Source organism: Schistocerca nitens, chromosome 8 (assembly GCF_023898315.1).
Source record: "Schistocerca nitens isolate TAMUIC-IGC-003100 chromosome 8, iqSchNite1.1, whole genome shotgun sequence".
NCBI lineage: Eukaryota > Metazoa > Arthropoda > Insecta > Orthoptera > Acrididae > Schistocerca > Schistocerca nitens.
In genome coordinates, this window is record NC_064621.1 from 118,671,983 (window position 1) to 118,744,071 (window position 72,089).

A 72,089-nucleotide genomic window follows, 5' to 3' on the forward strand; every position below is an offset into this window, starting at 1 on the left:
AGCGTGTTGGCTGACAGTTCGCGGAATCAGATCAGTTGCAAGTAGGACCAGTGAGCCGTAGACATAAACTGGCGATAAGAGAAATGGTCATCATCACCTTCACCAGCAACGACAAAATGTTCAAAATGACGAACCAATCTTGGGACCTTATTAGTCTTCATCACCGGAGACAAAGAAGCAGGCGACTGCAGAATTATATCAGCGGAACATACAGCTTCAGCAGTCTGAACGACGAAAGCCACTGCTAGACCGCCACACCAGAGCAAATTGTGTCACGTTTTCCGCTGTCTCAAGAAACTGCTCCTCTCTCAGACTATGGCGGCTACTCGCTGGATCGCAAAGGCGACTACTTCAAAACTAAACTTTAATTCCTCGTAACTGATACAATTTTTACGAAATATTTATAAATTATGTACAAAAATATTCCTGATTGATCGGTGTTTTACTGAAAACTAGACCAAAATCTCTATAGCAGAGATTAGCCTGCACATACAGAAGAATGGCAAAGGGAGACCTCAATTTCTATAGAGGGAAATGGCTCTAAATGCAGTAACATAAAATACTCTTTCTTTTATTTTCAATAGAACTGGTTGTATAAGCCAAAGTAAAATTAACTGTGAGCCCACATGTGACTAAGTGCGGTCTAGACACATTAATATGTTCGACGTCAGCGTGCACTAATCACTCACGAGTGGCATGTAGTAAAAATAGCAGTGGAGGGTATATAAAGCGTGTCAGAGAACAGTGCAGTCACTGTCGCAATGCAAAAACGGAGCGATTTATCTGATATCCGAAAGGGCTTTCAGGGCAAGGGCGGAAGTATTTGGAAAACGGCTAAGTTTGTAAGCTATTCGCGTGCCCCCATCATTAAACCATATCGTGCATGGCAAAACAGGGCTATCCGAAACCGGAGATGAGGCAACTATTGCGCATCACGGGCCGTAGACGACAGCGGTAAACACTATGGCCGTGGAGGGGAGTACGGGCGAACAGATGTGCACCTGTTGAGCAACAGATCACTCAGATGCACCAAGGGGCTACCAGCAGTGTCTCTTCAACTTTTCTGTATGTTGACCTTCACAGCAGGCAACTCCTTCGTGTATCTATGCGGACTGCTTTTCATCAGCGACGAAGACTGGAATTTGCACGCCGCTACCGCATTTGGACGTCCACTCAGTGGTGATAGGTGTTGGTTCCAGATGAATTACGTTTTATGCTCCATACGATAGATGCCCGCTGGAGTGTACGGTGTGAAACGTCTGAAAGCAAACACTCTGCAACAATCGTCAGAAGGATCGAAGTTGGGGGAGGGAGCTTTATGATCCGAGAAATCCATATCTGGCATTTCCTGGGTGATCTCGTCATTCTGGAAGGCACAATAGATCAACACAAATACGTATCGAACCTCGGGGACCAAGTTCACCCCTACATACAGTTTGCTTTTTCTCAGCTTAATGGCATCTACCAGCACGGCAATGCAACGTTTCACACAGATCGCAGTGCACATGCGTGGCTGGAAGAGCACCAGGATGAGTTTCACACTCCCCTGTCCAGCAAACTTCCCAGATTGAAACCCAATCGAGAATCTGTCGGACCACATCGATTCGGTCACGAATCTTCAAACGGGAAGCCTAGTGCAGCTGGTCACGGCACTGGGGCCCTATTCTGTACCGTTCATATCGGTCGGTGTAGTAGGGTAGTCTCGGTAATGACGTCATTTTAGGTTATTTATCGAAATATCCTATTCAGTAAGCTTCTGAGACTTGTTACCGAACGGTCCTCCCACCGATTTTACGACAGTTGTACCGAGAGGATTTGGATTGCAGTCTGGCCCTGTCGATCGGTGAGCTGTGGTTTATGTACACCTATAATTTACTATTTTAAACATATTTAGCCGTTTTAGCTTTGGATTTAGTGATTGTGTTACTAAAGAATCACCAGAGGACGCATTCGGTTGGAGAGTGAGTTCATAATTGACTATTTTCCTTTGTTAGAAATATGATTAAGTTAGGTTGTAACTGTGAATGATTATGTCCAAAAAAAAGTTTTCGGTCAATATTCTCTCGAAATACGTGTTATTTTTATGCAAGTAAGTGTTTAAAAATCATTATGTATCAAGACATCGGCTCTGCTAACGTATATTACACGAGTGTGAACTGACGTTACTAGTGCCTTTGTGTACTTTTTCCCACAAATGGGTTACTTAGTAATTATCGAAACATGTTTACAACTTTCAAGTAACAATGGAGAGCAATTAGGTGAAGCCACATATTGGAAACCTTCCAAACTATCACGCATTTATGACTTATGTAGCAACCTTTGACAACGAAGTCAGTCTACGTTTCTCTACACAATACTAAAGAATTGAGCACTGCATATCTGTTGTTCGGCCCGGCCAAGTGTTTGCCGCGCAGGAATTTAATACGAAAGGACACGGGTTCGCGTATGGGTGGAGACAAAATTTTTTTGTTCTTCTTCATATATCCAACACGTTCTGAGACATTGTTATATGTGTAAGTTAAGATTTTTCTAAAATATTCGTTATTACTTACATGTAAGAGCGCACTACCTCAGTAATGATTTCGTGATTTCTGTGTGATTAAAATACGAAATATTGTTGGAGATGAAATTGCTGTTAATGAAACGACCGACAGTGACCTTTATATTTTTTCTTGTCAGAAATAAATCACCATTTTTTCCGAATATATAGCGATTTCCGGGTATGCGGTTAGACAGGAATCTAAGAGCACAAGTTAAATTACTGGCAATCTTCATAATCTTGCTTGTCACAAGTATTTATCTGCGATCGAATCCTCAACCACAGTAGACAGAGATGAAAGGTCTCTGCCGTAATATTTTTAGACTGTAGTACCATATATGAAATATTTTCATTCATGAGATGCATGTTATAAACTACGACGAACTGCAGGAGCTCTCGAAACAGCGTTTTATTCAGTTTTGTTTCTAAGACCCCAAACGTTGGCGTATCATTTAGGGAAGTGGGCCACTTAATAATTTGGATCTCCAGGAGCGAGTTATAACCACATTCTATTTATCTTCTTATTCTTTGAAACTCTCATAATCAATTTTTCGGGTGTTTTTATAGATGTATTAGTACAATGTGGTTGTTGTTGTTGTGGTCTTCAGTCCAGAGACAGGTTTGATGTAGCTCTCTATGACACTCTATTCTGTGCAAGCTTCTTCATCTCCCAGTACGTACTGCAACCTACATCCTTCTGAATCTGCTTAGTGCATTCATCTCTTGGTCTCCCTCTACGATTTTTACCTTCCAAGCTGCCCTCCAATACTAAATTGGTGATCCCTTGATGTCTCAGAACATGTCCTACCAACCGATCCCTTCTTATAGTCAAGTTGTGCCACAAGTTCCTCTTCTCCCCAAATCTATTCAATACTTCCTCATTAGTTATGTGATCTACCCATCTAATCTTCAGCATTCTTCTGTAGCACCACATTTCGATAGCTTCTATTCTCTTCTTGGGCCGGCCGGTGTGGCCGTGCGGTTAAAGGCGCTTCAGTCTGAAACCGCGTGACTGCTACGGTCGCAGGTTCGAATCCAGCCTCGGGCATGGATGTGTGTGATGTCTTTAGGTTAGTTAGGTTTAATTAGTTCTAAGTTCTAGGGGACTGATGACCTCAGATGTTAAGTCCCATAGTGCTCAGAGCCATTTTTTTATTCTCTTCTTGTCTAAGCTATTTATTGTCCACGTTTCACTTCCATACATGGCTACACTCCATACAAATACTTTCAGAAACTACTTCCTGACATTTAAATCTATACTCGATGTTAACAAATTTTTCTTCTTCAGAAACGCTTTCCTTGTCATTGCCAGTCTACATTTTATATCTTCTCTACTTCGACCATCATTAGTTATTTTGCTCCCCAAACAGCAAAACTCCTTTGCTACTTTAAGTGTCTCATTTCCTAATCCAATTCCCTCAGCATCAGCCGACTTAATTCGACTACATTCCATTACGCTCGTTTTGTTTTTGTTGATGTTCATCTTATATCCTCCTTTGAAGACACTATCCATTCCATTCAACTGCTCTTCCAAGTCCTTTGCTGTCTCTGACAGAATTACAATGTCATCGGCGAACCTCGAAGTTTTTATTTCTTCTCCATGGATTTTAACACCTGCTCCACATTTTTCTTTCGTTTCCTTCACTGCTTGCTCAATATACAGATTGAATAACGTCGGGGAGAGGCTACAGCCCTGTCTCATTCCCTTCCCAACCATTGCTTCCCTTTCGTGTCCCTCGACTCTTATAACTGCCATCTGGTTTCTGTACAAATTGTGAATAGCCTTTCGCTCACTGCATTTCACCCCTGCCATCTTCAGAATTTGAAAGAGAGTATGCCAGTCAACGTTGTCAAAAGCTTTCTCTAAGTCTACAAATGCTAGAAACGTAGGTTTGCCTTTCCTGAATCTAGCTTCTAAGATAAGTCGTAGGGTCAGTATTGCTTCCCAGGTTCCAACATTTCTACGGAATCCAAACTGATCTTCCCCGAGGTCGGCTTCTACCAGTTTTTCCATTCGTCTGTAAAGAATTCGCGTTAGTATCTTGCAGGTGTGACTTATTAAACGGATAGTTCGGTAATTTTCACATCTGTCAACACCTGCTATCTTTGGGATTGAAATTATTATATTCTTCTTGAAGTCTGAGGGAATTTCGCCTGTCTCATACATCTTGCTCACCAGATGGTAGAGTTTTGTCATGACTGGCTCTCCAAAGGCTGTCAGTAGTTCTAATGGAATGTTGTCTACTCCTTGGGCCTTGTTTGGACTTAGGTCTTCCAGTGATCTGTCAAACTCTTCACGCAGTATCATTCTCCCATTTCATCTTCATCTACCTCCTCTTCCATTTCCATAATATGGTCTTCAAGTACATCGCCCTTGTATAGACCCTCTATATACTCCCCCCACCTTTCTGCTTTCCCAATGTGGTACTACACACTATTCCTAACTCAGTTTCCGAAACGTAAAATCCAAAACATGATGTCAGTGTGAATTAGAATAAGACGACATAATGCGGCATTTACGACAATCTGTAGAATACAGTCAAATACGCTATCGTTATTATGCATGCATGGAAAGATGCGGTCGGAGAAACTGCAAAATTTTTTATGCATTTCACCGGAGAATCATAGAAATGGATATACTGCGCCTGATACAGTTAAGGAGGAGGCAAGGGCGATGAAGGCGGGCACGTCAGCTCGATGGAATGCGGCGTCATGTGTTTTGACAACATAAACGAAATTTTCGGTACTTGGAAGAATAGCGCGCCTGTGTCTTCTGCTAGCCGCTTTGTGTTCGTGCACTGTGCGCGCTCCAGTGCGCATGCGCGGATCTGCGGCTGCTTGCTTTTGATTGGCCTGCGCGACACAAACCAACAGCGCTTCGGTTCTCTAGACCCGATCGGTATCGCTACCGAAATGCATACAGAATAATGCAGGGACTCTAATTGGAGTACTAGACCGTTTGGTGCTCTTGAGTACCGAAACGATGGGCACAATGGCGGAAAGATACATAATAGGCACCCTGCAGTTGGCATGCCTCTAATCTCATCGACTCTCTTCCTGCATGTGTCGCTGCAGTCTACGCTCCAAAAAGTGGTTAATCAAGGTTTTGATAGGTGGCCACCGTGTAAGAACGCATTTCACAATACTGTGTACTGCGATAGTAGAGGAACATTATGGCAAGAATGACGGTGCCACAATGATAATGCAGGCTGTCATAAATCACATATCTGTAAAGTAGTTTGTGGGAAATGACATTCCTGAAACGTTCTTGCCTGAACGGAGACCCGACCTGAATCCAATAGAACACCTATCGTATGAGTTAGAAAGACGTATGTGTACCTTCTCTCCTTTCTCCTGAGGAAGAATGCGTTACCACTCCTCTAGAGGCATTCAAGCAACTGTTTGAAACTGTCCCCATCAGAATTACAATCTTCCTCTAACTGGAGTCCGCATACTTTTGATCACATAGTGTTTTTCCGCGAGTTTAAATACAGGAATCAGCCAAACGTGTAGGTAGAGCTGCTGCAGTGTTTACAACCTCTGGCTGACAACGCACGTCCCGGCAGCTGACGCCAGTGTCCGGCCGCTGGTGCAGCTGGCGTCTCACAGTTGTTTGACGGCAGTGATGGATGTATGCGCGGAGTGACGTAGCGGTAATTACCCTCTGATGCAGGGTTTCGCACAATACGCACTCAGCGTTCCGGCTCCCCTGCAGAAACATTGACGAGAGGCTATATGATGATGACGAATCACTGCACATGTTACTAATCGAGCCCGCATTTCAACAGAAAATAACACATTTATTTAAACATTCTGACCTCGATGACGGTTCTTGCGAAGCAAGTAAATAACAAATTCACCCAAATCGTCACATGTAGGGACGACTAATTTGGGAACCTTGGTTCATTTGGCTCTGAGCACTGTGGGACTTAACATCTATGGTCATCAGTCCCCTAGAACTTAGAACTACTTAAACCTAACTAACCTAAGGACATCACACAACACCCAGTCATCACGAGGTAGAGAAAATCCCTGACCCCGCCGGGAATCGAACCCGGGAACCCGGGCGCGGGAAGCGAGGACGCTACCGCACGACCACGAGCTGCGGACGGGAACCTTGGTCTTCGGAAAAATAAACTGGATTGGTGCAAACATATCAGTGATAAAGAAAATTGCATAACACACGCTAACATTCCGGAAGATGGTTTGTAATTGCAGTAGCATGAATGTTACAGTCAGTTCCACAATAAGTATACGCCGTTATCTGTATGAAATAAGAGACACTATTATAGATATAAGTTTACATGACAATACATGTTATTACTAACTGCACAATTACCTAATAGGGGGCATACCAGTTCAATAGTACTGTCTACTTTGTTTATTGCTTATTTATACCATGTTAAGTTATTTCACGTCTTTGATTGATTTTTCAAAATAAAATACTAGAAACAGTCGTGTGTGTTGTAATGTGTGAGATTGTGTCTGTTTTTGTAATACTTTCGTGTAATATAAAGAAAAATTGTGTGATTTATGTGATGAAGTGACGTGCTCATTGTGTCATAATTATTATCTTTGTCAGTAAATGAACAAGAAGTCAGTTGAGGGTGAAAATATTGTTAGGTGATGGAGGTACAGTATAGCTCAAAAGTAGTTTTTGGTTGCGCTAGTGCTTTGTTATACCTGTTTATCTACACGGATGAGCCGAAGCAATATGACCACCCGCGTAATAGCTTGTTTGATTCACCCGAAGAGCCGAAACGTTTCCATTGATCGACAGTCGAATACCGATGCTCCTGTGCCCACTATAACCGTAATTGACGATGTGATAGGGTCAGCATTTGAACACGTGGGGGTTGCATGTTCAACAATGTGCGTTGAGCGGTATGTTCGGACGCATGTCCGTGCACCAGCATTGTGCTCCTTCAACAGATTTGCCACAGATCACCATCTGTAAGACTTGACAGAACAGACAAGCCTCCGAACCCTACGTTCTGTGAAGAGTCACCGACGTCCAAAAAATTAGCACCTAGTGGATGTTTCACTGTCCTACAGCTTTCCGCAGATACTGAACGACAGTAGCACGTAAAAATTCGACCAGCTTAGCTGTTTTCTAGATACTCGTTCACATACTCTACGTAATAGTGATCTCCTCTTTGTCAAAGTCGCCTTTGTCTCAACGGATTTCCCCATTTCTTGCCGGCGTCTTCGCTAGGGTGATTCCCCGCGCGTGTCTACTCCGCTTACATACACTCCTGGAAATTGAAATAAGAACACCGTGAATTCATTGTCCCAGGAAGGGGAAACTTTATTGACACATTCCTGGGGTCAGATACATCACATGATCACACTGACAGAACCACAGGCACATAGACACAGGCAACAGAGCATTCACAATGTCAGCACTAGTACAGTGTATATCCACCTTTCGCAGCAATGCAGGCTGCTATTCTCCCATGGAGACGATCGTAGAGATGCTGGATGTAGTCCTGTGGAACGGCTTGCCATGCCATTTCCACCTGGCGCCTCAGTTGGACCACCGTTCGTGCTGGACGTGCAGACCGCGTGACACGACGCTTCATCCAGTCCCAAACATGCTCAATGGGGGACAGATCCGGAGATCTTGCTGGCCAGGGTAGTTGACTTACACCTTCTAGAGCACGTTGGGTGGCACGGGATACATGCGGACGTGCATTGTCCTGTTGGAACAGCAAGTGCCCTTGACGGTCTAGGAATGGTAGAACGATGGGTTCGATGACGGTTTGGATGTACCGTGCACTATTCAGTGTCCCCTCGACGATCACCAGTGGTGTACGGCCAGTGTAGGAGATCGCTCCCCACACCATGATGCCGGGTGTTGGCCCTGTGTGCCTCGGTCGTATGCAGTCCTGATTGTGGCGCTCACCTGCACGGCGCCAAACACGCATACGACCATCATTGGCACCAAGGCAGAAGCGACTCTCATCGCTGAAGACGACACGTCTCCATTCGTCCCTCCATTCACGCCTGTCGCGACACCACTGGAGGCGGGCTGCACGATGTTGGGGCGTGAGCGGAAGACGGCCTAACGGTGTGCGGGACCATAGCCCAGCTTCATGGAGACGGTTGCGAATGGTTCTCGCCGATACCCCAGAACAGTGTCCGTAATTTGCTGGGACGTGGCGGTGCGGTCCCCTACGGCACTGCGTAGGATCCTACGGTCTTGGCGTGCATCCGTGCGTCGCTGCGGTCTGGTCCCAGGTCGACGGGCACGTGCACCTTCCGCCGACCACTGGCGACAACATCGATGTACTGTGGAGACCTCACGCCCCACGTGTTGAGCAATTCGGCGGTACGTTCACCCGGCCATCCGCATGCCCACTATACGCCCTCGCTCAAAGTCCGTCAACTGCACATACGGTTCACGTCCACGCTGTCGCGGCATGCTACCAGTGTTAAAGACTGCGATGGAGCTCCGTATGCCACGGCAAACTGGCTGACACTGACGGCGACTGTGCACAAATGCTGCGCAGCTAGCGCCATTCGACGGCCAACACCGCGGTTCCTGGTGTGTCCGCTGTGCCGTGCGTGTGATCATTGCTTGTACAGCCCTCTCGCAGTGTCCGGAGCAAGTATGGTGGGTCTGACACACCGGTGTCAATGTGTTCTTTTTTCCATTTCCAGGAGTGTAGTTTTGTTACCGCGTCACGTGCCCGCAACGTCACCACATGGCATCCAGCGTCGCGGTGGGCAGTTATCACAGTGTTTTGGCTTATCAGAATATTTATGGAATCAAAAATAAAGAAACGGACGTTCAGACAGAAGACAACTTGATCTCATTATTGCTGGTTGTAGGTAAGCATGGACTTCAGCCGTAAACAGTGTTTCCACGGGGCTCATAACTATTTTGTAGATTGGGAAGACTGTAGCGCCTAGAACCGCACGGCCACACATTCCGGCAAGCTTGCGTTCTTCTAAGGTTTGGTGAATTTCAACGCCAGGTCAGCTGTTAATTGTTAATTGCATACCTTAAAATGACACATTCCCTTAAAGTGCATGGCATTTGTTATACTTTAGTCATTTAATGCGTTTAAATTCGTCAGTTATTACACTCCATAAAAGTTGTTAACCTCAAAAGTGCTCTCGGGGCGGAACGGGATGGGGCAGAATGGGATAGTGTCCCGTTCTGCCCCGTCATATTTTGATGCAAGTAGAAATCAAACTGTATTCTTTTTTCTTTCCCCCTTGCTGTTCCAGATGGGGCTAACGTACATGAAAAAGACTGACAGACAGCAATGGGACGTAAAAGCGATGGAAATGGCAGGTTCAATTGTTTCATCTTCCCAAATGGGATTTTTAAAAGCATCTAAGCAGTTCAACGTACCGAAATCAACATTTGAAAGATATGCGCCTAAAGCTACGAATAATCCTGACTACATAATTGACAAATCAGATGGGAAATTTAAAAAGGTGTCCACTGCAGAACAAGAACATGAGCTGGTAACATATCTGAAGTCAATGGAAAGCAGACTTTTTGGTCTAACAATGAAAGATCTCTGATCACTAGCCTGGCTTACCACACAGATTTGACAAACAAACTTGTCTAGCTGGACAAGACTGGGTTAAAGGATTTATTACGAGGCATCCTACACCGTCTATTCGCAAGCCAGAAAATACCTCTGGTGCTCGAGCAATGGGATTCAACAAAGTAGCAGTTTCCCAGTTTAACTCTCCCAACCAGCTATGTTCGCCGAACAACTCAGCTTTCCAGATATCGCTCGAGGCTGTCATTCCAATCAGTCAAAATACTCGACGGGCTGCAAGACGAAAAGGAAAAACCGTCGTATTAACAGATTCTCCTTATAAGAAGGAACTGCAGAATGCTGTCGCACATAAAGTAGGCCTACAAAAAGGAGGAGGGTGCACAAATATGAACAATGTCAGGGCAGAGACGTCAGGTGCAATGCAACTTAAGGCAAAAATATCAAACTGCACACCAAAAAACAACCAAAACAGAGGACATCAAAGACCTTAAGAAAAATAAAAGGAAGAAGATGATGGAGAAGAGAGAATCAGAGAGAGAGGGAGGATGCCGAGTGTCTCTACTGTGGGGACGTCTACTCCGTTTTTAATGAGGGCTGGGTCGCATGACAGTGGTGTTTCAAGTGGGCCCACAATTCATGTGCTGACATAGACAGTGAAGATGACGAGAAAATACCGATTTGTGACTATCGTCGAAAGGGCTAGTAGTTAGTGGTTTGGTGGTTATTAGCCACTGTAAATTTTACAGAATGACATTAAAATATTATTTTGAAGAATGACTTTTCAATTGTTTAAATTACACATTCCTTTGTCTGAATTGCCTTTTATACAACATTTTGTCGTAGTTTAAAGCGATATTCGTAATTCAAATTCAACGTTTATGCAATAATTTAAGAAGAAATAACCTTATCCCATTCCGCCCCGTGGGTGGGGCGGAACGGGAAATATGCAAGACTTTCTTTGAAAAATTGTAAAAAATGCAAAAGTATTGTTTTAAGTCATTTTAAAAAAAGATACATTGGGTTACACTACAAGGTGTTTTTTTATAATTTTAAGAAGTGTTTCCTTGTGTTCCCTTATTTTAAAGACATTGTTAAACATTATCACGTTCCGCCCCAAGTTCCCCTAACTATATCATGCAAATCTAATTCTAATATTTTTATTTGGTTACAGAAATGCCTAAAACTAAAGAATAGTCAGCATATTTCAGAGAAGCTGTCATAACACTACCGAGTCTAGGTCAAACTTACTTCATTGCGAAAATTTCGAGCATTTCCCAACAGCTTGTGAATATCTGGGTCCGGCTTCAAAAGAGGAGGGCTACGACAGAGAACAATGCAAAAAGCGGTCGGCTCCGACACACCACCGAAAAAGAACGTAGGATCATCCGAAGGGTATTGACGACTGCTTCCAAAACATTAACTCAGGAAACACGTGATGGTCTACAGGTAAAACACCGAGTGAAGGTCCATTCTTCGACATCTAAATGCCTCCTAGCAACTATAGATTTGAATGGCAGGCGACCCTCTCGAAAATCTGTGGTAATTGTGAAAAACAAGAAGGCCAGATTACAGTTTGGTAAGGAGTACTGAAGACTGGTAAAAAATTCAGTCTCTTCTCCTCAGACGGGATGCAATACTTTTCACGGCGGAAAAGCAAGGGGAATAACGCAAGGTAGTAAGTACCCACCGTAAAGCACGGAGGATGTTACGGTGTAAAGTCAAGCGTCGGCACGCTAGTCGAAAACGAGAGAACAGAGCGGGTTGTGAAGAGGATGCCAGCCAATGGCCTGCTGATCGATCCATCTCCAGGACGACAACGTGACGGCGGCGACCTCTATGGGAAGAGGACGTAAGCGCCACGCCAAATGGCCGCAGCCTACTTTCCAGCAGCATCAAGATTAGGCACTTCGAGACCAGTGATTAAGAATTGTCTGTAGTGAAGCGATATCTTGTTAGCATTTCGCTCTTCGATTGCGACACTTCTGTGTTATTGTCAAAGTATTGTCACTGTTCATCTGTAATAAAACTCATTAATACGATTTGTTTGAATGTTGTCTATCGATCCGAGAAGGTAGGCTTCCTAGACCCTCCATATCTGACGCCGAGGCAAGATACAATAGAGGAGAAAATACCACGGTGTAGGGCTGGTTCTCAGGAAGTGGCGTAGATCCTCTCGTTGTAATTCATGGGATAACCATCTGGTGAGGAAGATGCATGAGACAGGCGAAATACCATCAGACTTCAAGCAGAATATAATAATTCCAATCCGAAAGAAAGCAGGTGTTGACAGATGTGAAAATTACCGAACAATCAGTTTATTAAGCCACAGCTGCAAAATACTAACGCGAATTCTTTACAGACGAATGGAAAAACTAGTAGAAGCCGACCTCGGGGCAGATCAGTTTGGATTCCGTAGAAATATTGGAACACGTGAGGCAATACTGACCCTACGACTTATCGTAGAAGCTAGATTAAGGAAAGGCAAATCTACGTTTCTAGCATTTGTGGACTTAGAGAAAGCTTTTGACAATGTTGACAGGAATACTCTCTTTCAAATTCTGAAGATGGCAGGGGTAAAATACAGGGAGCGAAAGGCTATTTACAATTTGTACAGAAACCAGATGGCAGTTACAAGAGTCGAGGGACATGAAAGGGAAGCAGTGGTTGGGAAGGGAGTGAGACATTGTTGTAGCCTATCCCCGATGTTATTCAATCTGTATATTGAGCAAGCAGTAAAGGAAAGAAAAGAAAAATTCGCAGTAGGTATTAAAGTCCATGGAGAAGAAATAAAAACTTTGAGGTTCGCCGATGACATTCTAATTATGTCAGAGATAGCAAAAGACTTGGAAGAGCAGTTGAACGGAATGGATAGTATCTTGAAAGGAGAATATAAGATGTACATCAACAAAAGCAAAACGAGGGTAATGGAATGTAGTCGAATTAAATCGGGTAATGCTGAGGGAATTAGATTAGGAAATGAGACACTTAAAGTAGTAAAGTAAGGTTGCTATTTGAGGAGCAAAATAATTGACGATGGTCGAAGTAGAGAGGATATAAAATGTAGACTGGCAATGGCAAAGAAAGCGTTTCTGAAGAAGAAAAATTTGTTAACATCGATTATAGATTTAAGTGTCAGGAAATCGTTTCTGAAAGTATTTGTAATGGAGTTTAGTCATGTATGGAAGTGAAACATGGACGACAAATACACTCCTGGAAATTGAAATAAGAACACCGTGAATTCATTGTCCCAGGAAGGGGAAACTTTATTGACACATTCCTGGGGTCAGATACATCACATGATCACACTGACAGAACCACAGGCACATAGACACAGGCAACAGAGCATGCACAATGTCGGCACTAGTACAGTGTATATCCACCTTTCGCAGCTATGCAGGCTGCTATTCTCCCATGGACACGATCGTAGAGATGCTGGATGTAGTCCTGTGGGACGGCTTGCCATGCCATTTCCACCTGGCGCCTCAGTTGGACCAGCGTTCGTGCTGGACGTGCAGACCGCGTGAGACGACGCTTCATCCAGTCCCAAACATGCTCAATGGGGGACAGATCCGGAGATCTTGCTGGCCAGGGTAGTTGACTTACACCTTCTAGAGCACGTTGGGTGGCACGGGATACATGCGGACGTGCATTGTTCTGTTGGAACAGCAAGTTCCCTTGCCGGTCTAGGAATGGTAGAACGATGGGTTCGATGACGGTTTGGATGTACCGTGCACTATTCAGTGTCCCCTCGACGATCACCAGTGGTGTACGGCCAGTGTAGGAGATCGCTCCCCACACCATGATGCCGGGTGTTGGCCCTGTGTGCCTCGGTCATATGCAGTCCTGATTGTGGCGCTCACCTGCACGGCGCCAAACACGCATACGACCATCATTGGCACCAAGGCAGAAGCGACTCTCATCGCTGAAGACGACACGTCTCCATTCGTCCCTCCATTCACGCCTGTCGCGACACCACTGGAGGCGGGCTGCACGATGTTGGGGCGTGAGCGGAAGACGGCCTAACGGTGTGCGGGACCGTAGCCCAGCTTCATGGAGACGGTTGCGAATGGTCCTCGCCGATACCCCAGGAGCAACAGTGTCCCTAATTTGCTGGGAAGTGGCGGTGCGGTCCCCTACGGCACTGCGTAGGATCCTACGGTCTTGGCGTGCATCCGTGCGTCGCTGCGGTCCGGTCCCAGGTCGACGGGCACGTGCACCTTCCGCCGACCACTGGCGACAACATCGATGTACTGTGGAGACCTCACGCCCCACGTGTTGAGCAATTCGGCGGTACGTCCACCCGGCCTCCCGCATGCCCACTATACGCCCTCGCTCAAAGTCCGTCAACTGCACATACGGTTCACGTCCACGCTGTCGTGGCATGCCACCAGTGTTAAAGACTGCGATGGAGCTCCGTATGCCACGGCAAACTGGCTGACACTGACGGCGGCGGTGCATAAATGCTGCGCAGCTAGCGCCATTCGACGGCCAACACCGCGGTTCCTGGTGTGTCAGCTGTGCCGTGCGTGTGATCATTGCTTGTACAGCCCTCTCGCAGTGTCCGGAGCAAGTATGGTGGATCTGACACACCGGTGTCAATGTGTTCTTTTTTCCATTTCCAGGAGTGTAGTTTGGATAAGAAGAGAATAGAAGATTTCGAAATGTGGTGCTACAGAGGAATGCTGAAGATTAGATAGGCAGATCACATAACTAATGAGGAGGTATTGAATAAGATTGGGGAGAAGTTTGTGGCACAACTTGACAAGAAGAAGGGATCGGTTGGTAGGACATGTTCTGAGGCATCAAGGGATCACCAATTTAGTATTGGAGGGCAGCATGGAGGGTAAAAATCGGAGTTGGAGACCAAGAGATGAATACACTAAGCAGATTCAAAAGGATGTAGATTGCAGGAGGTACTGGGAGATGAAGAAGCTTGCACAGGATAGAGTAGGATGGCATAGAGAGCTGCATCGAAAGAGTCTCAGGACTGAAGACCACAACAACAACAACCGATAGTCTGAAGTATAGTGAAATATTAATGGACCAAATGATGCCTCACGGAAGGCGAAATATGTCTCGTAATTGTGAATTCCAGCTTGACAACCATCCGAAACGCACTTCTGTCCATGTAAAGAGCGTTTTGGAGCAGCACAAAGTGAAGGTATATAAGAAACCAAGTCAAAGTTTGGATTTAAAGCCTGAAGAACATCTCTGGGGTGAGCGGGATAGCCTTGTTACTGCACCAACAAACAGGCTCTGTACAAAGAACAATGTGAGCAATGGAAGAAGATTCTTCAGACGAGACTGGCAAAAGTGATGAATTCTGTGCCATCCACATGTGTTTCAGTAATACACCCAAATGGCTATACAACCAAGTATTGAGCCAAAAACTTCTTGGGTTAGGACTTCATTGTACTTTTTCCTCTGTTTAGTTTAAAGAAATTATTTTGAGCCTCGGTAATTTCTTTATTTGTCCTTTGTTATTGATTCTTAGGTTACAGCTGTATAATATGTGTTACAAATAAGGTACACGTTAGAAAGATTTGATAATTAAGTTCTTTCATGTATATATTTTCCTCAGGAATTTGTTTTCCTAATTTATTATCTTTACAAAATACTTTCGAGCTATACTCTACATTAGAGGAAGTGTGGTTTGTTGGATAAGGAAAGGAGAAGCGCTTTGACATGATGTTTAGAATGTGATACCTGGAGGAGTGAGGACAATGAGGTATAGTAGCGATAAGACGTAAAATGGAGCTGTGTTGGAGAAAATTCAGGCATAATGAAGAGTGCTATTGGGCATGTCAACGGTGGCGTGTTAGAAGGGGTCGAAGAACTGTTCACTGAGATATGAAGCTCGTAAAAATTATTTAAAGACAGTGAAGATGTCTCTCGAAAACAACAAAAGCTGATTGCAATACGAGAGAAAGTGAGGGATTAATAGCCTGATGAAGATACACAAGAGAGAAATAAAGATCAAGAATGTTTTAATGACGGAAAACAACTGCGCTGTGTTTGAAGGATTGAGAGCGTCTAATTGGACTCTGGTTTAAGTCCGACAAGTGGGAGAGGTGAATGATCTCGGTTTACAGAGCGTAAAGTTATGAGAGTTCCCTTTATTGGCAAAGTGGAAAGAGTGCGAGGACTGTGCGATGCAGATGGACTGTAGAGAAGGGACGAATTCTTTATTGGCAAACACCGGAAAATTAAAACTGCTTTAATTAATTGTGAGAGCGTACTGTTCGATCTCATCAAGCGAAGTTTCGAATAAAACAACGCCCCACCCATTCAAATACATGTAATAGTGTGTGTGTGTGTGTGTGTGTGTGTGTGTGTGTGTGTGTGTATGTGTGTGTGAGTGTGTGTGTGTTTGCATTGTTTCTACAAATATTTGTGTTTTGGATAAATATCTCAGTTGAATCCCATCCATACGTTGCCCATACAGTGATTACAACATTGCTTATAGAGATGGTTTTCTGATATTCGTCGGAGAAAATAATTTTTAAAGCACCGCCATTTTTTCAGCCTTCTGAACTGAGAAGCGATGGAACACTCCAGTGATGCATTGCAACAACCAGCTGTAAGCAACCAAAGATATCAGTGCATGTCTGTGAAGTGATTACAAAATAAAACATTCTTGAGCAATAAGAAATACAATAATTTAATGAAAGCTAAATTAAACCTGCAGACAGAATCAGGTTCTCGGTAGCCAGTCTATCTACTGTGTGCACAGTCATTTTAATGTCTCTTGCAGTAGACTGCTGCACAAATTCTGCAAGAGTACGCTCAATCATATCAGGTTATTGGTCAATAACATTCCATGTGACGTTCTTCACACATGTATGCTGAGTCTTTTTCAGACATAAATCATTAATGATCCACATTTAACTCTGACGCAAATTCAGACATTATAACCAATTTAACGTGTACTTACCAGTTACTCAGTTAATTATTACTATCATAGTTTATTAGTCTATTTTTGTACTTTCGTTGTATGATACGAGAGTGTGAATGTTTCTGGACTGATGCTGTCGAAGTGAAGAGCGTGGTGCAGCACTATAACACAAAGGTATGTTTATCAGTGAGTGTTGCGATCGATTAACCAAACCACAGCGAAGTGGGAACAACGACTTAAGGGTGTTCAGATAAGTAACAAAGAGTATATGACAACAGTGAGAGAGGTTGATCATTATTCCGATTTTCAAACTGTTATGTGTATCTAGCTATGATTTCACTATAGATGCCCTGAGTCACTTATCATTACACAAAGTGAGTGAAGGCTGCTCCGGCATAATAGTGTGTTTTGCTTGATCCTGAATGCGAAATATATCTGTATTTTTCGTACTCCTTATTTCTTTCCTACTATAGCTACGATATTCTCCGACCTTTCACAGAATCCCGTAAACTCAGAGACTCCCTGAAAGTAGGAATGCTGTCGAAGTCTTGCACTGTCGATTGCTGAATAGGAAATCAATCCAAAATTCCGGTGACCTGTTAGCATTTACCGCGCCCGCGAGTTGGACCAGCTCCTTTACTACTCACCTCATGAGAGTGCAAGAGCTATTGAAGACGGCGGAGTGAGGTAGTCACGCCGGCCGGTGTGGCCGAGCGGTTCTAGGCGGTACGCTACGGTCACAGTTTCGAATCCTGCCTCGGGCATGGATGTGTGTGATGTCCTTACGTTAGTTAGATTTAAGTAGTTCTAAGTTCTAGGGGCCTGATGACCTTAGAAGTTAAGTCCCATAGTGCTCAGAGCCATTTGAACCTTTTTTTTTTTTTTTTTTTTTTTGAGGTAGCCACTGCTCCTACTTCTACGTACACGCTTCTCAAGCCATTGTACAGTGGATGACGGACTTTCTGTCAGACTAGATTCGTATACTGCGAAACAGAAATAAGGGATCACTTTTTCGAAACCTCGTAAATGTCTCCGATTTGAAATTTGGCTCCAAGTTACCTAGAACCTTCCTCTCTAATGGTGTAAAAGTGTAACGCCCTGTACCTGCGAAAAAAGGCCACAGCTTAGAATCTCATGTGAGCTGTAAGATGGGGCAGTGAAGTCACATAGAGACCAAATTTCACCATATTCTGCCCAGTGCCACATTGGACAAGTCATATGATTGAAAGCCCCAGTTCCCCACCCTTCACCCATTCATTTAACGCCTCTCCGATGAATGTCAGAACCGTGATACCCAGCGTTGTAAATACGTGATTTTCTTATGGGTGGAGGAGGAGAACATTTCCGACACACCGCCGCTCAGAATCGACGCAAGATGGCCTCAGGGTGCGGCGTAAAGGGTGTCAATGATGCCTCCTATTCCCCTGGGGGTTTATTCCCACACATTTCGCGGTCGCAGTGTGCATTGCGATGAGCCAGAGAACGCCTGCTTCGCAATGTTCGAGTCTGCTCCCATCGACCAGGCGTTGATCCCTACTCTGAGGACATCATGGGACTGAAACGCTATTGAAGATGATACGACCCGTTTGGAGTGTTCGATCGTAATTTTTGTTTGGTAACAGGGAGGAACCACTAAGGACCGTTCAAAACCATTTGACGAAATTTGGACATGATCCGAAGCAGACAAGGGTGTTTGCGCTTTTTCAACCTTCCTGTTTCGTGAGAACCGGACGGGTTGCAACATTAAAATGTATGTGACTAAATAGGCAATGCCTTTTGCTGAGCAAGTTAGAAATATACCTGTCAGAAACTTTGACGTCACTTCAGCCGCGTGGCGGCTCTAGCACCTGAAGGTAGGCGAATCCTACCTAACGGGGTTTCAAAGCTGTTGCCTAACTACGAGGTACAATTTCTGTTTTTCGTTTTGGTTGTTCGACTAGTCCATGAATTAACAAATATTTCCGGATTTAAAACACAGGAAAGATGGCGATTCAGAGAGATATGAAGCTATTTTTACTTGCTTCATCGATCGGTCGGACGTACATCAAATCCCCCCTCCCCCTTAGCTGAAACCAGCCCCTTCATCGCCAGTCTGCCACACCGTGTTTACTACAGGAAACCTCATGAACCACTACCACTAGGACCTCTTAGTATTCCATTCATGAGTGTCAGTAAACTAGATTTTCTCAGATTTTACTGTAATGGCCACTCCTTGGTGGCCGAGCGGTTCTAGACGCTTCAGTCTGGAACCGCGCGACCGCTATGGCCACATGTTTGAATCCTGCCTCGGACATGGACGTGTGTGATGTTCTTAGGTTATTTAGGCTTAAGTAGTTCTAAGTTCTAGGGGACTGATGACCTCACATGTTAAGTCCCATAGTGCTCAAAGCCATTTGAACTATTTTTGAGCCTCTTCTTGATAAATACGTATGATTAAGCAATATGTTGCTCGAGTTTTTATGGAATTTTGAAGTATAGCCTCTACTCATAGAACTGGAAATGTGTGCCTGCGTCGCTTTCGCATTGTCTACCGCAAACGTAAGACAAAGCCTAGGTATTTCTTCGACATTTCTTATTTTTGTATTAACATGCTAGTATTAACCATACATGGCACACGTCCCAGACTGGAGCTCAGTACTCAAAACATTGGACGAACGCGGATTTTGTCCTCTGCGTATGAACATTATAAGCGCATTCATATGTTGTTGTTGTGGTCTTCAGTCCTGAGACTGGTTTGATGCAGCTCTCCATCTTATTCTATCCTGTGCAAGCTTCTTCATCTCCCAGTACCTACTGCAACCTACATCCTTCTGAATCAGCTTGGTGTATTCATCTCTTGGTCTCCCTCTACGATTTTTACCCTCCACGCTGCCCTCCAATACTAAATTGGTGATCCCTTGATGCCTCAGAACATGTCCTACCAACCGATCCCTTCTTCTAGTCAAGTTGTGCCACAAACTTCTCCCCAATCCTATTCAACACCTCCTCATTAGTTATGTGCGCATTCATATATTTTTATCTTAAGATGTGTATATATGTATGAGTGTGTCTGGTGTATGTGTGTGTGTGTGCACGTGGTCCATTAAATCGTACCACATCGTCGGTGTTTCTCGTTGTTGTTGTTGTGGTCTTCAGTCCCGGGACTCGATTGATGCAGCTGTCCATCCTACTCTATCCTGTGCAAGTTTCTTCATCTCCCAGTACCTACTGCAACCTACATCCTTCTGAATCTGTTTAGTGTATCTGTTTAGTATATCTCTCTACGATTTTTACCCTGCACGCTGCACTCCTATACTAAATTGGTGATCCCTTGATGCCTCAGAACACGTCCTGCCAAGCGATCCCTTCTTCTAGTCAAGTTGTGCCACAAATTTCTCTTCTCCCCAATTCTGTTCAGTATCTCCTCATTAGTTATGTGATCTACCCATCTAATCTTCAGCATACTTCTGTAGCACCAAATTTCGAAAGCTTCTATTCTCTTCTTGTCTAAACTATTTATCGTCCACGTTTCACTTCCATACATGGCTACACTCCACACAAATACCTTCAGAAACGACTTCCTGACTCTTAAATCTATACTCGATGTTAATAAATTTCTCTTCTTCAGAAATGCTTTCCTTGCTATTGCCAGTCTACATTTTATATCCTACCTACTTCGACCATCATCAGTTACTTTGCTCCCCAAATAGCAAAACCCATTTACTTTTTTAACCGTCTCATTTCCTAATCTAATTCCCGCAGCATCACTCGATTTAATTCGACTACATTCCATTATCCTCGTTTTGCTTTTGTTGATGCTCATCTTATATCCTCCTTTCAAGACACTGTCCATTCCGTTCAGCTGCCCTTCCAGGTCCTTTGCTGACAGAATTACAATGTCCTCGGCGAACCTCAAAGTTTTTATTTCTTCTCCATGGATTTTAATACCTACTCGATATTTTTCTTTTGTTTCCTTTACTGCTTGCTCAGTATACAAATTGAATAACATTGGGGATAGGGTACAACCCTGTCTCACTCCTTTCCCAACCACTGCTTCCCTTTCATGCTCCTCGCTCTTATAACTGCCATCTGGTTTCTGTACAAGTTGTGCTATATGCTTTCCCTCGCCTGCTAACAATAATTTCCTTGATATTTAGTCTTTTCACGAAATCCTCTTCCAGGTCCTTTAACGATGGGCTTTTCTAATAACGCACAGTGCAATCTATAGCATCCACGAATACTTTGCATTTTCTAAGTAGATATACTTTTCTACAACTCCCAACATCAGGGATCATTTACTGTACAGGGTGGGACAAAGGAACGTGGATACGATGTGACGTGCATGTAGGCGTATCACCACATCCCAGGACTCGCTGACCGTGTGAACGCCCGCCACGCGAACGTGATCCACACCGGTTAAGGGCGTAGTGCGGGCTGTGTCAGTGTGAGTGTAACAGTTCGAAGAGGACGGTGGTACTCAACGTGGAGCACCGGGTGTTCATTCTGAAAATTCAGGTGACAACAAAGTCGTGGAAACGGTGTGGTCAGTTGTTTGCTAAGAAGTGTAATTGTGCCAAAGAGCCAGCAAAAAGTGGCAGGCGACGCTTAGTCACAAATGGCGTCACACCGAGGCCGAATCTATATTAAAAATGAAGAAATTCCTCCAGCTGTAGTTAAGGTGTCGATTTTATTTTGGCAACTAGTTTCAACGTTGTAACAACGTCAACTTCATGCCCATACACTTGTTGACGTCAACTGCGTGCGGCTGATACTAGAAGTCGGTGATGAGATACGGTCGTGATCCGTGTGGAAGGTGGTTAGTAACTCACCACCTTACTAACTAACCATCTTCCACACCGAGCACGTCCGTATCTCACCACTGACTTCTAGTATCAGCCGCAGGCAGTTGACGTCAACAAGTGTATGGGCATGAAGATGACATTCTTACGGCGTTGAAACTAGTTGTAAAAAAAAAAAAAAAATCGACACCTTAAATACAGTTGGAGGAATTTCTTCACTTTTAATACAAATTTATACCCGCTGACGTCCCACTGTCCTTCATTTCGACTATGGACGTACGAAGAGACCGAATATGTTTATAACAAGTCAAAAAAACATTCCGAAACGTGCCCTCACACCAGAAAATGGGGCTGTTGTTCACCAGAAAATGCTTCGGAGTCCTACCAAACCATCTCGGCACCTGTCGCAGGAGACCAGCATACCACGTCGATCATGCAGACGAATACTCCACCTGGACCAGCACATGCATCCCTACCGAATGTCTGTCGTTGCATTAAAACCAGCAGATGCTCCTCAGCGCCTCCTGTTTTGTGAGTGGCTGTTCACTGAGATAACAATGAACGGTTTGGAAATGGATCTGTTCTTTGTGTCTGATAAAGACTGGTTTTACCTGAGTGGGTATGTCACTTCACTGAATCACATGTTCTGGGCAGCACAGAATCCGCATCAGTTCCACAAAACACCATTGCGTGCTCAGAAGCTTGGGGTTTGGTATGCTGTGTCAGCACGCAACATTTTTGGTCCTGCCTTCTTTTGTCAGGCGCTGGCTTTGGCGCGTTACATTGAAAACATTTTGTAACCATCTGTGGCATCATTATCGAAGGAAGAGAAGACCCGCAGTTACTTCCAAAAGAATGCAGCTACTGCCCATACAGCCGGCCGAGCCTTGGAGCACATTTACACAAACTTCATGCTTGACTGAGTTGTTAGCAGAGGTCAGTCTGGTCACAGCAGTAGCTGGCCACCCAGGTCACCTGATCGGATGATTGGTTCAAAATGGTTCAAATGGCTCTGAGCACTATGGGACTTAACATCTGAGGTCATCAGTCCCCTAGAACTTAGAACTACTTAAACCTAACTAACCTAAGGACATCACACACATCCATGCCCGAGGCAGGATTCGAACCTGCGACCGTAGCGGTCACGCGGTTCCAGACTGAAGCGCCTAGAACCGCTCGGCCACACCGGCCGGCGTGGTCGGATGAGACCGCAGCAATTACAGCAGTCGAGCTTCGACGAAGTTTCAGCGACTTGTTGACCAGGACCCAAAAGTTCCAAGAGATGAATGGTGGTCAGTTTCCACAACTTCTAGAGTCAGATTAGTTCTGTATTTCCTTTCTTCTACTGTGTTTATTTGCACCACGGAACTCTATCCTCCGGGGCACCCTCTATAAGAGGCTAATGGTCACTGATTGAATGTTGGAATCTGGTTGTCAAAGGATATCCAAGACCTCAGCTTCAAATTCAATTCGGTAGCTAACTCCACAAAGAAAAAAAGACGTCTAGTCTAGAGTTACTCAGAACCCTCTCGCTGTCACATGTGCCAATTGCGTGAAAATTCCAGTCTAGAGCTGGTAAGTTGTATTGTCCTCCTCTCGCAAATAGAATGGTTGGGATGTTTACGCTTGGTGGCAATCAAGTTTTCGCTTGTAGTGACACATCTCATTCCGCCATCGGAAGTGATATATATATTTTTTTTTTCGCAGTCGATTGTAAAGCTCATTTGGCAGGCAATCTACGCTACCAAACTCATTTTTAAAAGCAATGCAGACAGTGCAATGACACTGATACTCATCTATTTCGACAGGGATTACTTAATGACGCGCTTTTCGGATTACGGTAACAAATATCATCCTTTTCTAGACGAATTCTGTATGAGCATGTTATACTTCTAGATTTAAATCCTTGCAACGTTACAGTAACCAAAGAGAGCAGCTGAATAATGCGCTGCTCTCTGAATGAACGAATTGGTTTGTTTCTGAGTGAGTGTGCGAGAAGACATTAAATGCGTTACTCTGAGGTGTTCCGCCACTACGAGTACGGATATTGCAACATCCAGCCACCCACACAACCACAAAAATCACAAAAAATCTGCAAGTAGATTCACATTGAAAAGACTAAACTCGAGGATCTGACAACCTCTATTTACCATTGAGAATTATATAATATGCAATAAATTTCAGTAACAAAGATAACATTCCAGAGAGAAGTTCACATAGATTCCAGACAGAAGGAGGTCAAAATAACAAAACACGGCTACGGAGATACTACCGTGGAAGACGAAGAAAAAGTAGAGAAAAAGGCAACCACAATACAAACACGTAGTGACTTATCTCAATAATTGTACACCCCACGTACGCAACGTTTTAAAAATAGGTTACAAATATTACATTGGTAAAATAAGAACATATAAATGCGTAAACACAGTTCGAAACAAAAAAGTACTGAGAAATCTCAAGATTCATTAATTTATCAGTTCAGCTGCAGGGAGTATCTTAGAACACACGAAATGATCAGCAAGATCTTTGACACATGTCAAAGAGAAAACATCATAAGCTGGAAATACAATACAATCAGTTCAACATATGCAGATGACCTTAAATAAGTGTCCCAACGACAAATATTTGTGAAGAAGCTCATGAACGTAATTTTAGTAACATTTAATTAATTTCTTTGTCTCATTCATTCCTGGATCGAGACAACACAATGAACTATAGTAAGGAATATCAAAAAAATTTATACAAAGGTCCGTTCATGTAGTTTTAACCGTTTCTTCTCTCTGTGGTAAATCGGACTTCATTATGAAACAGCACCCGGAGACAACGGTGGATCGAGCTCGACGACTCTTTGCTTAAAAGTACGGAACCTTTTGCCATGCCAAGTCACCGAACAATCTTACAATGACTAAATATACAGAATGAAACATACATAAGTTAGTAATAACAGCATATTCTGAAATAAAACCACAATTTGACGGAGGACACTTACATTATGCAATTACGACTGCCGTTTGATTGTAACTCGTCAAGTATTAATAAAATAATGTAGTATAAATGGCGGTGCGCCTAAATACGTTCGATCTGGTCACGACCTAGAAAAAAAAAGTTATCTCTAATTTCTCGAATCATCTGACGATCGAAAATGTTGAAATGTTTCCAGCGGCTGCATACAATATTTACATTATACTACATCTATGGCTCAAATCATTTCTTTATTTCATTTCTTATAAATACGTTTTCTGCTAATAAAAGATCAGCATGCAAATGTGCCTTTAAAAACGGCAGACATTTCTCTATCTACTGAGAAACATGCAGCATTCCAACACGAAGAAAACACTGATGATAAAATAAATAATGAAAACGAGACACAGTAAAAAGGAAGTCATTTAAAACGTCCCATCGGCAGATCGACGCCGCTCGCCCTTCAGGGTTTCATGGCGGATGTCTGTCTGCTCGCTCACAGAGTAATTAGTTCCAGAGTGAACTCTGTTCAGTACAGCACAGCCGCCCACGAATAGCGACAGCCCACTGAAATTCGGCGAGACAGCCGTAATTGTAACACCGAACTGCGGTCGCCGCAAGCATGCGTGTGAGAACAGCGCGCGGGCATTCAGTGCTCCTACCCTGCCACTGACGTGGGTTCCTCGAGCGTGGGCTCTGCAACTCGTGACCTCATCGTGGTGTTTCCAACCACAAATATTTTAGCCGTGGGTTTCTCGACCGCCATGCTTAATCCAGGCTTAGGACTGGCTATGCACGTGTTTCACAGGCATGTCTAAATGTTTTGTTATTTTTACTTTTTCCATTTCATTTTTACTTTCTACGAAATTACTGCAGCAAATGAATAAACTTCACCCCTTATTTTATGAACGTTAAACTTTCTTTGTAAGACAGCTACAGATTTTAAACATCTTCTGAAATCCACCGTGTCATTATACAGGGTGTTTAAAAAATGACCGGTATATTTGAAACGGCAATAAAAACTAAACGAGCAGCGATAGAAATACACCGTTTGTTGCAATATGCTTGGGACAACAGTACATTTTCAGGTGGACAAACTTTCGAAATTAGAGTAGTTACAATTTTCAACAACAGATGGCGCTGCAAGTGATGTGAAAGATATAGAAGACAACGCAGTCTGTGGGTGCGCCATTCTGTACGTCTTCTTTCTGCTGTAAGCGTGTGCTGTTCACAACGTGCAAGTGTGCTGTAGACAACATGGTTTATTCCTTAGAACAGAGGATTTTTCTGGTGTTGGAATTCCACCGCCTAGAACACAGTGTTGTTGCAACAAGACGAAGTTTTCAACGGAGGATTAATGTAACCAAAGGACCGAAAAGCGATACAATAAAGGATCTGTTTGAAAAATTTCAACGGACTGGGAACGTGACGGATGAACGTGCTGGAAAGGTAGGGCGACCGCGTACGGCAACCACAGAGGGCAACGCGCAGCTAGTGCAGCAGGTGATCCAACAGCGGCCTAAGGTTTCCGTTCGCCGTGTTGCAGCTGCGGTCCAAATGACGCCAACGTCCACGTATCGTCTCATGCGCCAGAGTTTACACCTCTATCCATACAAAATTCAAACGCGGCAACCCCTCAGCGCCGCTACCATTGCTGCACGAGAGACATTCGCTAACGATATAGTACACAGGATTGATGACGGCGATATGCATGTGGGCAGCATTTGGTTTACTGACTAAGCTTATTTTTACCTGGACGGCTTCGTCAATAAACAGAACTGGCGCATATGGGGATCCGAAAAGCCCCATGTTGCAGTCCCATCGTCCCTGCATCCTCAAAAAGTACTGGTCTGGGCCGCCATTTCTTCCAAAGGAATCATTGGCCCATTTTTCAGATCCGAAACGATTACTGCATCACGCTATCTGGACATTCTTCGTGAATTTGTGGTGGTACAAACTGCCTTAGACGACACTGCGAACACCTCGTGGTTTATGCAAGATGGTGCCCGGCCACATCGCACGGCCGACGTCTTTAATTTCCTGAATGAATATTTCGATGATCGTGTGATTCCTTTGGGCTATCCGAAACATACAGGAGGCGGCGTGGATTGGCCTCCCTATTCGCCAGACATGAACCCCTGTGACGTCTTTCTGTGGGGACACTTGAAAGACCAGGTGTACCGCCAGAATCCAGAAACAATTAAACAGCTGAAGCAGTACATCTCATCTGCATGTGAAGCCATTCCGCCAGACACGTTGTCAAAGGTTTCGGGTAATTTCATTCAGAGACTACGCCATATTATTGCTACGCATGGTGGATATGTGGAAAATATCGTACTAAAGAGTTTCCCAGACCGCAGCGCCATTTGTTGTTGAAAATTGTAACTACTGTAATTTCGAAAGTTTGTCTGCCTGAAAATGTACTGTTGTCCCAAGCATATTGCAACAAACGGTGTATTTCTACCGCTGCTCGTTTAGTTTTTATTGCCGTTTCAAATATACCGGTCATTTTTGAAACACCCTGTATGTTCTTATAATGTCTTTCAAGCTGTTGTAAAGATATATGCATCTTTTCTTCCTTTTCGAAGAGACAGACCCATAGAACCTTTCTTTCTTCTATTTTCTTTTATTTCAAATATAGCACTTGCTGCTTCCTACTTCAACTCACTGATTGGAAAGTATACGTTCGGATGTTCTGGATTTAATGAGGAGTTTCTTTCCTGTGCCAGTGACGCTGATTAATACATATCAAATTTTAGTTCGTGCGCAGGGATACTCCATCCACTGATTTACCACTTTAGTCAGCGGATTTCCCCTCCCAGGGGAGACCGCCTTATCGTCGGCACCTTCAGTGGCGGGCAGGAGGGTTTGGGTGCTCTGACGAAGTCGAGAGCTGTGCCGGCGGTAGCGTTGCTAGTGGCAGGGTCACCCAAGCCAGACCGGTGTCGATGGAGGAGTCAGAAAAAAGTGTGTCCCACAACGTAGGGCAGGGAGGGGGGGGGGGCGCTCTACAGGGTGAAAAGTATTTAAACCGACAAACTCTGGGAGGTTCTAGGGGACATCAAAACAAATATTTTTCCATAATGTCATTTTTTCCTATGAGGATTATTTAAACCGGTGGAGGCCGTATTACGCTCTTCTGTTGTTAGAGGCCGTATTACCATCTTCAGTTGTTGGAGAGGGCGTATTATGCTCTTCAGTTGTAGGCAACTGCTGTCCACCAGTGTAGTAGTGCATAGTCTCTGTTTACTAATGGACGATACACCTGGAGTGAGTACACTGACATGCTTGGTGCGTACTACGTAGCGCACAACAACGGACGAGCTGCACAGCGGATTTATCGACAACAATATCCTAATCGCCATATCCCGCATCATACGACCTTTGCTGCTGTGTACCAATGTCTGCGTGAGACCGGGTCATTTAGCAGATTACCTGGATAGGGACGCCGTCGCACGGTAAGAACGCTGCAATTTGAGGAAGCTGTCTTGCAGCATGTGGAGCGGGATCCTTAAATTGGCACTCGTGCAGTTGCACGTAACATGGGGACGAATCAGCTGAATGTTTGAACAGTCCTTCGAGAGCAATTTTTACGTTCACTTACAGCGTGTCCACAACCTGGAACCAGTTGATTATCCGCCCAGAGCACAGTTTTCGCAGTGGTACCAGGAACAGTGTGAAATGCATCCTACATTTCCATCCTCTGTGTTGTTTACCGATGAAGCAACGTTCGGGCGTGATGGAGTCTTCAACATGCACAATTCGCATGTTTGGAGTGAGGATAACCCACATGCTACAGCTACTAGCGCTCATCAAGTGCGGTTCTTCGTTAACGTGTGGGTCGGTGTTGTTGGCGACTGTTTAATTAGGCCGTGTCTGCTACCTAGGCCATTAAATGGCAGGCATTATTACAGTTTGCCTGAATTACTGGAAGACGTCCCGCTCCCTACAAGACAACGCATGTGGTTCTAACATGACGGGGCGCCGGCACATTTCAGTCGTCGTGTGCGTCGATTCCTGGACCAACGGTTCCCAGAAACGTGGGTTGGCAGAGGTGGTCCTGTACCATGGCCTGCTCGATCCCCAGATATGTCCCCTCTGGCCTTTTTTGTGTGGGGAGAGATGCGCAACCTTGTTTCCACAACTCTTGTTGCATCAGAAGAGAATATGGTTGTCCGGATAGTAGCAGCAGCAGGAACAATTCAGGATACTCCTGGGGTTTTTGCCCGTGTCAGACAGAACATGATCCGACGGTGTAACCTTTGTTTACTTGTCAATGGAGACATTTTTGAAAATCTATTGTAACTGAAATTAGGTTGTGTTAATGTGTTGTCGCTTGGTCATAAAAAAATGGAAAAATGTTTGTTGGTTTAATTAATTTGCCACCAGAGAAGTCTTCCACTGCCACTTCAAATACACCTCATAGGAAAAAATGACATTAGGGAAAAATATTTCTTTTGATGTCCCCTAGAACCTCCCAGAGTTTGTCAGTTTAAATACTGTTCACCCTGAATAGGTGAAAAGCCAACCCTATTAGGGGAGTAAACCATGAAAGAATCCAGGTCCTCCAAGTCGGGGTTGGGCGTGAGGCGAATAACCCCACCCCGGAAAAAAGTGCTTTTGCGGATACTGTACACATGCTTCGGAATGGAAAGGATTGGCTGTTGATGACCCGGCGAGAAAATCGGTTAAAGAGGAGGAACACGGATATCTGGACACTAAAGATGCCTGTCAAGCTACAAGAAATTGGGAATGAACTAGATAAGTATCAAGCGAAAATACCAGTAGTACAAGAAACTAGATGGAAAGGACAAGGAATGATTGCGTAAGGGGGAACATTTAATGATGGATAGCGGTGGACGGACAAAACAAGAAGAGGTGCAGATACGGAAAGGTGTCCGACCATGTTGCGCACTATCCCCTGTTATCTTTAACGTATAAATTGCAGAGGCGCTGAAAAAAGTAAGGGAAAATTCACTGACAGGTGTAGTAATTCATGGCCAACGAATAGATATGATAAGATATGCCGATGATATAGCTGTCCTGGCTGAAAGTGAAGAAGATCTTGTAGTCCTACTGAATAGAATGGATAAAGTTATGGATGAAGAGTATAATATGAGAATTAATGAAGCAAAAACAAAAGTAATGGCAGGCGACAAAGAAGATCAAGTGAAAGTCCAAGTTCATGTAGGCAATGAACTGCTTGAACAAGTTGATAAATTTACTTATCTGGGCAGTAATATTACCAGGGATGGAAGGAGCAAGGCAGAAGTGAGAAGTAGAATAGCTCAAGCGAAGGCTGCTTTTAACAAGAAGAAAAACATATTAACATCTAAGAGCATCAGCCTCGAAATCAGGAAAAGATTTTTGAAATCATATGTGTGAAGTGTGGCATGCTATGAGTGTGAAACATGGACTCTCGGGACAGAGGAAGACCAGAAGCTAAATTCTTTTGAAATGTGGTGCTATAGACGCATGCTCAAAATAAAATGTATCAACAAGGTCACAAACGAAGTGGTTCTGGAAAGAGCAGGTGAGAAGAGAAGCTTCTGGAGTTTCATTGTTAATAGAAGAGTGCAATTTACAGGCCATCTATTAAGACATAAAGGACTGCTGAACACAATCATAGAGGGATATGTCGAGGGAAAAAGACCAAGAGAAAGACCACGACTGAGGTACATGGATCAAATCGTGAAAGATGTGGGATGTAACACCTATAAAGAAATGAAGAGAAAAGATGAAAGACGCACAGAATGGAGACAAGCTGCGATTGTAGCTGTTGGAAACCAATCCTTGGATTGACCACTACAGAAGAAAAGAAGCGGTGGAGATACAGGCCTTTATGGCACTGGTTGCCTTCTACATAGGGCTATGAAGGCTAATGTATTTGGTTTTACGGCAATAAGTGACAGAATGTGTTCTCTAAGGATAAGGGCAAAATTTTTTAACGTTACAATAGTGAATGTCTACGCCCCTACGGAGGAGACAGGTGAAGATGCAAAGGGTATATTTTATGTCAAATTGGAAGAAGAAATTGGTAAAATTCAAAGACCCAATGTGAAAATAATACTTGGAGACCTAAATGCAAAAATAGGGAAAGAAGAGGTATACAGAAGTATAATAGGAAAGGAAAGCCTACACAATGACAGTAACAATAGTGGGCACAGATTGATAGGCTTCGTCAATGGAAAGAATGTGATAATAAGAATCACTTATCAGCCAAGAAAAGATATTAAGAAATGTACATGGGTATTACCAGATGGAAACACAAGAAACCAAATAGATCATGTACTCATAGACAAAAGGCATGCATCACATATTATGGAAGTTAGCAGGTGCAGAGGGGCAGATAGAGACACACACCACTACTTAGTACGAATTAGATACAGGCAGAAGATAGAGTTGGTAAGAAAATGGTTCAAATGGCTCTGAGCACTATGGGACTTAACTTCTAAGGTCATCAGTCCCCTAGAACTTAGAACTACTTAAACCTAACTAACCTAAGGACATCATACACATCCATGCCCGAGGCAGGATTCGAACCTGCGACCGTAGCGGTCACGCGGTTCCAGACTGTAGCGCCTTTAACCGCTTGGCCACCTCGGCCGGCAGTTGGTAAGAAACCAAAGGAATAAGATAAGAATGAAACAGAATATACAAAGACTCCAAACGAAGGAAACACAGGAATAATATAGGAAGAAACTAGCAAAGATACTGGAAGCAGGGAGAAACACAGGGAATGAAGATAAAAATTGTTGAGGCTTTCGTGGCCACTTGTTGACAAACTGCCTATTGGCTTCTGTCTCGGGTTCTTCGGCCGACGTTCATCTAATGATTTTTCTGACGTTTCGCCAGCACGAGTGGCTGGCATTGTCAAAGCTTCACCCTCCATTGCCGGTGGTGAACTGGAGCCGAGCTCGCGGGCGCAGGCTATATGTACCTGGCGCGCCAACGTCCGAGGGCTTCTCCGCGGTCATTTCCGGTGCGGTTCTCCTCTTGCTACCTGCGACGGTCGTTCGCTGCAGTACGGGAAGCCAGGATCCGTTGACCTTAAGGCTTTCCTCTTTCTTGTTCAAACTGTTCGCGTGTTTTTGTATTTCTACAGCTTCTCTGAACAAGCGCGTGTGATAGTGCTGTAGAGAAGCACTATCACACGCGCTTGTTCAGAGAAGCTGTAGAAATACAAAAACACGCGAACAGTTTGAACAAGAAAGAGGAAAGCCTTAAGGTAAACGGATCCTGGCTTCCCGTACTGCAGCGAACGACCGTCGCAGGTAGCAAGAGGAGAACCGCACCGGAAATGACCGCGGAGAAGCCCTCGGACGTTGGCGCGCCAGGTACATATAGCCTGCGCCCGCGAGCTCGGCTCCAGTTCACCACCGGCAATGGAGGGTGAAGCTTTGACAATGCCAGCCACTCGTGCTGGCGAAACGTCAGAAAAATCATTAGATGAACGTCGGCCGAAGAACCCGAGACAGAAGCCAATAGGCAGTTTGTCAATGAAGATAAAGTGGAAACTTAATGGGAATTGTTGGAAACTGCCATTAGCGTAGCTGCAGAAGAGATACTAGGAAGAGAACAACGCAGAAGGGTGGTTAAGTGGTTTGACGAGGAATGCTTAACGGTGATACACGAGAGGAATGAAGCGAGACGGAGAATGTTGCAAAGGAACAGGGGGTTAGCAGCTGAACAATACAGAGAAAGAAGGAAAAGAGCGGATAAGCTTTGTAGGGTAAATAAAAGGCAGTATGAAAGAAGAAAGATAGAGCAGCTGGACGAAATGGTAGACAATAAAGAGATCAGGTTCTAAGAAAGAACAAGGGATCTGAGGAAAGGTTTCTAACCGCGAGCAGTTTTCTGTAAGGATAAGGACGGTAATCTAATTGGAGATAAAAGTACAGTCCTAGAAAGGTGGCAAAAGTATTTTACCGAACTGCTTCACTGGAAAGAAGGGAATAAAGGAGAACAAACCGTGATTGAGAATGAAAGGGAGCGGGACTCAGAATTGGAATCAGAGTTAGATGTAGAGGATCGGGAAGAGGAAGTAGTACCAGAGCTAGAGGAAGTGAAGAATGCCATCAAGAGCCTAAAAAATAATAAAGCAGCAGGAGAAGACGGGATGGGTGACGAATTATTAAAATAGGTGGGGGGGGGGGGGGGGGGGGGAAGAGAACGGAGGAGGCAGTCCGTGAATTGACAAAGGAAATATGGATAGAGGAGGTAATGCCTAAGGATTGAAACATGGGAATTATCTGCCCGTTACATAAAAAATCCGACAAGCCAGAATGTAGCAATTATCGTGGAATCACTCTCTTGGACGTAACGTATGAGATATTTAGTAAAATTTTAGCCTACAGACTTGATGGGATGATAGATGGGGTATTGGGGGACTATCAGGCTGGATTTAGGAGGAACAGATCCACGATGGATCAGATATTTTATTAAGATAAGTGCTAGAGAAGTTTTATGAGTATGACAAGCAACTACATCAGTTGTTCATTGATTTTAAGCAAACGTACGACAGCCTACATAGGAAGAGAGTTATACAGATCATGAAAGAATGTAGAATCCCCCTAAAACTGGTCAATTTAACAGAAATGACAATGAAAGAAACAGTGTGTAAAGTAAGAATAGAGCAAGAACTGTGTGGTGAATTCCAAGTACGGAGGGGGCAACGACAGGGAGATGTGATCTATACAATGCTATTTTAGTTTTAGAAAAGGTGATGCGGCAAATGCCGATAAACGCAGAAGGAACAATACTTAATCGTCAAGTTTGAGCGGTAGCATATGCGGATGACGTAGTATTAACGGCAAGGAATGTAAGGGCACTAAATGGGAACTATGATGCGGTAGAGGAAGCAGCAAGAGAAGTAGGTTTAGAGGTAAACATAAACAAAACAATGTATATGGTGATGGGAGGGCCCAATATAAATGGGCAAACGTATTCAATAGAAATTAATAGGAAACAACATGAAAGTGTGAAAACATTTAAATATTTAGTTTCTGTAATAACGGAGGACAATAAAGTAGCAGTACAAATTCAAGAAACGATAGCGAGCGAAAATCGTTGCTATTTTCCCTTTTAGAATGTATTTAATTCCAGGAATGTCAGTAGCAATACAAAAATTAAAATATACACGACCATATTAAGACCTATAGTAATATATGGATCAGAAGGCTGGGTATTGACATTAAAGGAGGAGAACTGGTTATTGAGATGGGGAAGAAAGATACTGAGAAGGATTTTTGGAGCAGTGAGAGAGGAAGATGGTTGGAGAGTAAGGACAAAAGTAGAACTACACTTTTTGGACAGATGGACATTGTTGTTAAAATTAAGCTGGGTAGAATAAGATGGGCAGGACATGTACAAAGAATGCCAGAAACTCGGAGTGTCAAGAAAGTTTTCATGGGAAAACCTGACAGGAGAAGGAGAAGAGGTAGACCCAGGAAAAGGTGACTGGACGATATGGAAGAAGATCTAAAGGCGATGGGAATAAGAAATTGGAGAAGGAAGGCGATGGACAGAGAAGAATGGAGGCAAGTGATACAGGAGGCCAAGGTTCTTCAAGGACTGTAGAGCCAACCAAGAAGAAGAAGAAGAAGAAGAAGAAGTCAGTGGATTTTGCGCCCTTTTCCCCACAAGCCATTCCCTCCATTATATTATCAGAAAAACTATTTTTACCAAAAATTTCGAAGCTTATTGTGTTGACAAATAACTTAAGCTTCAAATCAAGAAAATTATCCCAGCAGATTCTCGTCATCCACAATCTCACAAAATTGCCTTCTTTCACTCCGCAGTTCATCTTGCCGTGGACACACCTTTAGAACAGGTTTAGAAAAAGAAATATCTTCAGTGAAATCCATAGTTATTAACAATGGATACGACCCTATGTTAATTGACCAAATTGTTAGGAAAAAAAAGCTGTAAAACTTTCAACCTTAGGAGATAACAGGGCGATGAAGAGTGAGGGTAATAACTTTAGTATTCCATTTTTGGGGAACGTATCATACAAGACAAGGAGACTTCTATTGAAGCAATACTGTTAAAGAGTTGCCTTTTCCGTAAACTATAGCTTAAAACAAATAGTGATTCATACTATTGGGGCACGGAAGAACTTTGCATTAATGCCTGTGTTTACAAAATTACTTGTAACGACTGTCCCAACTATTACGTTGGACAGACAGGTAGACCATTAAAGTAAGATATAAAGAACACATTATAGATAAAAATGGGGAAAACGTGTACAATTCCACGCCACGTAAACTCGATGACATAGAATTGCTACACGAAGAGAGTAAGGGTTGCAAACTGGACCTCTTCGAGGAATTAGAATTTTTTAAGCATCTATCTCAAAAACATGGATTTATTCTTAGCAAACTGTTGCAGCTAAGAAACAAAAATTTTTAGGATACTTTCAAACCTCTTCTTGCTCTAACGTAAAATAGTTTGGCTGACTAGAAGCTAGCTTTCTTGTATACTGATGCTGGTGAGATGCTCCTTCCCTGTCTTGTTGAGATTATACGTATTTTTGATGATTGTTGTTCGCGGTTTTCGATGTATACGTGTGGTTTAAATGATTCTGTTATGCTTTTTTATTTATGATGACAGATGATTTTCTACTACATTTTTCTCGTTTTCGTTAGTATGTACCCTAGCGTTTAAATATGCGTGAGATCCTCGCGCGTAACAGTTGTGCCCTCTCTCTCGTTGGATATGTTCCTTAGCGCAAGCTTCACCTGCTTGACGCTAGAACACAGGCAAATTGGTGCTCATATTTTCTACTGAATGCAGGTGTTTTAAATGGTTTATTTATTAAGACAGAGGGTTTGAATTAGCACACCCTTTAAAATTATGACGCGAGTGAGTACGTATCCCAGGTTTCAATGTGCGCGGGTGTCTCGTGCATACCACGAGTGCCCTCTCTCGGTGAAACTGTCTGCCCTAGTGCTTCCACGCTAGTTCACAGGCTAAGTACTGATAGTATGCTGCGTTCGCCTTCATAATTATTCTGTAAAGATGGAGGTGATATTTCAATTTTAACTACAGGCGCCACCGTTGGCACGATTGTTTTGTGCATCTCCACTGCAGGATGTGTGGTGTCACCGCCAGACACCACACTTGCTAGGTGGTAGCCTTTAAATCGGCCGCGGTCCGTTAGTATACGTCGGACCAGCGTGTCGCCACTATCAGTGATTGCAGACCGAGCGCCGCCACACGGCAGGTCTAGTCTAGAGAGACTCCCTAGCACTCCTTCCAGTTGTACAGCCGACTTAGCTAGCAATGGTTCACTGTCTACACACGCTCTCATTTGCCGAGACGACAGTTTAGCATAGCCTTCAGCTACGTCATTTGCTACGACCTAGCGAGGAGCCATATTCAGTTACTGCAACTAATTACTTCAAGACTGTATTCTGAACAAATAATATCGTGAATCATGTACCGTCAAGAGCGACGTTCATCAATAATGGATTAAAGTTAAGTATCAAATTAATTCCGTCCGCTCTCTGGATTCTAATTCCTTGTCATGTTCCAGACTTCACGTCAGTATAGTCCTTCCCTCCTAACGTCAGCCTGCGTCAGATAAAACGCGTGCATTTTGGCCTCCAGTCGTAATACACTGTTGGCTCTTCTGCCAACACAACAGGATGTGATTTTAGTAGGTGATTAAAGTTTTTGTGCTTGTAATACTTCGGTAATTTTCAGGGTTACTTAAAGCTATAAGCATTTTTTTCCTGTCTCAGTTATGTTGCTAAGTTTTTTGCTAATGAAGGTGTCTTCCTGTTGAGGTGTATTTTTGCTTCTGATGAAGATATATTTAGATATACCGAAACCGTGTTCGAGGATTTCAATAAATCTTTACCCTGCTACTGTTTGGCTGTTATCATTTGCCGTGAAGATTCTTAACAGTTGGTGCTTCAGCCATGTTTAAAATTTTGAAATTTCAAAATACTTTCACTCAGTTGAATCTTTGAACTAGTACCGGGATTATGGATCGTTGCAGTAGCTGCCCTTCTTGCTTTACACATTTCAATCAGGGAGTTTTCATGGTGTGGCATATATGGAACGAAATCTAAACTATTTTTCAGATCCCGAAATTCCTATTTAACAATTTGGAAACCAGGCACTGTTTTTTCCTGTAGTTATGCAGTCGATTCTTAACCTACACACCTGACTCGTCAGGTGGGCAACTGTGTTGCTGTCTATGCATTATTCTGCCGTTTGAGTGTTTAAACGGCCTCGGCACTTACTCTGTTCAGAATTCCCGCACAAACCGTGCGCATGCTCATCACATATTCTGTGCAATCGGTTGCGATAAGCATACTTGAAAGGACACAACCTTCCTTTCGCTGTAATTATTTCCATTACTAGTGCATAGAATTCGAGCAGCTTAGGCCTACGAAACGATACTGAAGCGGAGGCTGTCGGCGAGAGCGCTGGCTCACTGACAAAGACAACACGTCCACTGCTGGAGAACAACTGAAGAAATCAGAAGTGCAGGAGGCTCTGGTCGGAAAACCTACGGTGAAAAACTGGTTGGTCGGAAGTGCCACAGTACTTATGGATCCTACTTAAAACGTCAGAAATACTACGGTCAGAAAGCTCACGTAGCCATTCTGTTCTTTCCAGTGGCTCGGAAAACCTACAGTACAATACTGCTTGGTCGTAAGCACCACACTACTTATGGTACCTACATAAAATACGGAAACACTACGGTCGGAAAGCTTACATGGGTCAGAATCGAAGTACAGTAAGTAATTTAGGTTTTGTCCTTATCAGTTCCAGATGCTGCGTCGTTTCCAAGTGCGACAAACATGAGCCCGACGCAGAATGTCGGCAGCACAATAGACCGCCTGCAAGGAGCTCGCGATCTGCGCGCTCAAATCCCACGACCGTCGGGTTTTATACCAAGGATTTCAAGAATCTGTGACACGATTCACTGCACCAACTTAATTTATCAGGTTTTGACCAATGCTTTGTGAGCAGAGTGTTCATAATTCCAATCATAATATCGTCTCATTTTCGCACTGAATTTTTTATTGTTAGGTATAGACTCACACGCTTTTGTTCTGGCATTTTCTAGGGCAGAGAGAGAGAGAGAGAGAAACTTTGCAGCCCGTACAGAAATCATATTTATGCCTCATACTAACCAAGTCCAGCTTTGCGAGCCGGCCGCGGTGGTCTCGCGGTTCTAGGCGCGCAGTCCGGAACCGTGCGACTGCTACGGTCGCAGGTTCGAATCCTGCCTCGGGCATGGATGTGTGTGATGTCCTTAGGTTACTTAGGTTTAAGTAGTTCTAAGTTCTAGGGGCCTTATGACCACAGCAGTTGAGTCCCATAGTGCTCAGAGCCATTTGAACCATTTGAACCAGCTTTGCGTCACACATTGGCCAACATGCACACTGTGTTGTTGACATCAGGGCCACTTTTATGAGTTACAAAAGACCTGACAAAGGTTTACAGGTAGATCTCCCAGATAGACCTCCTTAAGCAGTTAGAGGTTTACATTTACAAGCCGAAATCACCTCATAATATTCTGAACGATCAAATGGAATGGAGGCAGAAATATTTTTTCAGAATGTTGAAGAATCTACACACTAAAACACATTAAAAATTATGTTAAGAGCCATTCAGCATCCTGAAAAATTTGTAATTGTACCAGTACACAAAAATTAATTGAATTCAAGTACACATTTACAATTTTCTACGGTCATTTGCTACTGTCGTGTAAGTTTAGAACTCTTTCCTTCTTTTATTCATAAATCAATTATTTCACGGTCATGTTTCCATAAACAAAAACTGATTTCAAGTACCCAGCTACAGCTTTCCACAGTCATCTACTTCTGTCACTTTCACTAGTTACCCCACCACTCTTCAATCAAATAGCAAACATCTTAGTCTGTTTGTGTACCTGTAACTTTCTACGTAAAATGGTTCAAATGGCTCTGAGCACTATGGGACTCTCAACTGCTGAGGTCATTAGTCCCCTAGAACTTAGAACTAGTTAAACCTAACTAACCTATGGACATCACAAACATCCATGCCCGAGGCAGGATTCGAACCTGCGACCGTAGCGGTCTTGCGGTTCCAGACTGCAGCGCCTTTAACCGCACGGCCACTTCGGCCGGCCTTTCTACGTATTTTACACGTATTTTGTCAACTTATGGGAACACTTGTAGCTAGAAATGTGTCGCACATTTAGGTAATGCTGCATCTGAATGGCAAAGAACAGAAGTCAGAATGAATAAGTTTGTTAGAGAATACAACAAAACGTTATCATCAAGGCGCGGTTGGTTGCGGCAGAATAGCACATGCGGGTTAACGGGAAGAAGCCACTAGGCATTGCAGGGTGTTGACAGTGACCATATATGTCCACACACGACTCTTATCAGGTCTGTGATCGGAGACGCAAACCAGGAATGGGCGACATGGCTTGCTGTATGGTATAGCGGCTGTTACACTGGCACCCGACAAAGAGTTCAGGTCAGACACTCGATCCGAGAATGACCTCCACAAACGTCAGTTCCCGCCTCTGCTCGTGTTCGTACTTATACACATACCTCCATACAGAGCATTTCATTCGCCGAAACAGTGTAATTTCATCGAGCTGTTGTTCAAGTTCTGACTGTTATTGGTATATTTAAAGACCTGGTTCGATAGTTCCTTCCAAACATTCAGCTATCCATATCCACGTTAGATAATTGAATGGACCTTCTCAGTCTCCTATGTCACCTTTCTCTGGACGCGACATAGGTTGCTCCATTAATATTTTCTGGTGTCGTATGTGGGACTGGTGCGTGGCTGATCCTGCAGATAGATGTTGCCACGCTGTGAGTTATCGGAAAATGTATTTGTGTTCAGGTAAAGTGGCCACATGGCTTTGATCACACAGAGGAAGCGTCTGTTGTTTGATTGTTTTTCTAAGCTAGTTCGTTGCTGTAATGTAGAACAATATCTAGGAAACTAAATTTACTTAACGCGGTACCGAACTCTACTATATTCTGTGAATCAGGGAACTTATAAAGATGTGGCATTTTGTTGACAACTTTCCCACACAGGTAGTGTAGAAATCATGCTAATTGAGCTTACACTGTAAATAGTATGTAAGTTATTTCATTTATGTGTAAATTACGTAATTTTGAATAGAAATGTTTATCTTCTACTTGTCCAGTCACGTGTCCATGAGACAGCGTGTATGCCCCTGTAATGCTGCCTCATGAAAATAGCGCAAGTTTATGAGTCCGTCTAATACCTACACACATGATAAATTTCTAATCAGTTTCGAAGTGCGGAATTTAACTTAGTTTTTCGATGATCACACATGTCCCATCACGTGTCAATCAGGCAGTCCATAGGTCATTGTAAGGTTGCTTAATAGAGATATCTCATTTTTTGGAGTCTGATACCTGCAACTACCGTAAATTTTGAGTACTTTCGTGATTGTTGAATTAATTAACTTTTCGTCCAAGTTCGGCAGCTTTCATGGGAACGTTCTACTTTTACATCATGCATATTGTATTGTTTGCATGATCGTGTGCTGTAGGACAGAAGTCATTTGCATGTAGTATTCCGGATGTATAACCATATCGTTCCTGTCCTATTTGCGTATCTGTACTGTGTGCTACCCCATGCCGATTCTCAATCCTTGGTGGAAATGGTACTCTTATGATCACGGAAGTACGACAAAATACTGTCATCCGTTTAAAAGCTAAAACAATTATTTTCTTAAATGTGGGGACCAGTGTCATTCAGTAATTTGTGTGTACTTCATGTTTAATGATATCTGCTGCTTTGTTGCTAAATAAATCGAATGTGGAGGTCATTAGTACTCGATGACTATTCTGCGAATCACTAGCTAATCCCCACTGAAATATGTTAATTTTCTGTCTGACTAAGATCTTGGTGTGGTCATTACCAGCACCTCATGATCACAAATAAAGTATCATAGTGGAACTCTTGGTTATTATGGGATATTAGTAAGCTGTTGTCTGTTGCCCGCCAATAATTAAACTCACTCGTTCCATCAATAAATTTAGGATGTTCGCCCTCCTTTCTCTATCAGTGAGTTATTAGTCTTTCAGCACACACAGTAGTATCAGTAAATAACCGTTCATTATTTACCTTGTGAGGATTTAGATTATTATTGGGATGTTTCAAACTTAGGGGGTGATTACGGAGGGTATGTTCGAATGCTTGAGTGTAAATACATACGTGATGCGGAAAGAAATCCACGAAGTGTTTGTACAAGAACGTCGCCTCGAAAAACTACGTCCTCATATGCCTTTAAGTTTGCTGTGATTTCACTAAATCGCTTTAGTAAAGTACTGAGCGTTTTCCTCTGGTAAGGATGCGACCGATTTCCTTCCCTAGCTCTCCCAACTTCAAGCTTACTTTATGTCTATAAAGCCATCGTCGTCGGTGGGGCGTTATAAGTTAATTTTCCGTTTATTTTACTAATGGCAGTGGATGTTGCACTTTATGCTTTGGAATTAACGTAAATACTTTAGCAAAACGAACAGACACCTCCGTAGACGTGGCGTGACGTAAATGTACACGATGAATTTAGGAACACGGTACTGGTTTACAACTAGTTGTTTCCGCTCGGATCCTTCTTGGAAAATGGTCCTCGTTTCGTTTCCTTTCTTGGTTTAAAGAACACTGAAACACGCAGTCGAGTGAACTCTCATCAAAAGAGCCCGCACTCCTGGAGAACAAAAGCAGGTGTTGTCCTAATGAGAAGTCACCAGCATTCGTATGAAAGCATTGTGCTGCCCCGCCTTACATTGTGAAGTTGACAACTCCTCTCAGAGCATGAGCGTTACTAGACTTTCTAGAACAACATAAGGAGCGATAAATTAGTTTAGAGCTTTGTGCTTTCCTCAGTGGCATGCTCTACAGTACAGAAGAGGAGTTCTGTAACATTCACAGTAATTACCCTAAGTCTTCTCGCGTTCCTCAACCTCACTTCATTTGTGATGCTATTAAAGCTACTTTCGGGACAAATGGTTATATAACATAAACAAATTACTCTCTGTTTGTGTGTGTTTGTGTCAGGGAGCATTTTACAAACTCTATTTTGTAAACACTCATATTCGGTAGTGACTAACTTAACCGACGTAAATGTTGACGGAGATGGGTAATTAAATGTGGAAGAGAGTTATTAAAAAAGAATAAAAGTTATTTATAGAGGTGTGCTTTGTTAAAAAGAAGCACCAAAAGTACGCGTACAGCTTTGGACTGATATACATTCATGATTTTCTATCCTGAAACCGTCCACTACAGTGTGGTACATGTGGTGATATATCGAAAATTGGCTTCCCGTCTTCTACAGGTTGTGAAGTCTAATTCTAATGTACTTACCGTACATCAAGGACATTTGACAATGGTTGTGACTGTTCCATGGAGTGACTCTAATCTTAAAATCATCTGTCTATAGTCTAGAGTCTTCTGCGTATGGGTTTACCCGGAATATGAAAGACGAATGCATTTTGAGAAGTTATTCTACAGATACTGAAAGATGGAAAACCTCTTTCCATTTGTATTATCATATCTAGCATTACATTTTGCGCAACAGGAGAGCACAATGTCCACATGAATTGGATGGTAAACATACATATGTCGTCAGGATGTGTTCCCTACTTCTGAAACGAGAGCGTGTGTGATCACTTTCTCTCCGAGCACTGTACTGTTGCAGCATGCCCCTCCCCTCAAGCCTCGTTTCCAGTAACACAAAATGACAGCAAATGGTAAAAGAGAGAGCAAATTTTCGAAGTTGGAGCTCTGTGTCACTGATAGATTGACCAGAATCGCGTGTGACTTCGAAGATTTCCAGCATCTTCTTAGAACTTCCTCCACTGGAAGGTAACGATTTTTTCTCCACAATAAGTTAATCTATATTACCCAAGGGACGGGATAACTTTACGTACAGAATTACAGTTTACTAGTGTGCTATCAAGAGTTACAACACTTTCAGAAAGAACTCGTGGCGTAATTACATGAGATGTGATTTAGTTAGTGAGCGCATTTAACGTTTGTGATCATGTAATAAACGTACATTTTGGCAGAATAAATGTTACTTGGTTATAACTGTGTATCAGCTTATTCATAATGAATTATAGTTTTTCGAAATCAGTCGTTATGTCCAATAGCAAGGTGCAAGTTGGAAACGTAGTGATGATATTGGCAGGCAAGGAATATTTGAGCACTGCGTACAGTGATGCATATCGTAAGATATTACACAGAACGAGAACTGACATCGTCAAGTGCTTCTCTCGATGCAACTTAGCAAGGATTACGTCGCGCAATGCAACACGTCACTTGTATGGGCGAGATAACCTATGTCAGTGTGGTAAGCACCATGCCATACAGGATCGAGGAGACGACAGTCATGAATCACCATTCATGCCCACGAACAGAGACAACGTTTTAAGTTTTATAATGTTATTTTTTAATATTGCTTATATTGTATGTCTTGTGTATAGATCTGAAGACGACTATACATTACAATTGAAATCAGATATTGTATAAGCAAAACTTGTGATGGTCTTCTGGTAAAGTAATTACAAAAATATGTCCACGCTTAATTTGTTTCTCATTCTCATCGCAATAAGAAAATCTTCGTACCTATTATAGATCTAAGTTAATTTGTGTTTTGCGGAAGATCTTTTCTTTGCAATAATTAATGTCCATTTACTATGAACTTACACATCATTTAGCAACTGAAGTTTAAATCCGGTGAACAGTTAGAAGTGTTACATTCCAATGAGTTAGAGATTACAACAGAGGAAGTTAGGAACTCATGTATTCCACCTATTTAAGAATTGTGCTCTATAGAGGACACACCAGTAGTAGCAGTGATGAACTTGAAACCCACCCCCACACGCGAGGCGCCAGTCTAACCCACGTTCTGTATAAAACAACGCAGCTGTACTAATCCGAGAACACAGATCGATATGTGCCAGTAATTTCGTTCGACATATTTATAAATTGTTGTGGCACCGACAGCCAAATTAATGGAGGTTTGCTCTTTGATTTTATCTGATAATATGTATTGTTTCGGAGTAAATTTTTGTATTTGTGTCCCAATTATAAAGTACGAAAATGACACCGTTCACCTGAATCGGACATGTATTCTGTGCATTGCGCGTCGTGCTATTTGCACAATAAAAGGAAAATGTTCCTGCTACTTTGGAACTCCCCCTGGAAGCAGAAATTACCCATCATGTTTTTACGCAGTAGACAAGGGGAACATGAGAAGCCTGGGGCTGTTGTGCAGTTGTAGACGGGCGCGGCAACAGGCCAGGGCGCCGCGAGACTGCCAACTTCCCCCGCTTGCCCTCCAGCTTCTGTTTATATTAAAGTGCGCTACGTTGTAAAAAAAACCAGTGGCTGGCCGCCTGTAAGAGCTGTCATTAAAATACATGGCTGCACTCATTAACTGGAAATTCATGCTCAATTCAGCGATTGATTTTTTTCTGCCTCCCCTACAGAGTTTACTCTCTGCAGTTCACTGTAATACCAGGGACGTCTTTCCTGACGCCGTAACACATGTCCTATCATCCTGTTTCATTCATTTTGTCAGTGTTCTCCACATCGCACCCCGGCAAGAACAGTGACACAACTCAGAAGTGCAGTACTTGGAAAAATCGACTACATGAGCAGAAGTAAATGTCCATATCACTGTTGTATAGAATGTAATGGAATTTACTAAAAAAATATAAAATACTTAGGTGAAATTTAAAGGAAGCATATACTTTATAAGTCCTATATTTTTTTGTCTTTTCTTCTCAGGTATTACATAATTGTCTTGTGTCACTTTTCTTGCCGGTGTGCGATGTTTTCTTTTGTTTGCCGAAACGCGGATAACCAACTCACTCCTCTTATAAATCCACCTGATTTTTAACATTGATCGATAGAGCAGGAAAATACACAAGTGAACAAGCAAGCTGAAATTTATTGCATAAAAACGAAAAGAGAGTGCACAGGATATTTTCTCAACACGCAGCCATAGAAGCTGTAACTGAGGCAGAAGGCCTGTTAATGTCACAAGATATTTAAAGTTCAACAATCTAGTCTTCCCATACTAAGCCTGCTGTAGTAAAAGTCTGGAAGAGATCCTTCAAAGTTAAAGACCCGACCACACGAGAAAAAGATTAATTTCGTCGCAGCCTCTAACAACAACGATACAAGTACTGCAAGGTCCGACTGCTGGTCATGGTGCTGGGGGCCCCGTACCTTACATATAGAGACCAAGATGGCAGCTGCCGGACAGGAAGATTGACATGGACGCAGGCATTGCCGCAACAATGACTTCAGAGTGAGATCCTGATTGCTAGAATGCTTTTGCTATTAGTCCCTGGGCCAGGAAGCTCACTCAGAGTTCACAGGCCCATTGTGGCCAAAGCATTGGCCTAAATATTCCCCATTTTCCAGGATACTATCTGTGAGCCAGTGACCTCTGACAGCACTCGGCTGGATTGTTGGAGTGCTGTCCTCTTATGTCTCTAATCTTCAGAGAGGTCTGTTGTCCACATCGCCCATCTGTGTTGTTGGTTGCTTGCCTCGACTCAGCATCTATTTTAGTGCTGTGTCCGAAGCAGTGGAAAAATCCCCCAGAGAGCCCGTCGCAAGCTGGAGCTGAGAAGGACTGGCTGTTTCGGGCATATTCAAGTGGAGAACTTCACCTGTGGAACAAAATATGATGGTGAAATAACAGACCCTGGAAGAGGACCACATGGGTGCCACTACTGGTGAATGTTGTTACTCAGATTGTGCCATCAGGTAGCACCATCATGACCATACCTTGGCCCAGACACTTGGAAACAACTTCAAGGGATCAATGCTGGAAGCCTTCAGTGACAGGCGTTAGAAACATGGTTGAAGGGTGCAGTATGAGTGGGTGCTATGCCATTTTCTTCGCAAAAAGTGGAGAACTGCGTGATAACAAATTGGTGGCCCTGGACTGTTACAATAGTTTTTGGAAGCAATTGCAAAAATGTGGTACCGGGTTTGAATGATTTGCCGTGCAGATATGCGTGAGACGCAGAGAAAACCACTGCCAGCAACGATGGCAATCAACAGGAGTACTCCAGGAGCGGATTCACAAAATGCATGTGAAGCAGACACCAGAGTGCAGCAGTACCTGGCCAAGTAGAAAAATCACTGGAGGGTACAACCTGCTTGCTCTGGCAGGTGGGGCAAGAGCAACCATGTGGTTGATTGCTGTGCCCATGCCTTGCCAGTAGACATGTTGATAGGCCAGGCACTTGGTGAACACCATTCCCCAGTGCCTGACGTCCAATGATGACAAGATATGCTATTGAAGAACCACTGGAAACATGGCGTTTATGCAGTCATTGGCTAGCTCCTGTACCAAAGCACCCCTTTGAGTGTGGAGAGCCACAGCTTGGCCACAAGCTGGGGACAGCTTCTTCAGTGGTGATTTCCATTGGTACCAGACTTTGGGACCACGCTGATGCAGGGTAATGGCCCAGGGGCAGATGTGAGACAAGGTTAACTTTAGCATTTCGGGTTATAGAACAGAACTGAATTATAACTTGGAAGAAACAGAGATCAGTGCTGAAGGCGACAAGCCATTTTGATTGGAATATTGGCCGAAAACTTAAAAAGAGGGATTAAGGGCTTGTGGGTGGTGAACTGTGCGGTATGGTGGCCATAGACCTAGCTGTGAAGCATTTTTATGCCAAATATGATGGCGAGGGCTTCGTTTTCTATATGACTACAGCTTAATTTTGCAGCAGAGAGTCTTAGATAAAAGCGCGATTTGTCAGTCCACCCCCTCGATCATATGTGAAAGGACCACCGCCAACCAAAATCCAATGCATCTACTGCCAAGGCTGGTGGCATCGTATGCTGTAAGGCACATGGGGCAGGGGAGGCCCTCTTTCAAGTCCTGGAAAACTTCATCACATCACAGTGCCAACTAACGTTTCTGCGAAATAGTGTAAAGGTACAGCAATGCCTGTTGCATATGAAATAAATTTACGATAGTAATTTCTAACATGTATTTCAGGTGACTTATTCCAAGGGTCTGAGAGCTTTTGCTTAGTCTAAGTACACTGTGAGGTATGGCAGATTCCTCATGCACTAAAAACGTGACCCAACTACTCCACTTGGTGAATACCTTGCCTGGAACACTGTGGGTGGAGTGCCCAAGGTAGAACCGAAAAATGGCCTGCCTACCAGCAATGCAAATTGTTTCTACTGTACTGAATGGGATCAAAATTAGAGTTCATCGCTAAGGAAAGTTGGGAATCCTCATCCTACAGAATCTGGAGATAGCATCCCAACGGTCAATCTTGGAAAACTCTTTGCTGCCTGTGAGGCGAGTCAGTATATCTTCCATCTTGGGAATAGAACAGATATCTATGAAACCAGCCTTGATGTCCCGACAAATGTGAAATATCCGATTTGGTTTCTCAGTGATGATGATGGGTGAGGCCCATTGGACAATGGGAATGAGAGTGAGAATATCTTCATCCTGTGTCTACTGTAACTCCAGCGAAAGTTTGCTTTGGGTGCAAAAGAAACATATCTGGTTTCAAAGAACTTTGGTGTCAGTGATGGGGGAAGGGTCACATGTGCATTGACTTGTTTGACGCCCATGGGAGTCCTGTGAACAGTGAAAATTTCCAATTTAGAAAATTGGAAATTGGCATCTAGTGACCGATGGTGGGGGTGGAGCCAAAGATCTCTGAACCCACAGCATTGAACAGACCTAGAACCAGATAGTGATGGCACGTGGAGTTTTCACAACCAGGACTGTGGTCATGAGAGTGGTCAAAATAGCCCAGGACAGTAATTTGACTGTTTAATGAGGTTATTGCTCTAACTAACTACACAGTGCAGTGTCAAACGACTGAAGTGGATGGGACCGCACTTTGTAATAAGATTGATACTAATAATGGTCGTAGAGAGACCTGTGTCTATATGCTGCTCAATGGACACTTTGTTGATGGTTACTGTTAGTGAGCCTATGGGATGGGGAAGTACAGATGGATCTAGTACATGGCTGGGAACAGATCCGCCCTCTTGTCCACCCCTGCATCGGGGGTATCCATATGTACACAGTCGAAATTCATTTTGAGCACTGCACATCGATAGTGACAACGATACCGCTAACTAATAAAATGCTGGCTGCAGGAAGGAAATTATTGAGGGTGGCCTCTGGCCTTTGACGACTGTGTAGTGCGAACGGGCGTGGGCGGTGGGCATGACTAGGACATGACTGTGGCAGGGGCGGTGTTCTAGGCAGATGGCGAACACTTGCGAAGAGTCTTGCAGGGTAGATGACTACCGAAGGGACTGCTCAAACGCTCTAATAACAGTAAGATAAGTTTCTAAGGAAGGGTCATTCAAATGTGTCTGCCACAATAGCTGAGTGATCAGCACTACAGACTGCCATGCAAATAGACCTGGGTTCGATTCCCAGCTGGGTTGGAGATTTTCTCTGCTCATCGACTGGGTGTTGTGTTGTCTTCATCATCATCATATCATCCACATCGACACGCAAGTCACCGAAATGGCGTCAACTGAAAAGACTAGCACCAGGCGACAGTCTACCCGACGGGAGGCCCTAGCCACGTGTCATTTAATTTCAATGCACATGTGTGAGAACTGACTCGAAAAAATACTTCGTCACCAACCAATATGCCCGCTACACACGTCGAAATTCTGTATCAAGATGGGGAATTATAAAATTTGCATTTCATGGGCGATAGATTAAAAAGTGTGACACACTTCTGTGGTAGAATGTGATATTACGTCTGAAGATGAAAGTTGTGGTTGAGGACTTGATACTAAACGTGTATTTAAAGATTAGTAGCCTAACGACTTGGTATACTCTCTGTCGCCATTTCAGATAGACCACCTAAAATTTTGAACACAACCACTTACACACTTACCATTAACATATCTGTACGTAATAGAATATAAAATAATTTAGATAAGCGTAGGGCTATTTCATGAGCATTTATAACAGTGGAAGGTGGTCACACAATGATGTGCTTGCAGGGAATATCTTAATTGACGTGAAAATCGATGGGAGGTGTTCGCACAATAGGTGCTGTTGATTAGATAGTTTATGTGCCATAGCATGGCATTAGGTGTCGGTATTGTACCACCACCAGAAGCTGGCAGTATGTGTCACCTACTAGATAAAAAAAAAGTATTCTGTAGTTCCAGCACACAGTAGGTGCTACATAAATTTTATAGCTTTAGAGCACACATTCGAAGCTCACCCAACTTTAAAAATGGTCTTCATTGAGGAACTATGACTTTAGTGTTAAGGAGGTACAATTGACAGACAACGCCTCCATTTGTCGAAGTGGATGTTATTCCACAGAGTGCTACTGGTAAAAACTTTATGGCTGGTGTTATCTGTTAACGTGTACTTCACTATGTGCACATAGCACGGCACAGGCGTGATATAGACGTGCGGCTCCCTCCGTTACGAGTGCATACCTGTGTTATATTTTTTGTCAGTTACCACATTTTCTAGCTATTTCTTAGGTCGCAGACGCGCCCCAGTGTTGTCCATTCTAGTTCAGTGCCGTGTAGTGGGAGGACTATGGTTAAGAGTAATCTTCTGCCCAATGGAATTGAGACATACTCGTATACGGATAAATGCAATATTCAATCACAGCTGTACCGACTGGATGCAAACGTCTCAATTTAGACCACTCCTCACAGCGTTAGGCATCATGCAGTAGGCGTTGTCCGTTACCCACAAGGCATTAAGCCGTTAGCCGTTAGGCATTATCCATTAGGTGTTGGTCGTATCTGATACCTCATTGGGTTTGAAAAATGTGGGAAATCTCACATGAAATAACTTTTGCTAAAATTTTCATAGAGGTCTTACACAGCACAATAAGTTTACAAGATGAGTGTACTTTAATACTTTGTAAAGACATATACAGAAGCGACAAATAATTAGTTTAAATGTCCATAGGACTTGCAAGTGTAGAGCACGGGGTACAGATACCGAAGACTCTTCGTAAACCAGTAACGATTAATTTATATGTTTATATCAGTACTACCACTATACAATCTGCGTGTATTGTAGTACGAAATACAGTCGAGATATGATAACACTTAATTGGAAGCTCCATTGTGCTTAAAAAGTGTGAGATGGTTTACAACAATTAATAACTGGTTTTATTTGTATCAGAGGTATCGATTTTGAAATTTTTTGGACATGTCATGTCTGTCACTGTGATTTTCTTTGGTCATCTCTCGTGCGTAACCCGTCCATGTTGTTCTGCGGCTTAAGTGATATGTATCAATCAATATATTTATTCCTTCGTACAATCGAGCATCTTATTCCTGCCTTCTCTTAAAAAAAAAGTATTGTGCGTGTAAATGTGCTTGCACATTCATGTGTGTGTGTGTGTGTGTGTGTGTGTGTGTGTGTGTGTATGTGCATGTGTGTGTGTGTAGAAAGGGGGGGGGGGGTGGAGTAAGTGGGTTGGTATGTGGTGATACATTTATTAGGCGTTGGCGTAGTCAGTTACAGGATTTTTAGCGAACCGTAGTGTTGGATACAGGAGCAGCAGTTTCATCGTAACTCGTGTCACTCATTATCTTCGCTTCCTTCAAAGCTGGTGACAAAAAACAAATGTTAGGTGATGGCAGTGCAGACATTATCAGACTGAACACACTTTGCGTATTTTGACACTGTTGCAATGTAAAATTTCATTCTCTGATGTATTTTCGAATACTGTGGTATCATAGATGAGGTACAATAATTAATTCAAGTCTTACAACTTTTTATATTGTACGTAACAGTAACGAGATTTCCAGATAATCGATGTAAACATCGAATATCTTGCATTGTCTGCACGCATTGCAGACATTTTAGAACATTGTGTCATCGCAGATGTGGAAAATAATAAAGTCTCTGTTGTCTGTTAAATGAAGTGTTGTTAACAGATCAGCTTTTACCCAATACAGACAGCAGTTGGTAACAGTGGGAACTCCTCATGGTCAGAAGAGAAGTCACCTGTTGGTGACAGTAAGCAACTGTGCTGTGAAACAGCAGTTGATTTTATTTCGAGTTTTCAAGTTCTGCAGAATAGTATTAATGATAATACTCATGTTTGGAAAGTACATATTTCTAAGCTGTTATTTATATTTTATAAGCAAATTTTGGCCTCTAATTATTTGTACACAGATATATTGTATACTCTTTCCAATATTCCACGGTGTATATTATATAGCTTCAGATAAAAGTTAGTGACGTGAGTGGTGACCCAGTCCATAAACGGTATTTTGAAAGTTATATAGTTCACAGCATTTTCAGTATGTTACACAATTCAATAGATGTCCTCTTCGATAGTTATTTTGGATACTTTTTCATCAGTACTAGGCTCTGACAGGAGGACAGAATAGCGAAGTGGAACACTAGGCAATGCGTGTGCGCTATGTGCATATCTTTGAGCGTGCAATCATTATTATGTCAAAGGTATATATGTGCAAGTAAGTAATGCAAATTTGTCACTATTTTTACGTCAGAAGTAATTGTCTTTCAGAACTAATGCATATCTTTGACTTTAATCTGAGCGTTGCATAGTATTTTACGGCATATTTCATGTTATTGTGCTGTGATTGATTGGAAATTGGGTGGAGTGGAGGATAGGGAATGGAGAGAGGAGTAGAGGATGAGGGTGAAGAGGTGGGAGGTTGGAAGGAGAAACCTGCATAGTACATTGGCATGCTACTGTGAGTAAATTGCCACCGCCATTTTACTCGCATATTTCAATCTCCCCCGGACCATAATAAACGTATTTTTTCTCTTTCTGAAATGTGTTTACCATTGATGAATAACAACAAAAATAGTGACGAAAAAATATGCGTTTCCTGATAAGTGGGTGTAGACAACTACCGTCGCTAAACGTTAATAACTTTTTAAGCTTTGACATTATTTTTGCACTGATAGAGCCATCATACACATTATACATTTACCACAACTGTTTTTAGCAAATATTCACAAAACTATCATTCTGCTAGCATACTGTGTGTATCTCACCTACAAAAGCAGGTATCGCCTTCATTCATCAGAGTGTTTCCTTCCAGCGAGACCTGATTCCGGGATGCTGCCCTCTAGGGTGTAAGCCGTCTGTTTCCTTCTGTACGATTTTCTTTAAGGGGTTACTCGGCAAATGAAGTTACACAGACATCGGAACAAGATTATATCAAAATTTGAAGTACATCAGCTGTCTAGTTATACAGAAGGAATCAATATTCCGTGGGACTATGAATAAGACTTCGCTCATTTGGCGTCCCTGTCTTTGTTAATTACATTCGTTCAGGGGCTTACATACACGTTTCAACACGTGGCGTCACTGTCTCGATGTGTAGCGTAATGGCTTTTCTGGCTCCACAACCCTACTGGTAAGATACATTAGGAAGGTGGCACATGCCATCTGTCGTTGAATCGTAATATCTTTATTCTGTGTGTTTTCTACGAGGCAGAATTTGGGAAACAGCCAGACAGTCGCCTTAACGAGCGTCGGAAACCACCTTAGAGCGACCGCTGTACCAGACTAACGTCGTTAATCCTAGCCAAGGCCTCTATCCGGGTCTTGCTCATCTCGTCGTCTAGTAAGCCATGGCACAGCTCGTTAAACTGTACGATAAGATATAAACCGGAATGCAGCGCTGTCGTAAAAAGTTTTGCTTCGGGCGATTGACAATAAACGGAAATTCATCAAAGGCGCGAAATTTTTTATGATGAGAGTGTTTTTTCAGACTGAACATTTTATGCAAAGCTGCGACGACATGTACAGTAACCCAGAGAGTCACATTATAATCAGTGGGAGATCGGCTTTTAAGGGTTTATTAGACAGTAGAAGCCTTAGACATAGCACAAGAAATGTGTGTATCGAAATAACAAGCAACCAGTTGCATAAAAGAAATTGCACTCCTTCAACCAGTTTCAGGCGCCTACTGCCCTTCCTCAGAAGGCTATACATAAAAATATACCAGCGAGAAGTAAAGGTTAGATAAGGATATTAAAATTATAGACGAAATGAAAAAAAAATTAAAAGTTAAAGGTAACAAATTGTACATACTTATTACTATCACATTATTTGTAGATGTCAACTATAAGATACATGCAGCATATTGCTGCGGTCTTAAAAATTACAAGGGGAATAAGTAATACAATAATACAATTGTAGCAGTAGGCTGCATGTATCTTATTGTTGGCACTCGCAAATAATGCTATAGTTATATGGCTGGGTCTCAGCACTAAGGGACTTAACATCTATGGTCATCAGTCCCCTAGAACTTACAACTACTTAAACCTAACGACAGCACACAACACCCAGACATCACGAGGCAGAGAAAATCCCTGACCCCGCCGGGAATCGAACCCGGGAACCCGGGCGCGGGAAGTGAGAACGCTACCGCACGACCACGAGCTGCGGACGCTATAATTATAACTAGGTAACACTTTTTATCTTACAATTATTAAATTTCTTAAACTTTTCGTCCTTAATATTAATATTCTTATTTAACTTCTACTTATAATGCTATAATTATAACTAGGTAACACTTTTTATCTTAAAATTATTAAATTTCTTAAACTTTTCATCCTTAGTTGTAATATTCTTATCTAACTTCTGCTTATCTGTGGTATATTCTTGAGCACAGCCTACTGAGGATGTGCTCTAAGCGCCTGAAACCGGTTAGGGAAACAAAATGCAATGCATCTGGTTGCTGATTATTTCGAAATGTACAAAGATGGATAAAACTATAAAATTATGCTTTGTACAAGACTGAGGCAACATTTACTGAATCGTGAGACAGGGAAAGTAGCAACAGCAATTTCTCATAAGTTATTTCCCCGTTTTACAAAGAACCCAGACAATTACATCAGCCGCATTGTTCTGTGAATAAAATATTAGAACGTCCCATACCAGAATCTATACAAACTGTTTCAGGAGGAGTCGATTTTCCTTATAATACACATTTACACTTATTCAAAGCTTCTGAAGTTTCCAACAAGACGTCTTTTAAAATATTACAGATTATCGAATGTGTTATTTATGTAGCGTTTGGGGACTTAACAAAAAAATCTAGAATTTCACCCGTGGAGTCAGCTGAGTTAGGAACGAGTTCCCATTGGACATTTTGTGGCAGACATTTTTAAAGTGTAGAAATACATGTTTGTTTCCCAGAAGACGATCTTTATGCCCCAACTTGAGCAGCTCCTGCAGGAAAAGCTCTTTCGTAGAAAGGGTACCCTCTCAGTAGACAGTTCCCCTTAAGAAGCGAGTCTGCACCTCGCCCCCTCCCCCACGCAAACTCGTTCAAAATGTTAGTAAGGAAACATAAAGCAAACGACCTAAAACTATAAAAAGTCCTCACTGTTTTCATTGTCCCATCGCTGCACGACGTGTAGTTCGATAATTTTTTTTGTCTGGTCACCGATGCGTGAAATAAAATTACTCGTAGGATATGAATAGAAATAATTTCTTTTAGATAAGGAGTGCAACATTAAGAATTGTGCTGTGACACAGTATATACGGCAGTAAGTATATGTCACAGGACGTAAAATTGGGTTCGTACCCTGATCAGCATTTGGCAAGAGACCTACGATTTTATGTCGAAAAATTACTGAGAAACGGCCAATTCGAGGTCACAAAACTCTGCAGTGCATCAGCATGTTTTCGGACAGGAGTGGCCCCATTAGTACGGTACTCACGACAGAATCTAATAGATTTCGTATTCTGTTCTTGTCACACGGCGCCTCAAGTCGCACGCAGTTTGCGGCTCATTGCATAAGGCAGAGGTGCATCGTGACACTCGTTTTAAAACATGAACGGTATAGAACGTCGAGAGTAATTGCTTTGAGCAGCAATGTTGTTGCAGCCTGTATCATCGTATCGAGGTATCGCCAATCCACACTCCCTCCTCCCCCAAATCTTTTCCGTCTTGGTCGCTCCTTCATACGTTCACTTCCCTCTTTGAACTATCTGTCTCGATATCAATCACTCTCCTGCTAAATCACCAGTACAGAAGTAGAAGATTTCCTTTAATGGAATGGCATGTAGTCAACCACTTCATTGCACCTCTTGCTTAATAGCTCATAAATAGTGCCCGCCACTCTTTAAGTGTATGTCGATGTTTTGCTTGTCGTTTTCTGCAGTGATTTATTTGTTGTATCAGTACGTTGATAAGGCTGTTCTTGACTAAGGATAACATCCTGAATTTCTCTGCATGAACTTTTACTTTATACCGTTTCTTTGTGTGTTACAAACTTTGTCCAACCTTTCAGTCTGTTAATTTGGAAGTCCCTACAAGTAAGCACAAATTAAGTCAGTTCTGCACAGACAGGACACAAAGTGGAGGCTCTCCTGTCCTAAGCGGAGTGAATCCAACTGCAGCATGATCGCAATCTGGCTTTACCATGCTAGGGAGCAGCCCAACTGATCCACCCTCACACCTTACAAAGGCGTCCACGAACGAAGCGAAAAAATAAATCATAACTGTCACGTCATGAAATACGTAAGACCTACCCTCATGATCATAGGAGAGATGTTAGAAAAACATCACTGTATTACAGGTTTTTCTCCCATTCGATTATAATAAGGGAAATTTGGCTGCTCTAAAGTTTCAGCCAGCAGATGTCAGGGCCTAGGCTCACGTCTACAATATTATTCAGCAAGTAGCAACAAATGGGAACCAAGTTTCATTGATTCATCAAAAGCTGTGTACCATGGTCATAACCTTTCATCTCGTCCTCGTGTTCACAGACGGCTGGCGTTACTGCAGCTTCTCGTTGGCTCGTTTTCCTGTACATACTCAAATTTAAGGACCCATATTGCGAGATATGTGTATTTGGATATACAAATAAAAGTAGATACTCCGGACCAGAGAATACACACAAGAGCGAAGTTAGATCCACAGAAAGAATGAAGTGGAAGAATAAGAAGAATATGAAAGATAAATCTATTAGATTTCTGGACAACATCGCAGCACCAAAAATATGGTGCTTATGTAAGATGCCTATACAGCCAAATCAATTGTTGGATAATTTTTAGGGCTCAAGAAAGTACATGAGGACTAGTCAAAAGCTCTAAATGTTTTGCGGTTCACAGCATTTAATAATATCATTACTCTGCATTATATACGAAATAAAATACTGTTCTTTCAACATTTTGCTTTGGCAACTGCCTCGTTTCATTGCAGCTTCCAACGGTAATAATCAGAAACGCCACTAGCATTGCTTTTGCTCGGTCGAAAGTCAGTACATTAAAGACAACTGCAAATAGTAAACTCAAAGAAGGTTTATCAGCTCTTCTTGTTGAGGAGACTTTGTTCCACGTATCAACACTGATCTGCCAAAGAAGCTGATATAGTAATGCGTATTCAGAGATACGACGCTGCGGTCGGCAACGCCTGTATAAGACAACAACAGTTGTTGGATGGGTTACTGCTGGTACAATGGCATGTTATCAAGTTTAAATTTGGCGCACGATCAATGGGATACAGTATACCCGAGATAGCGATGAAGGGCTTTTCACGTACGAGAATTTCACGAATGTACTGTGAATATCAGGAATCCGGTAAAACATCAAACCTCCGACGTCGCTGTAGCCGGAAGAAGATCCTACAAGATGACGGAAGTGCAACCCTTCCGTAAATTGCTGCGAATTTCAATGCTGAGCCATCAACAAGTGTGAGCGTGCGAACCAGACAATGAAACATCATCGATATGGACTTTCGGAACCGAAGGCCCACTCGTGTACCCTCGATGACAACACGACACAATACGCCTCGCCTGGGCCCATCAGCTTCGACATTGAACTGTTGATGTCTGGCAACATGTTGCCTGGTCTGACGAATCTCGTTTCAAATTGTATCGAGTGGATGGACATTTACGGGTATCGAGACAACCTCCTGAATCCATGGACCCTGCAGGCCAGCGGAGGACTGTTCAATCTGGTGGAGGCTCTGTAGTGGTGTGGGGCGTGTGCAGTTGAGTGATGTTGGACCCCTGATACGTCTGGATACGATTCTGCAGGTAGCACATACGTCAGCATCCTGTGTGATCGCCTGCACCCAATCATATCCACTGTGCATTCCGGCGGACTTGGGCAATCCCAGCAGTGCAATGCGAGACCCTACACATCTAGAATTGTTACAGAGTGGCGGCTCCAAGAACACTTCTCAGTTTAAACACTTCCGCTGGCCACAAAACTGCCCAGATATGAACATCATTGAGTATATCTGGGATGTCTTGCAACGTGCTGTTCAGAAGAGATCTTCAACCTCTTGTACTCTTACGGATTTATGGACAGCCCTACAGGATTCTTCGTGTCAATTCCTACCAGCACTACTGGAGACATTAGTTGAGTCCATGCCACGTCGTGCTGTAGCAATTGCGTGTGCTCGTCGAGGCTCTACACGATATTAGGCAGGTGTACAAGTTTCTTCGTCTCTTCAGTATATTTCCAAACGGTGAACAATGCGTATAAAGCGGGGAGGACTGCGACAAACGGATATAGTGCGACTGCCACTTCGGTTACACAGGTTGAGCTCTAGCCCTAAGAACAAAATTTCAGAGGTTGATGAGCAGTGTGTCTCCACAACAGTGATAAGACGAACTATTAGACTGCATTAGTTTGCTGCACGATATTGTCGTTTGGTGTGTTACGATAATTGTCTTTGATCTTGAATAAGACTTGCAATACCTGCTTTATGTTTGTGACCACAATGGGAGAACGCTTATTTATTTCTTCTTCGTTTTCTTCTTCTTCTTCTTCATTTTGTTCCTCTGCACTTCAAGGCTTAGGCACTTGTGCCTGTTCAGCGTTCACTTTTCACAACCAACTCATTCGTACATCCCTTTTTCCTTTTGACTGATACAGCATGGCCAGGTGTGGAATTCTCTCTGCACTCTTTCTTTGTAGGTAATGTTTCCATAATACTTTATTTTATTCAGTCATTTCATTATCATTATACATATCCAGTTCATTCCCAAGAAGTCTCAATTCTGCTGCTTGTACATTGCTTTTATCACGTTTTTCTCAGGAATCCATGACTCACTTCCATATAGCAATACAGGTGTAACCATGGTTTTACAAACTTGAATTTTGTTCTCTTTCGTATTTTGTTCTGGAATATCTTGTTTATCATCGTGCATACTGTTTGATATTTATTAATCTTATTTTCTATGTCCTTGTCCACGTCTTAGGTTACATCAAATTCTAAAAAATGGAAGGTGGAGACCTGTTCGAGTGGTGTATTACCCATAATTGTTTTTGAGCGGGTGTGATATTTCCCATGGTGGGCCATTATTTCAATTTTCTTTACTGATATTCAAAGGTTATATTCTCTGTTCTGTAACTGATGTAATTTACAGACCGCTTTTTGTAGCTCATGTTCACTTCCATCCAAAATGGTGACATAATACGCGTATGTAAGTATATTAACGTATTTATTTCTATTAATCTCTGTACCTGGATTTACTTCCTGTCTCCAGTTTGTAATAAAATCATTCATATGTACATTAAATAAGGTTGGTGACAGGCTACAGCCTTATTTGAGTACCTTACTGATAGTGATTTCTTCAGTTTTGTTACTCCCAACTTTTGTTATTTTTCTGTCCACCCATAAGCTTTTTATGCCTTCCATCAGATGCCTAGAATATCTAGCTTTAATTATTATACCCTACAGTTTCATTCTGTTCACGATGTCGAAAGCTTTTTCAAAGTAAAAAAAATCTATACGTGTTTTTAAATTGAATTCTCCTAGTTTTATTTTCATTTTCTATTGAAGATGATGACGGAAGTGGATGTAACATAGCATCCGAACTGTAGATGGGGCGGAAGACATCGCTTCAGGGTAGGCAGACCTCAAAGTCTGGGAGTAGTGGTCTGCATAGGAATGATAATCAGAAATATTACTCAGCGGGCTTCGGAAGGTGACAGCCTAATCACCAAGCTTAGTCTGCTCAGAGCTCGTAATGCGGCTAGGTTATTTTATACATACAGGCTCTCTTCATATTACACTTACTGATGTGCTACCTATAAGTATGAACAACAATTTATTAAGTCAGTAAACATGGAACAGGAGTAACAGCAAAATAAAATCTAACTGCTCGATGAGAAGGACAAAATAGTCACTTGTAGGCAACAGGAAATAAGGTTATAAGGGATCCACCATTACGAAGGTTCAGTGTTAAGGTTTAACCACTTAAATGGGAATGTCTCATTACCTTTCGTAACTGCCGATTCTCACGAGGCAGGGGTCCATGGTGAGCGATGGGAGCACCTAGTGGCGGCTGAGTGTGTCGGAGACGTAAAACGGCGGCATCCTGCGGTAGTCGGCCTTTGAGCAGCGGCTGCCCGGTGCAATCGTAAGGGCTCGTCTAGTACAAGTCGCTGGACTCACCACGCTGAGGTCGGCGGCAGGCGACGGCCGCGCGGGGCGACGGCGAGGAGATCAGGGAGCTGCTGGCCAAGTTCCTCCTTTCTGCGAATGGCGCTGCTGCTGGTCTGGCTGCTCGCGAAGACGGCCGGTGTCAAAGCCTGCAGAGTGGCGCGTCTTCGAATTCGTGAAACGACTGTCTGACTGTGGACAGAGCAGCTGATTAAGTACAGGCCCGGTGGGAACATACACGAACAGATTCCAGAAGCCATGTTACCAGCTTAGGAAATACACTACTGGCCATTAGAATTGCTACACCTAGAAGAAATGCAGATGATAAACGGGTATTTATTGGACAAATATATTGTACTAGAACTGACATGTGATTACATTTTCACGCAATTTCGGTGCATAGATCCTGAGAAATCAGTACCCACAACAACCACCTCTGGCCGTAATAACGGCCTTGATACGCCTGGGCATTGAGTAAAATACAGTTTGGATAGCGTGTACAGGTACAGCTGCCTATGCAGCTTCAACACGGTACCACAGTTCATCAAGAGTAGTGACTGGCGTATTGTGACGAGCCAGTTGCTCGGCCACCATTGACCAGACGTTTTCAATGGGTGAGAGATCTGGAGAATGTGCTGGCCAGGGCAGCAGTCGAACATTTTCTATATCCAGAAAGGCCCGTTCAGGACCTACAACATGCGGTCGTGCATTATCCTGCTGAAACGTAGGGTTTCGCAGGGATCGAATGAAGGGTAGAGCCACGGGTCGTAACACATCTGAAATGCAATGTCCACTGTTCAAAGTGCCGTCAATGCAAACAAGAGGTGACCGAGACCATCACGCCGGGTGATACGCCGGTATGGCGATGACGAATACACGCTTCCAATTTGCGTTCACCGCGATGTCGACAAACACGGATGAGACCATCATAATGCTGTAAACAGAACGTGGATTCATTCGAAAAAATGACGTTTTGCCATTCGTGCACCCAGGTTCGTCGTTGAGTACACCATCGCGGGCGCTCCTGTCTGTGATGCAGCGTCAAGGGTAACCGCAGCCATGGTCTCCGAACTGATAATCCATGCTGCTGCAAATGTCGTCGAACTGTTCGTGCAGATGGTTGCTGTCTTGCAAACGTCCCCACCTGTTGACTCAGGGATCGAGACGTGGCTGCACGATCCGTTACACACATGCGGATAAGATGCCTGTCATCTCGACTGCTAGTGATACGAGGCCGTTGGAATCCAGCACGGCGTTCTGTTTTACCCTCCTGAACCCACCGATTCCATATTCTGCCAGCAGTCATTGGATCTCGACTAACGCGACCAGAAATGTCACGATAAATGACGTTTTGCCAATTGCTTTAAATTAACTAAGAGCCTGAAGTTTAGCTATGCAACGATGTACACAAACACCTTTTCTTCTAGACTATTTAAACATGACGAAACATTGATGTTCTTTTTCATAACCAATAATTTCTTTCCAGGAAAAATTGTGAAAAGCATGAATGTAGCACTAGGATCATAAGCAGGTTCAAGGGGTTTGGTGTACAGGAGTCATATACATGGGCATACATGTCTTCCTTTGGTTTGCATTAAACTTCAGTTAAGTAACATGTACATCTTCCGTTTCTTTTTACATTCCAGACGTTTCTCTTCACATGTCCACAGACTACGCCAATTTTAATGTAATATTTTAGCTTCAATTGTAGTGGCCACCTCAAGTTCGTCAGTGATACTTTCATCTTGTACCAGTTGTCCCTGCTCTTTATGCAGTACATTCCTTGAGAGCGCGCTTTTTTTCTGCTCTGTGTGGTTATGATGATCAGTTTTGTCATTTAATGTCATGAACAGCAGAAAATATCTTTCTCCCTAGAAAACTTCTTGTTTATTTCTCTATAGTTAAGTACTAACGAGTAAAGTTTGCTTACACTGCGTTAATAACATAGATACATCGAACTGGAAAAGATTGAAACGATTACACAATCTGTGAAGTTAGTTGGCTTCAAGAAGCCACGCTGATACTGACTTGACTGAGACAGAAATAACCTAATCTATTTCCGCTTTTTGCTGTTTCATAACAGCATATGATGGAATGAAAAGTTGTTAATTTCTGTGAGCATTACTGAATATAATTATTTTAATTGTGTTATGTACAAATTACGAAATGAAATAAGAGCACTACACTGGTCATTTGAAACGCGCGCCAACGATCAAGATATATCTGAATCCTATTTCGCTCTGGATTAGCTAAAATGAATCGGCTGCCGCATTCAATTGAATCATACGTCTGTTGTGTGGCATATCATTTAGCTCATTTAAAAGTTTTGAAAGTTAAACGGCTGATCACAGACGGCGTAACTAAGTCTCCAGCAGCGATTTTTGTTTTTTATGCAGCATCTTAGCTGTGTGAGCAATGTTTACCCACTATTGTGACTATGCCACATCCAGAGTTTAACAGAAAGTGATCCTAAAACAAACGACTTTAAGTGTGATGGTTAACTGTCGTCCGGTGTCAATAACAGATATAAGTTGGGCATGTGACTGATTTCATTATCTCTAAGAACAGACAGACGTACATAGCTTCCGAATTTTATAACGTGATCTATGTTTAGAGAGTGGATGAATTTGATTTGTTTGACTGTATTCACATTTTTGTTGTTATACTGATAAATAGCCCAATACGAATCGTGTTTCCTCCAGCAGATTTCACATGGACGTTAGATAACTGTTTAGAGGCATTATTGGAAAATACGACCAGCAGCACAACGCATAAATCGGACGTTCGCGAGGCATACAGGTACAGCAGTGTAGAACCGAACGAGGATGTCTCATTAGTGACCCTTTTTCTGCCGTCACACCATACAGCCCGGATGTAGTATTCAGTAAGGTTTCAGCACTATTATAGGCAAACATAGCGCAGAAAAACGTAATTACGGAAAAGCAAAAGCATACAGGAACGGTGTACACAGCGCCTTTCCCATTACATTAACGTGGCGTCAGGGTAGGCATGCGTCCACACAAATGGATTTCAGATACTCGATGATCGTAAAAATCATCAACTGTGAGTCCTACACAGCACGGTCGTGGATGGTGAGAAATCTGGAGAAAAGTCGCTGATTTCTTCAAATTCAAGAGTGTTAAATTTCACAACAAACAGTGTATCGTGTTACACAGAGTATATATAGTTTCTCTTCCTGATATTAAGTTATGGTTCTACATTTTAATTCGAAATAAGGTGAACCAGTTCAGTCCATATGTGGTACTCTTCAAGCGAGAATTCTCCGTGAGAGGTTTCAAGCGTGCAAATCTTCCTTGGGTGACCGCTCGAGGAGCAGGCAATATGCTTCCCTACCTCCAGTCATCTGGAGAAACGCTACTGATATAGTCATTGAAATCTAATGGCTGACATTAACCGAGAGGCTTTGTGACTAACGGTGTGACTTACTATAAAATACCGAGAGCCAATGTTCCCCGAAAATTAAGGGAACACATTTAACATGCTTAATTTTTTAGAAAGAAAAAACAACAACAACAGAAAGGTAAAGTAAGTTTTTGGAAAGGTATCCGAAGAATAAAATAGCGATCAATAACAAGTAAGTAATTTATTTCCTTGTGTGACATGTTTCGTCGTCCTGTAGGAGAATAATCATCATTTTAGACTGTGCAAGAGAGTATTATACTAACAGCCAGTTGTTGTGAGCCATAAGGTTTTAGACGACATAGTATAATGATCTTATCTATTTCATTAGTAGCTTTATTACGTTCACTGACTTTTTGACTTAGGAATAGCTCATAATATTTTTATCGGTTGTGTACAATGATCATGAAATAAAAATAGTCTGTAACTGAATTCATAATAATCTAAACCCTGTGTATGTATTCAACATTTGCATTATGTGCAATGTCGGTTTCTCCGATGTCCTGGTACTCGATTAAATCAGTAGGTATTATATCCTTGGAATACCCTAAGGTCTTCATACAGTGGTCTTAGACGTACTCTGTTTCATGTTTAATAACAAGCACACAAGCTTCTCTGGAGGTAATAAAATATGTATCTTACGCACACACAGAGAATATTGGTGATGGAACACACTGCGACTGTTGTTCCAAACGTGTAAATAAATGAGATGTTTTTTTAATATGATTCATTGAATGTATAATGACGTAATAGCTACTTATGTAATGTTACACACTTATTACATAGGCTTTTTAGTCTTTGGTGGAAAGAACCCGAAGATGGTCTGATACTACATCGAAATAGATTGTCTTTAAAAAATAGGAGGATACAGTTGTGTATTTTATAATACACTTTTTAAACTTAAATTTATATTAGATGTTAACAAATTCGTCTTTTTAACCATTGATTTTCTCGTTAAGGCCAGTCTGCATCTTATATCCTCTCTACTTCAGGCATCATCAGTTATATGGCTGCCCAAACACAGAAATCATGTTCTACATCTAGCGTCTCATTTCCTAATCTAAACTCCTCAGCAGTTCCTGATTTAATTCGAGTAGCTACCATTTTTTACCGTTACTGATGTTCATTTTATAATCACTCTTGAACATGTTACCACTTCGTTCAACAGCTCTTCGAGGGACTTTGCCATCCCTGACACAATAACATTCTCATCAACAAACCGTAAAGCTTTACTTGTTCTCCGTAAAATTTAACTCCATTTCTTCGTTGGTCTCCTGGACACCTCGGTCAAAATGCTGACTGAATAAAATTGAATAATATCGAGGATAGGTTACATCCCGTTCTCAACTTCCGCATCCTTTACACGTCGTTCGACTCTTATAACTGCTGTCTCTTCCTGTACAAGTTGCAAATAGCCTTGCAGCCCCTGTGTTTTACCCCCGATATGTACTAATTTCAAGGAGTGTAACACTGTCAACTTTGTTTAAATCTTTCCCTAAATCTACCTACGCTATAAATTTTGTTTTGAGTTTCTTCACCCTATCGTCTTAAGATACGATGAAGTGCCAGTATTGTGTCACATGTTCCTACATTTCTTCAGAATCGAAACTCATCTCAGCCGAGATCGGGTTCTACGGGTCTATCGTGTCTCCCATCCCATCTTCGCTTACTTCCTCTCTCCTTTCTATAGTATTGTCTTCAAGTTTGCTTCCCCTGTATAGACCCTCTGTAAAGAGTGTCCGTCCTAAGAGTTATCAGGCGAATTTTCTCTGTTGTTTCGGCAGATATGTGCTATTTTGTTTTTTCTATATGTAGCTGAAGTCAGTTCATGCGACGCCCAGTAGCGACGGAAAGGGTCGATTTGTTGCCCATTATGAAGCAAACGATTTTTGAAACGGAATTTACATGCCCATTCGATAGGGCGTTCCATATTAGTCTAGCACGATATTCGTTTTATCAGTATGTTTTAACAGGGACATTAAAACGCGAAGAATAGCTTCTACTCCAGGAGCGACAAACTAGCGTTGCTTAATAGTGGTAATAGTGTGGGCCAGGGTGGTGCTGTTGCTGTTGCAATACTGTTCGTGGTTTACTATTCCTGTTAACATGTATTTAAAAAAAAATGTCGCACAACGATAATTTGGGACTGTTCTATCGAATGGACAAGTAAATTTCCTCTTTAGAAATAATTTTGATCGTAGCGAAACGCGACCAGATCCTTCCTGTCGACAATGAGCGTCGCACGAAGACGTGATGAGCAATATTTGCATAGGCTGACTCCAGCTGCACAATGCAAAAACGAAGTTGCAATTATCTGCCGAAACACCAGAGAAAATTCGCCTGACGACTCTTTAGGAGAGACACCTGGTGTATTTCTTTCACATTTCAGCCTTCGCGTCTTGGTTTGCTATCTGAGCTCTCGATATCCATACAGCTGCTTCCCTTTTCTCCAAACGGTTCTTCAGTTTTCCTGTAGAAGTCACTTATCTTTCCCCTGTCAAGCATGTTTCTACAGATTGGTACTCAAGACATTCCCACTTATCCATTTTGTATTTTCTATCAATCTTATCTTTTAGTCATCTTTATTCCCTTTTACCTTCTTAATCTGCTGTATTTATATGTTTTCTCCTTTCATCAGTTTTTCCTTTATCCTATGTGATCCTATGCAACTTCACTATTTAATCCTTTTTCATTGTACTCCTTTCCCCTATATCATTTCAATGTAGGCTAATGCTCCCTCTGAAATTCTCAACAACCTTTGATTTTCTCAATTTATCCTGGTCTTATATCCTGAAATTACTACCTCTTTGCAATTTCTTCAAGTAATTTTGCATTTGAGAACCAATAAATTATGTTCAGAGTTTACACCTACTCCTGGAAATGTCTTGCAGCTTAAAATCTCGTTTAGAAATCGCTTTATTACCAGTATATAGTCAAAATGAAATCCTTCCGCTGTCCCCAGCTTTTTTTCATTTATACGACTTTCGTTCATCATTCTTAAACGAAGAGTTTTCGATGACTAAGTGAGGCTCTGGGCAAAATTCTACGAGGCACCATCCTATTTCATTCCCCTCCCCCAAGTTACGTTCTCCTAGTATTTTACCTTCTCTTTTTCTTAATGTCGAAATCCAGTCTCCCAACGCTTGATTTCTCTGACGATTCACCTGCACGAGTGGCTGGCACTGACGAAGCTTCGCTCTCCATTGCTGGTGGTGGACAGGAGTCAAGCTTGTAGCCGCAGATTGTATGTATCTGGCGCGCCAACATCCAACGCCCCTCCCCTTGGCCATTACCAATACGATTTTAACCTTGCTACCTGTAACGGACGTTCCCAGGAGTACATTAGTCCTTGAGGCTTTCTTGTTTCTTGCTGAATACGGAAACATGGCAATAGCTTCAACAAGCCTGAGAGTGAACGGATCCCATGCTGCAGTGAACGAATGTTGCACGTAGCAAAGGAGGGCCGCAGCTATAATGACAATGGAAGAGCCCTTGGACCTTGACGCGGCAGGTACAGATAATATGCGGCCGTGAGCTCTACTCCAGTCCACCAGCAGCAATGGATAGTGAAGCTTTAACTCGTGCTTGTGAAACGTTAGGAAAATATCAAACAAATATCGTCCGAACAACCAGAGACAGAATCCAACAGGCAATTTGTTTCAGAATTATTATTAACCAAAGGTTGCTAAGGTTTAATGACGGCCTAGAAATGACTAGGTACCGCAGTTCGGCGCTAGCGGCCGTGCGAAGCGGAGGTCCGATACTTCCGCCTGTGCGGCGTGTGCGAGTGTTTGTTTACTTGTGGACTTAGTCTGCGCGCGGGCTAGTAACAACGATCATGGCGAACAAGTACAGGAAAACTACATTACGATTCAATTTCTGCAAAGACCACGAACGACCAAAGGCTTTAGCAGTGGAACGATTCATTCGAGAGGACGTCAAGATACCGCCAAACGATATTGTCGGAATTCACCTGTCCATCGTTAGTCCCACGGTGTATGTTAAGATGGTAAATGACGCGGCGTGTGAGAGAATTCTACAGGGGACAAAAGCAGGTCTCCGATTTTGCCATAGTGACGGGAATGTCGGCACGGTAACTGTAGAACATGCTGGTCTGGGTGTAGGGACAATACGTGTTTTTGAGCTGCCATTTGAGCTCCCGGCTGACGAAATTATCGAGGCTTAAAAGCCATACGGCACGGTACATGGTCACACAGCAGAACGCTGGACACAATTCGCCACGTACCCCGTTCTTAACGGAGTGCGACAGATCACTATTGATCTTCAGAAGCATGTACCGTCCTAACTGACAATTGGTGGTTGTCAGGCGGTGGTGATTTACGATGGTCAACCACGTACATGTTCTGGATGTGGCCAGGAGGGACACCTCAGGTCGAACTGTATGCAACGGCGGATTACGCAACTGCCTTCAGATATGTGGGAGCCGTCGCCGGCGATGACAGTACTACCGATCACCTATGCCAAAGCTCTCACTGTGTCCGCTGATGACCGTAAGGACACAGCCCCCGTGGAAGATCAAGATGGCACTCTCCGAAACTTTGTAGCAGACGTCGGGATGACAGAGGATGCTGCTCCATCGAGCATACAATCTACGGTGACAACATCAGATGAGACCGAACTCCCACCAAGCACACCGATAGTACACGAAGCAGTTCCAGCCACTACGGATGCTGTTCCGTCTGGAACGCACTCTGTGACGACAACATCAGTTTCGACCGAACTCCCGCCAAGTACAACGATGGGACTCGAAACACTTCCAGTTCCTACGGATGCTTTTCTGTCGGGCAGCCGTGATTCCCTACAATCTGAGGACACTGGAGGAAGATCACGCAAACAACGTTCCCCGAAAAGGAGGAAACGGCGTCGTCGCACGACATCTCCTAGGTATGACTCCCCTTGCCCCGACGACGATGTGCCTGTGGACCAAGACGACACAACAGCCTCTACGAAACAGGATGAGGCAATGGAAACTGTTCGATCAGACCCGCAGCGGTCTGTCACATTGACGGTACCGGGACGTGGTGATGCTGAAGAGAAATCACAACCAGTTGGCTCTCCAGACGCAGATGCTGTGGCTATGGACACGAATGTATCACTGCCTGTAAAGATGTGGTATGAGGATATTGAGGAGGCGCCGGACGTCATACAGAGGCAGCCGGCACTCACGAAGACGGCCTAATAATTGCTGAAGGTGAAGGGAGAGGGGCGAGAGAACATCTTCTAACTCAGCCCCCAGCGCCGATGCAGGGAGATGTTGCGCCTCGACAGCGTGGGATTCAACGCCATGCAAACCGTATTGCGACATTAAATATAAATGACGTGCGTTCACCGGCCAAAATACACCTACTGAAGGAAACGATTTGGGCATCTGATGTGGATATTGCTTTGCTGCAGGAAGTCCACATAGCTGCACTCCCATACATCGCAGGCTACCAATCATATTCGTCACATGGAGATCACAATGGAAGTGGGGTGGCAGTTTACGTGCGAGATGGCTTCCCAGTGGAAAACGTGTGTTATCTTCCGTCGCCTAGGGGAATGGCTTTCACGACGTTTGGGACATGCATCATCAATCTTTATGCACCGTCGGGAAACAATCGGCGGCGGGAAAGAGCGCGATTTTATGCAGAAGACATTGCCCCACTATTCCATGGACGTTATGAATGTGTAATAATTGGTGGAGATTTCAACTCTGTTCTCAGCCAGAAAAACCAATGGCCGCAAGCAAACTTCAGCCAGGAGTTGCGAATCGTAGTCAACGACCTTGTACTTAGTGACACGTGGGAATTACGACATGGAGATGCACCGGGATACACCTATGTGACAAGTCATTCGGCGAGCGGGTTAGATCGCATTTATATCACACGGGCTCATGCAAATGATGTCCAAGAAGCGGAACGCTGGCCATTGGTATTTTCCGATCACAGCGCTTACATCTGTACTGTGTTTCTTCCCCGTAGAGAGTTGTGGAACAGTAAGGCCCCGTGGAAATTAAACATTCAATATCTACAAGATCCTGAATGCCGGCAACGGATCCTTGAGACATGGACGATGTGCGAGCGAAGGGTTGGAAGGTATGCGACGAAGCTTGATTGGTGGCTGACTTATGCTAAACCGGTGCTTCGCCGTACGTTCATCTAATATAGCAGGGAGATGGTAGAATGGCGCCACCGTACGACCGACTTTTATTTTGCTGCGCTGCGTGACCTGGATGATGGTCCGCCGGGACAGGACATCTGGATCGAACGCAAAAGGATAAAAGCTAAACTAGTGGCTTTATCTCGGAAACATCTTCAGGGGACCATGGTGCGCGCCACATGTCACGATACGATAATGCACGAGATTCTTTCCATGCACCACGTCGTGAATGAACGAAAGCACCGACGTCGCGTTTTGGTACGGGAATTAATTACCCGCGAAGACCGAAGAGTGACGCGTCTAGCGGACATTGTCTCTGCATTCCTCGACCAACACATCTATTGGGAAGAAGCAGCCCCTGTCGATGACGTCGAACGTATAGCCACGTACGTCTCCCGTACACTGACGGTGGAAGCCGCGGGAACCTTACTGGAAGCGATTAGCTGTGAGGAAGTACATGATGCGATCGCACAAGGTGCGTTGAATCGGTCCCCAGGCATTGATGGACTTCCTGCTGAATTTTATCGAGAATTTCGCAACGAAATGGCACCGCGATGGACGGAAATGTACAAGGAGATGTTAAATTCCGATGCACCTATTCCACCGGCTTTTATGGAAGGCCTGTTGGTGCCAGTACATAAACCGAAGCCAGGAATTACGGTCACACATTATCGCCCCATCACCCTGCTTAATGCCGACTATAAGATCTTTGCACGGTTGCTAGCGTCCCGATGTCGTATGTTAAATCGTAGCGTTCTCTCTCCTGAACAGACGACACCGGGTGGTTCGGTGAATGTGCAAACAGCTACTGGCGAATGCCGTGGTGTGATAGCGCTGGCGGAGGAGTGCCGGCTTAAAGCGGCGATGGTGGCGGTTGATTTTGACAGTGCTTTTGATAAGGTGCGCCATAACTATCTGTACGCTGTACTGGAACAAATGGGATTTCCAGACCGTTTTACTGGTCTCATTAGAAGGATTTATGGGGGCGCACAGTCCTTGGTAAATGGGCGTTTAGCAGGGCCCATTCAAATTCGACGATCCATTCGCCAGGGCTGCCCTCTTTCGATGCTGCTGTTCGCGATAGCGTTGGAACCATTAATTGGGAGGCTAACAAATTCTCTGTCTGGGATGGAACTGCGGGGCTACACCTTCAAATGTCGTGCCTATGCGGACGACCTCCTGCCGCTCGTTCGTTCTGAGGAAGAGGTGAAGACGGTCCTTGAACTGTTGTTGGACCACAGTGTGACGGCGGGTAGTGCAGCGAACATGAACAAATCGGCAGCAATGCCGGTTGGAAGGGGCCTTACGCCGGAAGAAATCAGCCCGTTTCCTTATGTGCAACGATTCCGCTATCTCGGCATAGACTTTACCTCATCTGTAAAGCATACTGCGGCAGTTAACTACCGAAGTATTTTACAGACAACACGTACCATGGTCCGACAGCATCTCCTACGGCGCCTTGATTCTTTGCAGCGAGTCGAATATCTGAACACTTATGTGGTTTCTCGAATGGTGCATATTTCGCAGATCCTGCCCCCACCACTCACGCTCGGACGTCGACTTCAATCAGCACTAGGCTATTTTGTGATGATTGGGTCGCCCCTCAAGGTGCAATACGCAACGCTCACGCTCCCTATGGACAAGGGGGTACGCGGACTTACGAATGTTCACTGCCGAGCGACGGCGCTCCTTCTAGCCACGATGTACAAGCAATGGCGTAGCGGGCGTGATTCCCTTACATCCCGCCTACTGGATCTCCTAGTTCCAGCGTCCCTTACAGCTCCGGTGGCGGTGGGCAACATAACGCCACATTTTGCGCATGTATCAACATTTATCGTGGAACTTAGTTATATCAGAGACGAGCTTCCGCGCACGAGACCGCCATGTGCGAAGGATTTTTATGTTTGGCTAATACGACGGATAAGTCGTAATGTCATTGAACTCAAACACCCCAAGTTGCATTGGCCGAAGATTTGGAGACATGTGCACCAAAAATTCCTTCCTACCTTCGTTCGGGCACTGTGGTTCTCTGTCGCCTGTGGCAAGTTCAACACCAACCAACGGCTCCATGCAATTGGACTAGTGGACACTCCACTATGCCCGAAATGTCGCCAAGTGGATGACGACCATCACCGCTTAACTTGTATCGCGGTGGAGGACGTATGGCTCCTAGGAAGACAAATGGTGGCTTGCTACCTCCGTGTGACCCCGCAACATATTACACCTGCTTCCTTCTTACATCCGGAGAGTGACTACTTTCTGGCGACTAAATCACAGTCGATCATCTGGGTCAAAGGTTGGACGATCGCGTACCTCTATGGGGATGCTGCCAAGTCGCGACTTGACTTTTGGTATTTCTTGCAGCAAGCCCACAATGAGGTTCATAGATGGTCACACTATAGGAAAACCTTTGCCAACTCTCTTCAGGCAGTCTTCTTCGACCCCCCACGCAGTTGGGATGTGCCGGGTGCAGTCGGTGTGCACATTTGACAACTGATAATGAACCTCACGCTTCTCTCATCGCTCAATATGTAATGCCCATACTATACCATGAAATGATCTACATGTTCCTTTTAGCAGAGTGATCTTTACGGAAAATAAATAAATAAATAAATAAAAACAACATTCCTGTTCCTTTAAATTTGTGATTTGTTTTACAATGATTTATTTTTTATTTTTTCATTTTTATTTTTATTTTTTTATTTTATTTTATTTATTTATTTTTTGCAGAGAATGCATTTCATTTATTGTTTGAGAATTGCCTAATTTTGTATCCAAATAGAATACCGAGAAAAAAAAGGGGGTAGCGTCTTTGATTCATAATCAAAACGTCTTCGGTCCCGGGTTCGATCCCCGCCACTGCCTAAATTATGATAAATAATCAGCATTGGCGGCCGAAGACTTCCGACATAAGAAGTCAGCCTCATCCTGCCAACGGCCTTGTCAAAGAGGGCGGAGGAGCGGATAGAGGTTCAGGGCACTCTCTTGTCCTACGGGTGGGAAATTGCCCCTAAAAGGGGAAGAATCAGCAATGATCAACGACATGAGGATGCAGAAGTCAATGGAAACCACTGCATTAAAGACACGTAACGTGTATCCACAGGACATGTGGCCTGTAATTGAAGAAGTGTCATGATGATCTCTCCATTGGCAAAAGATTCCAGAATATTCCCCCATTCGGATCTCCGGGAGGGGACTGCCAAGGGGGAGGTTACCATGAGAAAAAGATTGAATAATCAACGAAAGGATAACGTTCTACGAGTCGGGGCGTGGAATGTCAGAAGCTTGAACGTGGTGGGGAAACTAGAAAATCTGAAAAGGGAAATTCAAGGGCTCAATCTAGAAATAGTAGGGGTCAGTGAAGTGAAGTGGAAGGAAGACAAGGATTTCTGGTCAGATGAGTA